Source organism: Megalobrama amblycephala, linkage group LG14 (genome assembly GCF_018812025.1).
Source record: "Megalobrama amblycephala isolate DHTTF-2021 linkage group LG14, ASM1881202v1, whole genome shotgun sequence".
Lineage (NCBI taxonomy): Eukaryota > Metazoa > Chordata > Actinopteri > Cypriniformes > Xenocyprididae > Megalobrama > Megalobrama amblycephala.
In genome coordinates this window covers 31826319-31898407 of record NC_063057.1, presented here as the reverse complement: position 1 = coordinate 31898407, position 72089 = coordinate 31826319, and the positions used below count along the sequence as shown (strand labels likewise).

Below are 72089 nucleotides of genomic sequence, written 5' to 3'. Positions count from 1 at the left end.
CATCAAAGTCTGGCAAATCCACTGTTGCCTTTGAGCCACTAAGGTCTGTAAGGCATGCAAAATTAGATTATTAGTTAATGACACAGAATATAAATGCAATAGAATAATTACAACAATGAAATGACAGATGCAGGCATCAAAATCAAGTACAGTGTATATCAGATGTTGATATAAAAGGGTTAATTGATGAGTTTGATATTAAAAGATGACATAATAGCAGGACCACATGCAAATAAGGAAACATTAAATTGTACTTCGCAATGCTTAGCAGTAACAGACTAAACAAGTGCAATAAAGTGGCTTGATCCTCTACTGTGTTACTTACTGGTCACTTGGCGAACGTCTGTTGCACCAGAATTGAGTAGAGGACTCTGAAACAGCTTAATTGGATAACACAAAATATTGGTACATGACAACATCTGTACAAGTAATATATAAAACCAATTCTAAAGTGATATTGCAGTAATTCAAACATTACCAAGAACAGCCTGGTGGTTGATGTTCAGCACCACTTCTGTTCCCAAATAACTTTTTGAAGGCCTCTAGTCTTCTCAAGTTCTTCTGGCTGTTGTTGTGGTGGATGATACTTCTCATGAGGAAGACGTGGGTTGATGGAAGGGTCATATTTAGAAAGTAATTATTTTTCTTTAATTTGCTAAAGAACTGCTCAGCAACCTGGCTATTCACTTTACCAGCAAGTTGGGCTACAAGACCAATCTTCCGGAGAGCATCCCGTTCGTCTTTTGAATTGTCTTCATGAAATTTGTCATTAAGGACATAGTGCTCTGCTGAGCCTGTAATTGGGTGGCCATGGCTGTCTGGGACTTGTTTTTTTATACTAAGCCATGGCAAGGAGATCTTCAGCTTTCCTTCCTTTGCCATCTTTATGTTGCCATCTGTTGGGTCAGCTAGACGACCTTCATGTGGCGTGAAGATTAACGTCTCAGGACAGCGAAGATTGGTGTGTGTGGCCAGTCCCCGTGCGAAATCATAGATGACTATGTTGGGTATGTGTTTCCATGAGAGGAGGACATCTGCAAAGTCCCTCGGACTCTCTGCGCGCAAACAGCATTTGATGCTATACACAATTCCACAAGGGCACATGACCACAGCCCATCCTCCTAGGGAAAAAAATCTATGTCAGGCAGCAGTAATAAAAGAATAAGGCCTACAAAGGTAAAGTGGCAGTCACAAACATACCAGAGGCACCCCAAATCTTTTTTCTTACCAGAGGCACCCCAAATCTTTTCTTACCAGAGGCACACCAAATCTTTTCGAATACTTTGTCGTAAGTCTGTCTAGATTTCATCTCAGATGAAAGCCTCTCTAAGAGGTCACTTTTTGAGCCAATGGCATCAATACCACATTCCCTGCACAGTTTCCTTATCACAGATACCTAAAACACAAATCAAATACAGTTGCAACAAAAATACTTACATGTTCCTTAGCCAAAGAAACACTTCACACTAGTCGCAGAAATTAGAAATGAAATCAATTTGACCTTTTTCTTATAAAGCTCATTTTTAAGTCTATCTTCAGAGACAGTTATTTCGCAAAGCTCAGCTTCTTTGGGTTGGTGGATTTTTTGGAACTCTGTGTTAAGGCATTGACTGGACTTGCGTGTATTTCTTCCAATCCATGGTGCCCAACAGTGGTAATTGGGGTGGACAGTGAAGGGATTGTCGCTCTGTTCTTAAATAACAACAGAAAAAGCAAAATGTTCAAAAATAGATTGTAAATAGCATACCAAATGTCAAGAAGAGGCACATAAAAGCAAGAGAATTACTTTTTACAAAGCCACGACCAATCATTTGCAGGGCCAGTTTATCCCAAAAGTCATCCATATCCATGTGTCCATTGAAATCCTTTGGTGGTGGTTTGATGTCACTCACTAACAACATACAGAAAGGAAAAAATATTAATAAGACGATCCTGTATAATAGAGAAAATTAGGTACAAGCCTCCTGTGGCTAAATATGCACAAGCAGTGTCTAATCACTCAGAATGATTTATTTGCTCAAAGCACATAATTTCAATTTGGTCTATGCCAACACTTACATGACATGTTAAATGCTCCTTTTCTGTGGAGATCCATGATGACAATGGGTGGATGATCCCCACATGTCACACAAGAGTATTCATACTCGTGACCTGTGAGTGCCTCAAAATGGAGATAGGCATGGAGCACTGTTTTGGCTGGAGGAAACTGTTCCCCTATAGTGACCTCCAGACACTGAACCACTCTCCCGACAGCAGTGTGGACCTATGATTTAAGATAACACAAACAATAATTACTATCCACTTCTTGAAAAACCTTGCAAAGCATTACTTTTACTAGAGGTAATGGTAAATTATTTAAGATAGCCTAACCTGTAGCATGTTTCGAAGATGTAGGCATAAAGGGAGGTCAAGAATGACACTGTCATTAAAATTATGCAGGCCATCCTTCCACTCTTGATACCTGTAGTGGATTCCACACTGGTGGCAACATTTTGAGTAGGTGGCAACGTCTGAAAAATACCATGTTAAAAAAATAAGCCATACTACAATACCTTTTAGGACATATTCAGAACTGATGTCATTATGTATTTTATAGATCCTATTGGAACACAATTACTTACCATGGATAATTCTTGTATTTGTAAGAATTTTGGCCTTTGATGTGATGAGCAGAGGGTCTGATAAAGGTACATTTCCAGCACATCTGTGGCAGAACATCTCATCGGGAATGAGGCTGGTTGGGTATGTGCTTGAAAATGAAGGCAGACACAGGTGCTCAGGAAGAGCTGCAGGGATGGTCTTGTTGTTCATGACATACCGAATCATAGATTCCAGCTCTTTTGTCGGGGGGTACAGTAGGCCTGTGTCATCTACACTTTCATGAACTGGAGTGGTCTGATCTGTGCTTTGAACGGTCCTGAAAAGCTGATGTTCAGTCTGGAACAGGTGCCATTTAGCAATATATTTATGGAGGCAGGATCTTCTTGACCTGGCACAAGGACAATGCCAGGAGTTCAGCTTTACATCATATGTGACCATTATTCTTCCAAGTTGGGCATGAATATGATGCATGTGGCTCATACACTGAAATGCACCTCTTTAAAGATGGCATTGTCGCCTTTGTCTCTACAGACAAGGGTTTGTTGTCTTGGGTGGCCAAGCTTTGTCTCTGTAGGCAATCTCTCTTTCTTTCACTGCCAAACCATTTTAGCCTGACCATTTCTGTCAGGGTACTTTCTGAAAGAGAAGGATCATCAGCAAAGGACCCACAATAGTCTAGTGACCTGAGGTGATGGCATTTGTAGTGGCTTAGTCCACTCCTCCTGGCTAAGTCCATCTCCACTTGACAGGATGGCAACTCACATCTTACATTCTGCTCCGCTCCCCAGATTTTGTACAGAACATGGATCGGAACACTCGAAGAAAGAAAATGTTTCTGGACTGCATAGACACCGTTAGCTCGGTCTATGCAATCAGAATAAAGGTGATGGCTTGCTGTAATGTCGTCCCTAGATTTTGTGTGTTTCCTCTCCAGATGTTTTCTTAAATTTTTTTTTTGAATAGTAATGTGACAATGAGGTCAATTTGCTTTAACAACTATGCTGTTTCGTGGTTGTGATTTTATGAAGGACCTACTAGCAGTTAAGGGAGGCAGGTCAGGAATGGTCGTCGATGTACTGGAAGGCAGGGGAGCCACATCAGGAATGGTCGTCGATGTACTGGAAGGCAGGGGAGCCACATCAGGAATGGTCGTCGATGTACTGGAAGGCAGGGGAGCCACATCAGGAATGGTCGTCGATGTACTCGAAGGCAGGGGAGCCACATCAGGAATGGTCGTCGATGTACTGGAAGGCAGGGGAGCCACATTTGGAATGGTCGTCGATGTACTGGAAGGCAGGGGAGCCACATCAGGAATGGTCGTCGATGTACTGGAAGGCAGGGGAGCCACATTTGGAATGGTCGTCGATGTACAAGGCAGGGGAGCCACATCAGGAATGGTCGTCGATGTACTGGAAGGCAGGGGAGCCACATCAGGAATGGTCGTCGATGTACTGGAAGGCAGGGGAGCCACATCAGGAATGGTCGTCGATGTACTGGAAGGCAGGGGAGCCACATCAGGAATGGTCGTCGATGTACTGGAAGGCAGGGGAGCCACATTTGGAATGGTCGTCGATGTACTGGAAGGCAGGGGAGCCACATCAGGAATGGTCGTCGATGTACTGGAAGGCAGGGGAGCCACATCAGGAATGGTCGTCGATGTACTCGAAGGCAGGGGAGCCACATCAGGAATGGTCGTCGATGTACTCGAAGGCAGGGGAGCCACATCAGGAATGGTCGTCGATGTACTCGAAGGCAGGGGAGCCACATCAGAATGGTCGTCGATGTACTGGAAGGCAGGGGAGCCACATTTGGAATGGTCGTCGATGTACTGGAAGGCAGGGGAGCCACATTTGGAATGGTCGTCGATGTACTCGAAGGCAGGGGAGCCACATCAGGAATGGTCGTCGATGTACTGGAAGGCAGGGGAGCCACATCAGGAATGGTCGTCGATGTACTCGAAGGCAGGGGAGCCACATCAGGAATGGTCGTCGATGTACTCGAAGGCAGGGGAGCCACATCAGGAATGGTCGTCGATGTACTGGAAGGCAGGGAGCCACATCAGGAATGGTCGTCGATGTACTGGAAGGCAGGGGAGCCACATTTGGAATGGTCGTCGATGTACTGGAAGGCAGGGGAGCCACATCAGGAATGGTCGTCGATGTACTGGAAGGCAGGGGAGCCACATGGAATGGTCGTCGATGTACAAGGCAGGGGAGCCACATGGAATGGTCGTCGATGTACTCGAAGGCAGGGGAGCCACATCAGGAATGGTCGTCGATGTACTGGAAGGCAGGGGAGCCACATTTGGAATGGTCGTCGATGTACTGGAAGGCAGGGGAGCCACATTTGGAATGGTCGTCGATGTACTGGAAGGCAGGGGAGTCACATCTGGAATGGTTGTCATATACTGGCATTAAGGGAGCCACATAGGAATGGTGGTTAATTTACAGCAGTTAACCTTTCATGGGCCACAAAGTTGTCACGTCGGATTTTTATTGAGGAACAATATACACAATGGTAGTGTAATTGTGAACACAACCTAAAACCGGTGGATTGTATAATCTGAAAAAAAAAGAAAAACAAAACAAAAATCACTCCTTTTCTTGCATTTCAGAGAAAGACACAGCACAACTTATTTGTTAAACTTTTATGCAACATGCCGTGACAATGCTGACATGAGTAAATTTGAGTAAACTAAAACATCAATCATGCATCCATTTAACATTAACATTCATTACATTTTTAGAAAAAAATAAAATAAAAATCAATCATAAATGATGCTACCTTCATGGACGACTGCCCTAGAAAAGTGAAGCTTAAGATGAGTTTGTACTTTACTTTTCTTTGAGGGCTTGAAAAAATCAGAATTACAGAAAGGACAGTGAAATAGGGAACAGCAGGAGGTGCATCTGTTAAGTGCAGGTAAGTTGCAACCTCTCTGTACAGATATTATTTCTTCCCCTGAAGAGAGAAAGAGATGGGTGTTTTTAGTTTATACTTGTTTAGAAAGAGAGATTTTAATTTTCTTAAGTAGCTAAAGCAAACACACACCTTTATGAGATTCAAGTTAAAGAACTAAAGACAGAGTATGATAAAACACACATTAAGTGCACATACATTTGTCCAGATCAGTAAGCTATTTTAAGAAAACTGTATATTAAGATATACATTAGAGAATTAGATCATCTCATTTATAAGAAACAACTCAAATCAAAATCTACATTCAAACCATATGAGACCAAAGTTTTTAATGTGGGTTTTATCATGCATGACCTATGTTTGTATTATTTGACAAAATACTTGAGTGAGAGTGCAGTTCAACTTGTGCAGAGACAGAGATTTGCATACATACATACATGCCAATTATAAATGTGTATTTTGTGTGTTCACATCATAGACTGTCAAAAAAAAAAAAAAAAAAAAAAAAAAAAAAAATCACACATTTGTGATTATCCACTCTAATGTGCTCCAGAAACCATGTGGAGTATGTTTAAATGCAAGGAGTAAACAGGGTCTTACCAGAAGAAGCCATGCCACGCAAGCTAAAGACAGACAACAAGATAAAAATAAAAATGTAATTAATTTTAAAAGTGAGTGAGACAGAGCGGGTAAAGAGAAGACTAAGGGCAGCTTAACCTACACGTGGTCAGCTAAGTTTGAGTCAGACAGAACATCTGACTCAATCAAGTACTTTTGCCTCTCGAAATAAATTATTGACCCATCTTTTGAATTGATATCGCATCAATCGTTTATAAATAATAAATGTTGCATCATTACAATACAATCAACAACAATAACTTTAGGAGATTATTTACATACCTCAATTCGTATCGCTTCAAAAAAGGTCTGCTGCTATCATACAGATATGGTCTGCTGTTCTGATGACTAGGCTCATATACTAATATACAGCCTCCCCCTACTGGACGCATGAGGAACAACAGGGGCGTAAAACTGCTTGGGGCGTAAAACTGCTTGGGGCCTATATCTACCGGCTCCAGGTCTGCAGCCTCCCCCTACTCCAATCAGCTGAGGGTCAAATGTTGTAGGAACCTCTTGATATCAAAGGGGACGAATGAGTCTGAAGTGTTTCCTTTCTTGAGTGAGCCTAATGCTGCCTTCACATGCTTTCAGAAATGTGATCGGGGCCATATTCACAAAACATTTTATCTTACCACTAAGAGTTCTCCTAAATAGCAGTAAATGTTCTTAGCTAAGAGTTTTCTCTTAAAACCTATTCACAAAGCTCCTGAGACAAACTTTTACTAAGGAATAGACTGAAGTCTTAAGCTAAGAGTAAGGGCGGGGTTGACCTCGTTGGTATGGACTATACACACAGTGATTGGCTGATGGGGAGGAGTCAGCGATTTAATCATAGAAATATTGTAGAATGAGGTGTCATGTTTCCAAGGTTTTAAAATACAAATGTTGCCCTATTCAAATAAATATTTTTTAATAAAAAAGTCAAAATAAATTGTTGCCATAAAGGTTTTAAAATGTAGGCTAAGTGTCACTAATTAAACTAGTATATACAGTTAATTGTCTGCCTCTTGGGTGTCTGCATCTCATACATTTCTGTCCTCTCATCGAGACTTCATCCTTGAAGCTTCATGAAGCTTAGCATGCTCATGCAAGGCAATGGATGTTCCAGGACCATGATGCAGTGATATATAATTTATAATTATGTTGTCCACAAGGAACATCAAAAGTAAGAGCTAATTGAAGGATCTACTATAATCAGTACTCCTATCATCATGTGTGATTATACCATGAGTAATTTTCCAGGTATGATGCCCGCTTTAGCATGAGCCAGGTTGTATTTTTCCAGCTCTTTTGCGAAAAAGGCAGGAATCTTCCCAAGACATCTTCTTTTTCTCATCTCTCCCTGCCTCCTTTCTCCCTTCATCAATCTCTGTCTCATCGAGCGATGAGGAAGGTTTTCTGCTGTGGCGGTGGTGTATTTGAGCAGTACACAGGGTTTCTGTTCATGTACATGCTCCACACAACTCGCTTTCTTTGGTCGGCGAACTTAGTTGTCCCATGATAACACTGTTTGTCATGCTGAAATCAGAATACTCTGAAACTTTAAATACTCTCAGGCGTGACATCATGTTCAGCGTTCGACTATTAGTGATGTCACACCATTAGATGCCTAGATGTATCGGCGCTGCGCAGACGATGTATGACATCAAAGTACCGCAAGAGCAATTGGAGAGCAAATGACTCCTTACATAGTGGTGTGCGATATATGTGACATTTAATTCACATTTAGTGGAAGATATACGAGAATAAGCCAGTCTCGTTGGAGGACGAAAATGAAGATTCAGTAGAGACCCAAAAGATATCCAAATGAGAACTATTAATATATCTTTTTTATTATGTTTTTGTGAACATTTGAAACATCTACCTTGTACAGTACACTTTGGTGTGTTTTCTTTTCTTTCAGCAAAAAAGGTTGGAGGTCAAATGACAACCATTTAGAACTAAATACTTCCTCCTCCGGAGTGGAAAATGACACTTCTCATCTGTGATGTATGGACCTGAACTTTGTAATGTCATTGAGGGATTTCATACAAGACAAGACAACACTCAGTATTCAGATGTGGAAGATTTTGATCATATAGGTTTGCTTTCCTATGATTATAGCAATGATTTTCTGTTTTTTGAATTTGATGATGAGAGGAATGAAAGCCCTTTACTTGACAATAGTCTTTCATTTGAAAACAGTGTTAATCAAAATGATGCAGAAACCAATTTCATTAATAAGACTGGGGATTTTTCACTACCTTCTGACACTCTTAACATCATAATCACAGCAACAATGATCTAGTCATAGACTCTCAAGTATTCAAGAGTCTATGAGAGTCTATGACTAAGTCCAAAACAGCAACTTTTTTTTTGGCCAGGCAGTGTATATTGTCAGTATATGATTATCTGATTGCATTAGATTTTGCATAGCTCATATCAGTTAATAACAAATAATCTCTCGGTTTATTTGTTGAATTCAGAATAAGGTTTATCTTATTTCTTTTAGAGAAACTACAGTTTATCTTTCTACAAGACTAACGGACCCACTTTATATTAAGTGGCGTTAACTACTATGTACTTACATTTAAATTAATAATTTGATACAATGCACTTATTGTGTACATACATGTTTTTACATTGTACTTATATTTTAAAAACACCTGCATGTAATTACATCTGTGATTAATTTCTGTAATTACATTTATAATTACACTGTTGACTCATCCCTTACACCTTAACCCTACCCTTAAACCTACCCATACCACCAAAGCTTTCCCTAACCTTACCTTACCCGTATCCCACCTCAATAGCAGCAAAAGTGTTTTGCAATTCAATATGAACCCAATAATTACATTGTACTTATTTTTTGATGTAAGTACATAGTAGTTAAGGCCATTTAATATAAAGTGGGACCAGACTAACTAGTAAAATCTAACTCATTCACTTGCATTTAGCAATCTTTTTGCACTTTATCCATTCAGTAGTTGTTAGATACTCTTGTCTTTCCTTTTGTTAATAAAATCCATTTATTACACTAGTCTCTTCCTTGTGTTAATAATACAGTAAGAGTCTCTACAAGTTAATCCTTCAGATTGGTCAAACGATGAACTTCCTCCAATTTATATAATTGTAATTCAGTCAATCTTCCATGATTGTTCTTTAATGTCAAAGTGAAACTCCTTGACTGATGCCCTGAAATATAGGAATGTTGACTCAATATTAATATTAATACAAAATATTAATATTTAAGACCATAAATAACTACATTTGTGGTGCCCTCATGTGAGGCTAGTCCAAAACCACCACAGTGTAATGTTGATTCACTGACATTACCATTGATTATTTTTGTAATTCCAATATTAATTCAGCATCAGTGATGTAGAATCAATCATAGTCTAATGTTGATTCAATAGCATTACCATTGGTTTTATTGTCCACCATTTTTTCAACATTAACTGAGGGTGCAAAAGTGATGTTGAAAAAAATATCACTTTGTAATTTTGAATCAATTATATTACCATTGATTTGTGGTTGAATTCTCAACATTGCTTCAACATTAACTGAGGGTACAATAGTGATACTGAAGCAACATCACTTTGTAACATCAATTCAATGTAAATAGTGTTGACACATCAACACTAGCCGCGTTTCCACTGCCGGGCCAAAGGCGGGCGTGCTAGTGCGTGCCAGGGCCGGTCGCGTTTCCACTGTCATTCCGGGGCTTACATGCCTTTCGGTGCTGGGGCTTGACGCGGTCGAGGTAAAGGTGGAGCTAATCGTATCAGGTGATGGTCACACGCTGAAATGGGTTGGGTTGTGTGACATTTGATTAAGGGAGGTGTGTTTAAGGGCGGTTTTTAGATCAGTGCTGCGGAGCTAGCGGACCGACAGTGGAAACGCAACTTGATTTTGGCCTCGGTGCCTAATTGTCTGTGGCCATAGGCCCAGCCCGGCACACTGTTAGCCCTGGCTCGCACTGGCCCGACAGTGGAAAAGTGGCTAATGATTCAACATTGTTTCAATGATTACATGCTACCTGGGGTGTTATTTCCAACTCCTGTTAACCTTATTTAATCTTTATTGTAATTATTGCTTTTATATATTGTCACTCCAGCTCATGTATATAATGTTATTTTACTTAACTGTGTGGTTATTTTTGTCATTTTACCCTTTTTGACTTATATTATTCATCTTTGGCCTAAATATGTGGAAATGGTGACAAGTGTACATCACATTTATTTTATGAAGGAAACAAGGGCGGTTTACACTCATAGAGGCTACATATATACAAACCCGATTCCAAAAAAGTTGGGACACTGTACAAATTGTGAATAAAAACAGAATGAATGATGTGGTCAGAAACAAATTTCAATATTTTATTCAGAATACAACATAGATGACATATCAAATGTTTAAACTGAGAAAATGTATCATTTTAAGGGAAAAAATAAGTTGATTTTAAATTTCATGTCATCAACACATCTCAAAAAAGTTGGGACAAGGCCATGTTTACCACTGTGTGGCATCCCCTCTTCTTTTTATAACAGTCTGCAAACGTCTGGGGACTGAGGAAACAAGTTGCTCAAGTTTAGGAATAGGAATGTTGTCCCATTCTTGTCTAATACAGGCTTCTATGTTGCTCAACTGTCTTAGGTCTTCTTTGTCGCATCGTCCTCTTTATGATGCGCCAAATGTTTTCTAGGGGTGAAAGATCTGGACTGCAGGCTGGCCATTTCAGTACCCGGATCCTTCTTCTACGCAGCCATGATGTTGTAATTGATGCAGTATGTGGTCTGGCATTGTCATGTTGGAAAATGCAAGGTCTTCCCTGAAAGAGACGAGACGACTCTGGATGGGAGCATATGTTGTTCTACAACTTGGATATACCTTTCAGCATTGATGGTGCCTTTCCAGATGTGTAAGCTGCCCATGCCACACGCACTCATGCAACCCCATACCATCAGAGATGCAGGCTTCTGAACTGAGCGCTGATAACAACTTGGGTTGTCCTGGTCCTCTTTAGTCCGGATGACATGGCGTCCCAGTTTTCCAAAAAGAACTTCAAATTTTGATTCGTCTGACCACAGAACAGAACAGTTTTTCGCCACAGTCCATTTTAAATGAGCCTTGGCCCAGAGAAAATGCCTGCGCTTCTGGATCATGTTTAGATTGGCCATTCTTTTGACCTATGAGAGACACTGGCCAACGGCGAATGACACGAGGCTTGTGTTCACCGACACCGATTTATACCCAATCATGTTGCCAACTTGACCTAATAAGTTGCAAATTGGTCCTCCAGCTGTTCCTTATATGTACATTTAACTCCCTGAGGTCTGAAAACGCGCCGGCGCGTTTTGCAGGTTTTTTTTCACATTGCAGCAAAACAGACTTAAAATACTCCATCATTTTTTGTCATAGAGACATAAGTAATATATCAATTGAAACTATAGAATATCTTTTAATTGTATACACAGAGTAAAAACAAAATGTTGTGCTTTTTGTAAAATAAAGGAAACTAAAATGATGCATGATCTCTCCTCTCCCTCTGAACAAAGTCTAATCTGATAGTTCTCAGAAAATAAACTATAACTTAGTGAATACTAATCACAAAAAAATTACACTTATGTCTAAAGACACGTTGAAATGTCAGGTTTTAAATCGTGCAAGTCATATCGAAAACAAAAATTCTGTGTTTATGTAATCTGTATGAAAATAGACACGTCAGAAGTCCGTGATTCAGCTCATTATCTGCTAATGCGGCCACGCCCACGGAGCCAGCGCTATTCAGAGGCAAATTATGAGCAAATACAGGCATTCATCGTCTCAATCGTGTATTTATTGTCTTGAAAAGTGTTTATCTGTATGTAAAAGCCATGGTTAATGACCTTTGGAAGACATGCCGTTAGTTCCTGATACATCCTCTTCTTCTGTAGAATAATTTGTGGACTAAATGTGTACAGAGAGCACCCTCCGGCTACAAGTATGAATTGAAAACACCATTCCTCTTCTTCTTTAGAATAATTTGTGGACTAAAGGTGTACAGAGCGCCCTCCGGCTGCAAGAATCACCTGAAAACACCAGCGCTCATAGTGATAACAATGAATATAGAATAAATATAACTCCTCTGTATAGAAAATTGAGATAAACATATGAGAATCCATCAATATTTCTCCAAATGTGCATGCTTTTAAACTAAAAGCCCATATTCAGACTCTTTGCATCACAGAAATACATTATATTTTAAAGAATATAATAGAATACCATTATTTTAAATTGAGCTGAGACATGAGCATTACAGAGGTTTTTTTCACAGCCTACCTGACTGAAAGGCCTCATTAATATGCAAGTCATTTCAGGTCATTATTATGCAATTCTTTTGTCTTCTCAGGTGTAAATGAGCCATTATTCATGATGATTCACGCCTCCACGCATACTGTGTTTCTTGACAAAAAGTGTCTTGCAAAAACTAAATCAATATATTATTTTATATGAACAAGTAGGCATTATAATTTTTACATAATTTTGAAGCAAAAACTCTAGCCTACAACCTCCAATACCCAGAAAGTCTTGTAAACACAGATTTAATATATATTTTTGGCCTTATTTCAGTGACTTAATTTTTTTGTTTTTTCAATAACCACGCATAAACGTTATTCCTTCAAAAACACAAACATGTACATACATGTTCCTCACATATTATGGTAGCCTAGTTTGTGCTGAATACAGTGTAATGACACCTTTGTCATTAATATGTTTATGAACTACTGAAAAAAAGGCACAAATGTCAGGGCATGTCAAAACTTCTCCAGGCCCCAAATCAGCCTCAGACTCCAGAGGGTTAACTTTTCCTGCCTCTTATTGCTACCTGTCCCAACTTTTTTGGAATGTGTAGCTCTCATGAAATCCAAAATGAGCCAATATTTGGCATGACATTTCAAAATGTCTCACTTTCAACATTAGATATGTTATCTATATTCTATTGTGAATAAAATATAAGTTTATGAGATTTGTAAATTATTGCATTTTATTCACAATTTGTACAGCGTCCCAACTGTTTTGGAATCGGGTTTGTATATATACAAGCAGGACAAGCAGCATGAACCACTGAACAAAGAAACTCCAACAATTCTGACATTTACAGTAATGATGAGATTCATCTGGACTGATTTCAGAGTTCAGCTTACAGTTTTCCTTCTTTCATTCCTAATATATTTTAGTTATCCAGATTGAATTGATGATGATTTGACTCAATCCTCAATCCATCACTCATCATGACTCACAAACACACACTGATCTTACTGTCTATATGAGGATTCATTACACACATTTATTCTGACATGTTATTTCACTGACAGAAGTTCAGCTGTAGTATTACTGTAATGAAGAGAAAATAAGAGACTCTATAACATCTCACTGTTACTAATTCATCATGAGCTCAAAGCATTATGGGTAGAGTCTCTGTACAGTCTAATCTTATTCATTTACACAGTTTCACAAATGATCTTTTAAAAACCCTAAACCCAGGATAGAGCGGTTGAGTGAATGTGGTCTGGACTGTGTGGATGAGGATCATTGTGTTTCTCTTGACTCTGTAGAAGGACAGAGTTCCTGCAGTGTGATCCACATACACTCCTATTCTACGCCTGATGAAGGACTCTAAATCATCATCATCATCATCCTCATCATACACTCCTATTCTACTGCTGATGATGGGCTTTACAGGGAGTTTAGTCTCAATGTGTGTCTGAATGAGTAACTGAAGAAAGAGCAGAACAAACTCCAGGACTGATCATTATATCCAAACCAACACTCATCACCTCCCTTCCTGCTGATGCTCTTATATGACACTGATATATACACATCACCTCTCCACTCAATCTCCCAGTAACAGCGTCGATCACACACACTCTCTCTACACAACACCTGAGACACAAAATCAAATCTGTCTGGATGATCAGGATACGACTGCTCTGTGTCATTGTTAGTAATCATTCTGTTCTCCTCAGTCAGACAGAGGTTTTCACTCGCTGTGTTCAGATCCAGAGTGAACTGATGGGAATCTGATGGAGATAAAACACATCAGAATCAGGAATTATGAATCTGATCTTTTTTTAATGTATCTGAACTCTTCATGTTCAATATATCAGCAGTGTCTCAGTACAGTTTACCAGATATCCTGTGCAAATCATCATTTACATGATCAACTATAAAACTCTTCTGTCATGTTTTCTTTCTCCTTCTACAGGAAGAACATGAACACACTCAGTGAGTTTTTCTGCTTGTTTTCTTAGTGACTTACATTGTAGGAAGTCGTTCCTGGTCCTGGGAACAATGTTGGTGAAAGAGACTGTGGAAATCAGCAGACATGAAGAGTGTGATTATCATGTCAATCTGTAAGAAAGGCAGCACAGATTACAGAATAATTGTGTATGTGCATCTCTGGTGGATGTTAATGCACTCCAACACTGCCTAAGCCATGCAATGAGTCGAGCGCTCTGTCACATGCAGATTCACTCAAGATAGAGAAGCGAGTGCTGAGCTGCTGGGAGTTTTCACCATGTTCAGTGTTTTATACTTATATTGTGTGCATTAATGACAAAAAGTAAGTGTTACTCTCTTCATCTGTTAGTTAGTAATTAAGATTATTAGCAAAAACATGTCATTTTCGTGTGTGCCTCTTTAAATTCCAAGAACTGCTTCTCCCTGCCCCTTTTCAGGGCGTGACCTTTACAGCTCATGCCAATCCTACAGCAATAACAAATCAGAGGCCTGTTGCATGAAGCTAGCTGAACAAACTCTGAGTTTCAGCCCCCTTACCTCACATTGGCAGCTCTGACCACTTAACTGCACTACTTAGGCCTACGTACAGGCCACGGGTGAGAAGAGAGAAATCCACAGTAAAGGAAATCAGAGTGTGGCCACAGGAGGCCATTCCATCTTTACAAGGTTTCTTTGAATGCACACAGTGGAGCATCTTTAAGGATTCTGCAACACTTGGTGACTGTATCGACCTAGACGAATACACAGAAGCTGTGCTGAGATTTATAAACAAGTGCACTGATGATGTGACGGTTAAAAAATCTATCAAGGTGTACTCTACCAATAAGCCGTGGCTGACATGTGAAGTTTGCTCCTTACTGAGGCTCCGCGACGCTGCTTTCAGATCTGGTGACAAAATAGGGTATGCAAGAGCAAGGACCAACCTGAAAAAAGGCATTCGCCAGGCAAAAAAGGCCATTGGGATAAAGTTGTCCACTCAGTTCACTAACACCAAGGACACAAGGTGTGTATGGCAGGGATTTCAAGTGGCCACTGGCCATAAGCCTACAGCAAAAACAATGGACAATGACCCCTGTCTTCCTGATGACCTCAATGAATTTTTTTCTCAGTTTGAGGTTAAGAACATAGAGCTGCACACATGCAGGAACAGTTTCTGTTCAACAGGCACTCAGTTGACAGTAGACAGCGTCAGAGGGTCTTTACAGATCAACCCACGGAAGGCTGCTGGGCCTGACCAGTCCCAGTTGTGTACTTTAAAGGGTGCTCAGAGCAATTAAAGGAGGTTTTTTGTGATATATTTAACATCTCTCTCAGCCAGGCCAGTGTACCCACCTGTCTAAAAAGTGCCATTATTATTCCACTTCCAAAAAAGTCCAATCCATCATCAATGAACGACTATCGTCCAATAGCCTTGACCCCCATTGTCATGAAGTGTTTTGAGCGGCTAGTGATGAGTCATATCAGGTCTTGTCTCCAAATAAATCTGGACCCTCTTCAGTTCGCGTATAAAGCGAACCGCTCTACTGAGGACGCAATCTCCACCCTGCTCCACCTTACATTGACACACCTGGAGAACAAGAACACCTACGCCAGGATTTTACTAATTGACTTCAGCTCAGTATTTAATACCATCTTGCCTCAACAACTGGTGGAAAAGTTGTTGCTGCTGGGCCTGGATTCAGGTGTGTGTATGTGGATTATGAACTTTCTGACAGAGAGACAACAGACAGTCAGAGTTGGCAGTTTAACATCTAAAACAGTAACTGTGAGCACAGGCACGCCACAAGGGTGTGTTTTGAGTCCTTTATTGTTCACACTGCTGACATATGACTGTACTGCCAGTTTTAACAGCAATCATGTCATCAAGTTTGCAGATGATACCACTGTTGTCGGCCTTATTACCGATAATGATGAGTCAGCATACAGGGAAGAGGTGGAGAAACTCACAGCCTGGTGCACAACGCATAACTTGGCCCTCAATACCAACAAGACAAAGGAGATAGTCATAGACTTCAGGAGGGCTAGCCAACATCACCATCTCCCCCTAACAAGCAAAAAAATTTCATGTGTGAAAATAAAATAAATTCCCATGCATCCAGGCCAAAAGCCAAGGGCGGGGACATGTGTAAACACAACAATAAAAATGAAACCAAAATATTCCCCATTGAAGTTGCAATTCCTTTCTTCGCCACTGAGCATACTCACTGCGTGATTTTATCCACAATAGAGAAGGGTTACAGACTCTTAATTCGCTGTAAATCCACCAAGTTTCAATGGAGTGGTTATGTCAACAGCACATGGGGAATCAGCTCAGATTTGAGAGAAAAACGCATCTCTTGTGAGCAAAAGAGTAATAAGAATGGTGCCGTGAGAGGAAAGCCATCAAGGATTTTACTCCCGGTATTTCATGATTCCAAAGAAAGGTGGAGGTCTCCATCCTATTTTAGATTTGCAGACCCTGAACAAACACCAAACAACCATGAGATACATGTTCAAAATGCTTGGATTAAGGACCCCGTCCCAAATGTTGTGTCATGGAGATTGGTTCACATCGATAGATTTCAAGGACGCTTATTTCCACATAGACATTGTCTCATTCTTGTCAGATGTTATCTGCTTTCTGCAGGAACTATTAGATAAAGGTAAAGCCTTTTCGACAGTTAAGGTCTATCTTTCAGCCATCTCAGAATGTCATGTGGGGCTGGACTCGGGTATGATAAGCCAGCACCCCTTGATATGTCAATTTATGAGGGAGGTCTAAGTCTCTGATCCCATCCTGCGATTTATCGGTGGTTCTAGACATGCTCTTCCAGCCCCATTTTGACCCATTAGAGAGTATTGATTTACCAACTCTCCCACCACATTTAAATTTAAAATGAATCATGATGATTCGTCACCCTGGGTCACATGACTGTAAACAATTCAATTACTTCCTTAAAGTGAAGTGACCATTGCATGATGTTACCTTTCCTAAAGGACTTGTGGAAGGGCCACATTTCAATGCCTTTTTTTGTGCGTATGCAAATTTTATACATCAGGCCCTAGAACTTTACCTTTCTCAGAGATCTTCTTCAGCTCCTCTTTGCAGAAATCCTCCAGTTTGTATTTCAGCTGAAGAACAGATTCTCTCATGATATCAAAAGCAGAGAGAGAACTGAAGGGATCGTCATTTACATCTGTAGATTCAGGAGGAGCTGAGAGAGACTGGAAACTCTACAGAAAACAGAAATCAAAGCTCATCACCTCCACACTTCAGACAATAACCTGTACTACGGTCAGATTTGAGCAGCTCTTGTTGATCAGTTTGCAGATTATTTTATTTTGATAAACATTACTCAAAATTTGTAGTGTAAGTCAAAGATTGTAAAAAGATAAGTAAAGAGATGATGTGAAATCTTACTGGGTGAAACTAGTACCATCAAGTTCATGGATTTCACATTGTTGTAAAATAAAGTTTAATTTAATTTAATTTTAAGAGATTTCCAGAGCTGAAATGCATTTGTAAATGCGTCTCTTTCATAAGAAGATGATCAGATGAGAGTCTGACTGATGATGATATTATAACCGAACACACAGATCAACACTTCAGTCAACGGCTCATTCTGCTCTCATGAAATGTTTCTCTGTGAGTCTCTTGCTCAAGTCCACTATGATCCTGTTCTTCTAGATCTCTGTTACCTGCAGGAAATGGATGTGATCCTGTGTGTGTGAAAGCTGCTCCAGCTCAGCATCTCTCCTCCTCAGATCATTGATCTCCTGCTCCAGTCTCTCCAGTCGTCCTTCAGCTCGACTCACTGCAGTCTTTTCCTGATCTCTGATCCGCTGTGTGGCCTCAGAGCGGCTTCTCTCGATGGAGCGGATGAGCTCAGTGAAGATCCTCTCGCTGTCCTCCACTGTTGTCTGTGCAGAGCGCTGTTAGGACACACATCACAATCACACAGTGGCTTCAGTGAGTCCTGACTGAGACTTCTCAAACTTCTCTTCTTCTCCAGACTCACCTTATGAGACGCCACAGCCTCTCTCAGCTGCTGAAGATCTTTCTCTCTCTGCTGGATCCTCTGCTGGAACAACCTCTGTGTCTCCTTCAGCTGGTGCTAAAGGACAAACCAATGACAGGAGAAACATCACATAAATCATCAAGTAAACAGATATGAATCCAGTATCATTGAAGTGCTGAGATTAAGGGGTTAAAGATCTTTCATAAGATTATAGGTTCAATCATAAGTATCAGCATTAGTTCACCCAGAAATGTACATTTTTTCATTGTTTACTCATCCTCATGTCTTTACAAACTTGATTTTCTTTTTCATTACACAAAAGAAGATATTCTGAAGAATGTCTCAGTTTCTAGAGCCCAAATCAAATATGATGATGCATCAATAACATCAAACCTCACTGGCTCATGCATGTCACGAGTCTAAACATGCCATCATATTTGATTTTTTATAGCGCTTCAGAAGACTTTGCCTGTGTCTCAATGTGCATACTATCCATCCTAAATAGTATGTGACATTAGGAATATTCAATACTATTTAGGGTGGATAGTATGCACATTGGGATGCAGGGCTAGACTACCCCATTGGAGTTGTATGGATTTCTTTTATGCTACCTTAATGTCCTTTTTGAAGACTGAAACTTTTGGACCCTATTGACTTTCAATATATGCACAGATGAGACATTCCTTAAGATACCTTCTTTTGTGTTCCTCAGAGAAAAAGATTGGAATAACCTGAGTAAATGATGAATGCACATTTTTTTGGGTGAACTACTGGTTTAAAGGCGTCCTATTATGCTTTTTCCCCAAGTGTCATCTTTCTTTAGTGTGTAATGTTGCTGTCTGCGCATGAAAAAGCTCTGCTAAGTATCAAAGTTTCTCCAGCTGGAGTTGTTCTCTATATCAGTGCGCACTGTTTCTGAACTCTTGACTGGATGGGCTTCCAGGAACTCAAAATGTCAGAATATCCCTCATTTAATTAATTCCTGTCCAAGGCATACACACAGCTCCTCCTGGGAAACGTCTCTCATAAGTCTCCCTCTACATAGTATCATTATTGGGGGTTGAGCTCAAGCCGAGCCTCAGCTGTCATTATCGGACAACATGTTTATTTCAATAAAACACACGTAACGGATGATAGTGTTGATGATTTACATTGAATACGAGCAAGAGTGAGCCTGCAGTGTAATGCACATAGCAAGTGCAATCAGGGCGGCAAATTAAAGGGTTAGTTCACTCAAAAATGAAAATAATGTAATTTATTACTCACCCTCATGCCGTTCCACACCCATAAGACCTTTGTTAATCTTCAGAACACAAATTAAGATATTTTAGTTGAAATCCGATGGCTCTGTGAGGCCTCCATAGGGAGCAGTGACATTTCCTCTCTCAAGATCCATTAATGTACTAAAAACATATTTAAATCAGTTCATGTGAGTACAGTGGTTCAATATTAATATTATAAAGCAACAAGAATATTTTTGATGCGCCAAAAAAACAAAATAACGACTTATATAGTGATGTCCGATTTCAAAACGCTGCTTCAGGAAACTTCTGAGCGTTATGAATCTTTTGTGTCGAATTAGCAGTTCGGCAAATTCACGTGATTTCAGCAGTTTGGCGATTTGACACGTGATCCGAATCATGATTCGACACAAAAGATTCATAACGCTCCGAATCTTGGGTGAGTAAATGATGACAACATTTTCATTTTGGGTGAACTATCCCTTTAAGGTCTTATTAAGCATTTATCTCTAGGTATATGTATATTGTGTAAACATCTTGCATGATTATCTCATGTCGGACATGATTGGAGTCAACATTTTTCATGAAATACAATCTTTTATAGTTTTACACATTTTACTCAGTAAACCTTCTGAACGACGCCTTCCTGGTGTCAAGTCTTGCTATTGAGTAATGTTTAGCTTGCTGATGTGACCGGCCTGCGCCTTCACTCTGCGTTGTGGTTTATAGATGAGACCGGACAACATAGATCCCTCAGACCACTTGTTTTTATTCTGAGATAATAAAAATAAAAACAAAATCAAAAGACAATCTGTGGCCTTTTTAGCATCAACCTGCTTCCTTCAGCTGCGTTTACTGCAAACTCGTGTTTATATTACAGTTTCAGATGAACTGCATATGATTTGATCAACAAGCTTTACATTTAACACTAACATTTTTCCACACAACAAAACATTTTATATAAATTCAAGACAATAATATGAAGAGAAACGTAGATGGAAAACATACCTGAGATAATAAAAATAAAAACAAAATCAAAAGACAATCTGTGGCCTTTTTAGCATCAACCTGCTGGTCAAAACAGACAATTTCAGCCACAGATCTTGGTTAAACACTCAAAACAAATACATCATGTTCCAAAACCATTTTTAACACAAAAATAGATTGTTTCCTGTCATTTAATAGCTAATTTCAAACTTTATAGACAGAGCTTAAGTAGAACTCACCTTCCTTCAGCTGCGTTTACTGCAAACTGATAGGAAAGCGACCGGAACTCAATTTTTAAAGGAGCCGTGTACCATTTTTTTAACAATTACTACAAACACAAAAGAAAATGAACTTATAAGCGTAGAAAACAACTCAAATAACAAAAATCAATATAAAAATACTGGGAGAGATTTTGAGTGAAATTAATAAATTGATATAACATCTGTTACATTCACCTCCCCTAATTTCACCAAAATTCTGCATGTACAGAAAGAGGATGTTTTCTAAAGAATCACAATGCAAAAATTCCAGTTACAGCAATGAAAGCTATCTGTCTTAACAGATACAGAAAATTTGAGGGTGATCAGACCTCAAAACCTCTTAGTAATGTATGTTGCCAAGTACATCATACCACACTTAACCTTTGCAACAAATCCTCATTCACATTTTGTATATTACACTTAATGAAAAAAAGATTTCTCAAAAAGATAAAGAAAGAAGAGAGAAAAAAAAAATATATATAGAAAGTAATCTTCCTACACAATCATAAAGATTAGAATAGGCTCAAAAGTGACTGAGACTTTTTCCGAAACCTGTCTGACAACTTAGCCATTTTAAATGGTTTTTGGGCCATGGTTTCAATCAAACGGTTTACTTTTTTTACTACTCTACCAGCTCGTGTTGTAACCATGCCTTGCGCTTGGTCAGGAACTGACACTGACACATCATCACAGACAGGTAAGTCAGGGTCAGTGATACCTAAACTGGTAAAGTCAACTGTTGCCATTACTTTATCACAATCAGAAGTTCCTGCGCTCAGTGTTTTATCAGGGAGCAACTGGTTTTGACCTTCTGGAGCAGAATCAACACAGTAAGTGCTATCGCTCTCATCTTCTTCCTGTTCCATTTGTACATCAAATGATTTCAAACTCTTTGAGACATTGTCATTGAATACTAATGAATGTTTTCTGTTTTCAGGATCTTCGTCCTCCAAGGAATCAGTGGAGTTTGTTGATTGGCTCTCGCAGTCAGAATCGTTTGTGCAATCGGCAACTGAAGATCCACATGTTTCATCCTTAAGACAAGTCACTGGTAAGAAACTGATGTCTAAGAGCATATTTCGATGTACCACTTTAATGTGTCCTTTGTCATCTCTCACTTTGTATATGTGTGTCTGAGGGTCATTATCCACAATGGTGTAAACAGTAGGTTCCCATCTATCGGCCAACTTTCTCTTCCCTCTTTCTCCTTTATTGGCAATGAGCACTCTATCTCCATTGTTCAAATGTACTCCCTTGATCTTGCGGTTATAAATCTTTGTCTGTTTCCTCTGTTCCTGCACAGCATGTTTTTGAGCAATTTCAGCTGCTTCGTGAAGATGAGACATTAAAGTTGTGACATAGCTGCTGTAATCAACAATCACTGGATCCTTCGATACTTGTTTGAACATTACATCCACAGGTAATCGTGGGACACGTCCAAACATGAGTTGGAAAGGTGCGTAACCCGTCGTCTCATGTACTGTGGAGTTGTACGCGAAGGTCAGAGTCTGAATTTGTTGCGGCCACTTATCCTTAGATCTCAAAGGCAAGGAGCGAAGCATATTCCCTAGGGTTCGGTTGAACCGCTCTGTGATACCATTGCCCATAGGATGATATGCGGTCGTGCGAGATTTGGAGACCCCAGAAAGTGTTAACAATTCAGCAATGAGCTCGCTTTCGAAATTTGTACCTTGATCCGTGTGGATCCGCTCAGGGAAACCATACACGCAGAACACATGGTCCCATAACTTCCGAGCAACTTGCTTAGCTGTCTGGTTGATGCAAGGAAAGGCATGTGCAAGTTTAGTGAAATGGTCCGTCAGAACCAACACATCCACTGAATGCTGTTTGTTATCCTCTGCACTCCAAAAATCAAGACAAACCAACTCCATAGGTGCGGAAGTTTGAATGCTTTCCAGTGGAGCTCGAGCAGCTGGCTCAGGTGTTTTTGCCAGAATACACCTCTTGCAACACTTCACGTATTCTCTGATCTCACGCTCCATCTTGGGCCAGAAGAAGCGCTGTCTTGCCAAGTGAACTGTTCTAGCCTGTCCTTGGTGACCGGCAAGATCATGCAGACCATGTAGGGCTTTTTCTACCATGCGCTGAGGCAGAACATACTGATGTCTCTTCTGTCTGCTTATTGGGTCCTTAGTTACCCTGTACAGAATCCCATCACACACTTTTAGGTGATCCCATTGCTTGACAAGAGCCCACGCTTTGTAGTCGAGCTTTTCTCTCTCTCGTCTAGAAGGGCGTCTTTTACGGAGTACGAAAGGGAGTACCTTGGAAATGGTAAGGTCGAGCTCTTGACTTCTCTCCAACTCGTCATGAGAGAACATAAGCAGAGGTTGTTCATTTTGGCTAGTGGCTGCAGCCTGCTGAACTAACTGCACTAACTGAACTGCTCGTGTCACTGCCGCTGTTTCCCAATCACCTTGGACTTGGCAAAGTGTCTTAACAGCTGCTGGATCACATAACTGCACATGACAGCTTGATTGACATCCAATCTGATCACTTATCTTGTGGCACTCAACCTTCAGACGAAACACATCCTGTATGCCTTCTTCTTCTACAGCATCAGCTTCGGTAAGTAAGCGGTTGTAACTCTCATTCATGAGCCTATGACTAATTGATCTTGCAAATGGATCTCTGCTTAAGGTGTCAGCCACAATGTTCTTAACTCCTGCAATATGTTTGATGTCAAAAGAATAAGGGGCCAATTTTGAAACCCACCTTTGTTCACAGGCATCGAGTTTTGGCTTAGTCATAATGTGCGTAAGTGGATTGTTGTCAGTCCAAACTGTGAAGCTGTGCCCCTTGAGCCAGTGGCTGAACTTTTCGCACACACTCCACTTCAAAGCCAAAAACTCGAGCCTGTGCGCAGGGTACTTCTTCTGTGACGTGGTCAGGGTTTTGCTGGCAAAGGCAATTGGCCGAGCTATTTCTTCCCCAACTGGAACTTGGGATAGCACAGCCCCTAACCCATCCAGAGATGCATCAATTGAAAGAATCAAAGGCCTAGAGAAATCAGGATGTACCAACACAGCACAGTTCAACAACTTCTCCTTGAGTGTATTGAAAGCAATATCGCATTCTTCTGTCCAATCACTTGGATTCAGCTTTCTGAATGTGCCAACAGGCTTCCTAACTCTTCCTTTACCTTTTCTCTTCTGACCTGCAGTTAGAGAAAAGAGAGGCTTGGCGATCGAAGAACAATTAGGAATAAAGTGTTGATAGTAGAAAATCATTCCTAAAAACGACTTGATTCTTCGCGCTGATGGAGTGAAGCCATCTTCCTCCATAAGTTGTAATTTGTTCATTTTGGATATAACATCCACCTTCGTGAAGTCCACAGAGACACCATGGCCAGAAATGATATGACCCAAGAACTTCACTGAATCACGCAAGAAATGACACTTTTTGGGACTCAGTTTGAGGTGATGTAACCGAAGCCGCTGAAAAACCATTTCAAGCCTGCTCAAAGCCTCTTGCTCCGTGGGTGCAAACACAAGCAAATCATCTAAATAGCAGAGCAAACTGCTGAAGTTCATATCCCCAAAAATGCTCAGCATCATCCGCATGAACGAAGCTGGACTGTTGCACAGGCCTTGAGGCATGCGGTTATACTCATGTAGTCCCATGGGAGTAATGAAAGCGGTGTATTTTTTGTCTTGTTCATGCATGGGCAAATTATAGAATCCAGAGGTTAAGTCCAGGGTGCTGAAGTAATTGTTACCTCCTAAAGCAGCAAGGCAGTCGGACTGATGAGGGAGTGGGTGAGCATCTTTGAGTGTTCTCGCATTAAGCCACCTGAAATCCGTACAGATGCGTAGGCTCCCATCTTTTTTCCATACAAGCACCAAGGGCGATGCATATTCACTGACTGATTTTCTAATTATCCCCTGCTCCTCCATTTCGGTTAACACTTGACGCAACTTCTGGTAATGAGCAGGAGGGATCCTCCGATATGGTAAACGAAAAGGCCTCTCATCTGTAAGTCGGATACGGTGTTCAAATGCCTTAGCTTCTCCACAGTCCAAGGGATGTTTGGAAAATACATCATTGTAACTTACTAATAACTGTACAAGTTTTTCTTTGGAAGCATCAGTGACTTTGCAGAGATCAATGTCAATTTCACTTAACCCAACATCTTGCAGTGTCAAATTTAAAGCGCAATTTGGAGTAGTTTGCATCTCTGAACTAACCTCCTTTATCTTTCCAGTGCCCTGAAAGACTGGGAAATCTTCTGCAGCCAGACAAGGTGAAACATCTGCCAATTTCCGATTCTTCCTTAGCGTGACAGGTTGGTCAGACAAATTGGTTATTTTCATAGGTATCCACCTATCACCCCACATAGATGTTATCACACGGGCTACCATGATATTGCTTGGCATAGTCTTAGAGGAAGTTGGTTCAACGAGAATGGTGCTCCCAAGGGACAATGGAGTTTTGCTGGGTAGTCTTCCCCACACTAAGTGTTCTTGTCTTGCAGCAAGAGTGACAGCATGCTGGAGCTTCACTGTTCCAATTTTGCTAGGTATCTCATCATGTCGCCAGCGTGTGAGATTTGACATCACATCCAAAAAGTGTTCACCGTCCGGCGATAACTGAGTAGCTCTTTGCGATATGAAGTCCCAATACTCATCTGTGTTCTTCATTTGATTCACGATGTGCTTGATCAAGTTGGTGCCGAGAATTAAATCATCATGTTGTCCTGGAACAATGAGAAGTGGAACTCGACAGCTGATACCATACACTTTCATGGTAACTTCGTACAAACATTTTGGCTGTGCGGTCTTACCCCCAACACCAACAAGAATGATATTCTCAGGTAGCGATTGTTTGTCCAGGACGACATTTTCAGCCAACAACTTTTGTTCAGCTGTCTCACTGAGGGTACAAGACATGGAGCCAGTGTCAAGCATTCCTCTCATGTGGAACTGGTCATTCACAACCACAGAAGTATAGAAAAGATCATCAAAAGCTTTTATATTCTGCATATTTTGTGCGTATATCACACAAGTTCCATCAGATGCTGTATGGCATGCATTCTCATACTGCTGTTCCAGATCACTTATGAGGGTTTGATTCTCACCCACACATCCCCTCTCCAAATGTGGGTCTAATGGTTTAAAGGACCAGCTCCTTGGTGTGAGTAGTTCACCTCCAGACTGTCAGGACTGTTCCACTTAGGGCACTCTCTTTTCCTGTGTCCATGTTCAAAACAAAACAAGCATAAACCGTCTCTTCTACAATGTGCAACTGTAGAATGATCCATGCCTCTGCAAACTTTGCAAAACTTCCTGCTCACATTCCCATGTCTGAAAGAGTTTACAGGTACAGAAGGGCTTTGCATGTTTTGTTTCAGCACACGATCGAGAAGGCTGATAAGGGACTGAGTGCAGCTGTCACTTGTCTGAACTGATGGTGTAACTGGTAACCCACCTTGACCTGCAGACACTTTCGGCTCAATCCCAGATGTCCCATCATCCAAATTCGGCATTTGAGCATTAGCAGCCACAGTTTTCGCAAAGGAAGGACGGTTGGACTGTGCCTTCATTTGTGCTCTTTTCTCAGCTTGATATTCATCAAGACGTTCTTGTATTTCGGCCGCCGTCCACCTATCAGCAGACTTGAACTTTAAAATAGCAGAAAGAGATTGGTCAGGGCAATGTTTAACAAACATTTGCGTCACCTCACGGGTAGGATCTTCAATACTTCTGCCCTGTCTCCTCAAACACTCGTCAGCGACATCAACAGCTTTATTAAGCCGAATCCAATATTCCATTGCATTCTCTCCTGCTACAGGTAAAGTACCATAAAAGTCTGCAAGCGGCATAGAAGAATATGTTAATTCGCTGAAGTGCTGTTTGAGTATGTCTGTGACAATCCTCGGGTTTGTTTTAGGGTTCAGTGATGGATTGCTGCGTAATGCTATCTTGATTACATCTTTAGCTCTCCCCATCAAGTTCGACATGATTTCGTCAGCTTGTTCAGCTAAAGGAACGCCTTTCTTCCTCAAATAAACATCCATGAGTTCTTCCCATTCGTGTACTGATAATTTGTCAGATTCATCCCCTCTGAAACATGGAGGTGCTTTAACATCAGGCTTCATCACTAACTTCATACCAGTCAAATTTAGAGAAGGTGACTCTGTGAAAACTTGGCTCGTCCCTGCGCTCTGCGTTTGAATATCAGGACACTCATTTTTTTCACTGCCTTTTTTCAGCTGATCAGATATTGACTGCCCTATTTGTTGAGCAAGCTGTGTGATTAAACTACTTAAATCAGCATTACTGTAATCTCGACTGTCTGAAGCAGCACCTTCACACTTTTCTGATTCAATAGTTTGCACTCTAGCAGGGTTACGGGTAGAACAGAATTCAGGAGAACCAATATTAATTGTCCTTCTTAGTGGTGTCTGTTCAAGTTCAGCAAAGATACGACCCCTGGCAAAACCCAATTCAAACCCATCGCTAGGGGAGTAAATTGTCTTATCACTATTTTGTGACATCTTGAATATTTACAAATCAAAGGTAAATTAGAACAGTTAATGACCACAGAAAAAAACTGTTCACATGTGCACACAGCTAAAAGTAATGCACAACCAAATAATCAAACACAAATGGTATAACAATTTCAAAACCTTTCTTCTTCCATTTTTTTTTCTCTCTAAAAATATGAGCTTTCAGTCTTTTTCTGAATTATGTGCAGTCTAATGTCCAACCTTTATTTTTCTTCAGCACAGGTACAAGGCAGAATTCGGACGCTCCAGAAGGCAGCAAACCTCGGTGACCAAGCTGATGTTGATCAAAGAGGATCCACGATGACTTGCATCAGAGAAAAGTCACGGCACCATTGTGACCGGCCTGCGCCTTCACTCTGCGTTGTGGTTTATAGATGAGACCGGACAACATAGATCCCTCAGACCACTTGTTTTTATTCTGAGATAATAAAAATAAAAACAAAATCAAAAGACAATCTGTGGCCTTTTTAGCATCAACCTGCTTCCTTCAGCTGCGTTTACTGCAAACTCGTGTTTATATTACAGTTTCAGATGAACTGCATATGATTTGATCAACAAGCTTTACATTTAACACTAACATTTTTCCACACAACAAAACATTTTATATAAATTCAAGACAATAATATGAAGAGAAACGTAGATGGAAAACATACCTGAGATAATAAAAATAAAAACAAAATCAAAAGACAATCTGTGGCCTTTTTAGCATCAACCTGCTGGTCAAAACAGACAATTTCAGCCACAGATCTTGGTTAAACACTCAAAACAAATACATCATGTTCCAAAACCATTTTTAACACAAAAATAGATTGTTTCCTGTCATTTAATAGCTAATTTCAAACTTTATAGACAGAGCTTAAGTAGAACTCACCTTCCTTCAGCTGCGTTTACTGCAAACTGATAGGAAAGCGACCGGAACTCAATTTTTAAAGGAGCCGTGTACCATTTTTTTAACAATTACTACAAACACAAAAGAAAATGAACTTATAAGCGTAGAAAACAACTCAAATAACAAAAATCAATATAAAAATACTGGGAGAGATTTTGAGTGAAATTAATAAATTGATATAACATCTGTTACACTGAGTACAAAACCAGAACAAAGTTCATACCTTTTTCTCTGTCCTCTGTGCTGCAGCTGCTAGAGTATCATTGTTTGTATGTTCATCCATCGTACACAGCACACACTTCTGGTCAGTGTGACAGAAAACCTCAAGGATCTTGTCATGTTTCTGGCAGATCATCTCCTGCAGTCGTCCAGTGGCATCAGTCAGATTGTGTCTCTTTCCTTTAAACCAACTCTCATGTTGTTCAAGGTGATTCTGACAGTAAGAGTTCAGACACACCAGGCAGGACTTGACGGCTTTGTGTTTTCTTTCAGTACAGACGTCACACTGCACATCTCCAGCTCCAGCGTAACAGTCAGCAGGAAGTTTAGTCTTCTTCAGTTTCTCCACCAGTTCAGCCAGCATGGTGTTTTTAGCTAAAGCAGGTCTTGGACTGAAGGTCTGTCTACACTGAGGGCAGCTGTAAACTCTCTTCTGATCCTCCTGATCCCAGCAGCCTGTAATACAGATCTTACAGTAACTGTGTCCACAGGGAATGGCCACTGGATCCTTCAGGAGATCCAGACACACTGGACACAGGAACTCATTCTGATCCACTGAAATTCTGGCTTCTGCCATTTTATAGTATGAATAAAGAGACACAAACACACAACAGCTCAACTAAACTTCAACAGTCAAATACACTTCGGGTGAATCCAGTTTCCTGGTTCTGTGTTTAAGTGACGTGTGTAAAAGTCTAAAGGTCACAGAAAATAAAACGTCCACTAGATGTGATTCTTATAGAGAGAGACTCAAAATATAAGGGTAACACTTTAGAACACTGATACTTTATTAATGAATAACTACACAGAAACAAACGAGTAACGCATTATCAACACTCTAGTAACTACTATTAACTAACAAGAAACTCTGATGAATGAATAAGTAATAGTGCTCAGATGAAGGTGGTAGTTCACTATTGGCTAATCAGTAACTACTGTTTTTTCATTCCTCCCAGAGAACTACTAAAAACTACTATATACAAGTTCATAATTAATGTAAATGATGCATAATGTATAATTAATTATAAAGTGAAGATCATGGTAACCCACTAGTAATGACTGAAGTATTATCAAATCATTCAGAAGGAATTACTAATTATTTGGATCAGTATTCTAAAGTGAGAAACATGATAACTCTCTAGTAACTACTGTAGTCATTGTAAACTTCTGATGTTTTTGTAAGGTTTTGGGATAGTAATGATTACTGATTAGCTAACAGTGAAGTACCACATTCAACTGAGTGCAATTACTGTACATAATAATTCATTAATCAGAGTTTCTTGTTAGTTAACAGTAGTTACTAGAGTGTTAATAATGCATTATTCATTTGTTCCTGAGTAGTTATTCATTAATGAAGGATCAGTGTTCTTAAGTGTTTCCTTTTTTTTACTCCATTTAATAATTTTTAAGTGAACTCTTGAAAACAACTGCCACAGGTAATCGGACATTATTTATTTATTTATAAAAGATTTATTTTTGGCATTGTATCATAGATTCAAATCTAATCAAAATATTTATTGCATTTATGATGAAAAGGTTCAGCACCTAAGGCTATATCGCTATTGCCTCAGTGGTTGACAGTTTCTTTGGGTGGATTGCTGAGGCGGATTGGCAGCAACAGCAATTAGGTTTGTTTGTGATTTGATCTTAGTGATTTAGGAATCCTCTTGAGTACTCCTAACATGTCACAGATTTAGGAGCTAGTTTTAGTGCTAAAATATGAAATAAAACGTGCAAAAAAATCTAGGGCTCCTAAAATTAGGACTGACACACCCATTATTTTTAAGAGTTTTCTAAATCTGCAAGTTAGGAGCTACTTTTAGCCTTAAGATGTTTTGTGAATACAGCCCCTGATCTCTAGGTTTTCTCAGAGGAGAGCTATGTTTGAAATTTGTCCATCTTGAACATCACCAGAATTATCTGCTAATAAGGGTAATACTCTGGTACACTGGAGGGAGCATCTGAATTGGGTTTCCAGTTTTACCTTGAATGATTGTAGAGATCTGATATCAGAACATGAGGACGTGATTCCATCAAAGAATAAAATCATGGCTGAGGTTATCATAATTCATGCCTGAAAGGGTTTAAATTAATACGTGTCCATAATGGAGGCCAATGCAGTTAATAAAGAACGGGGGAAATATGCTGGCGAGCGGTTGTGTATGTCAATACATGTGCGGTCGAGCTTTGAATTTAATGAAGCTTCAGGATGACCCAAGTAAAGTGCATTACAATAATCTAGTCTCGACCTAATAAAGGCATGGATAAGCCTTTCCGTATCAGGCAAAGATAAAGAAGGTTGAAGTCTGACAATGTTTCTGAGATGGAAAAATGTAGATTTTGAAACCATTCTAATATGGGCATCGGATGACAATTGTGAATCAAAAATAACACCTAGATTTCACACCTGTAATGCTGGAGACAGTATGTCAGAATCAGTGAGCAGATTGAGACTGTTATATTTGTGCAAATCTGCTGACATACCAACAAGTAACAGCTCAGTTTTTGATTCGTTAAGTTTAAGATAATTGTCATGCATCCACACCTTTATTTCATCCAGGCAGGTGGTAAGAGCTGTGATTGCAAGTTTAGGGTCCAGAAGTGAGACATCTCATCAGAAAGACAGATACTTATACTTTTATTTTGTTGATTGTCTTAAATGTGATAGGGTTACCAGCACCTTCATTAATCAGCCAACTGCGCCTGTGTTCTCTCTCACCAGATGTCACGATAATAATGTATGACGACTTTCAGGCAAATTTTTGCTCACGACAAGTTCTAAAATTGGTAAAGAATACAAACTCATTGAGCAGTACCTGTTTAATTGTGAAGGTAATGCTTTTTTGCATTGTCCAGCCCAGCTTACGTTGGCACAATAGTTAGGATAATGATAGCTGATCATGACTTCAAAGCAAGTGTAGTGGGATGAACGGTGTGCGTTCTTTAAATTGGCCACAAGCGCACGAATTGTCCAATCATATACTTTCACGGCTATATAAAAGGGGACTTTTAAAGCACTATTGTGTGTTTGCTCACCGCTGTGCGTCACTGCCCGAGGCTCGCCCATTCCGGTTTTTGGCTCTTTCCGTCTGTCAGGTATGCGTTTGCTAACTAGTGAGCATTAGAATGCGTGTCTGAGGTAACTGGTTTTATTTGGGTTGTAGTTTCCGACGAAAATCATTCATAGTGTTTGGTTGGCGGCTGCCCTCTCACTCAACATGCTCCTGCTGTGATTATATCCTTTTGTGTGTTTGATGTCCGAGTGTGCGTGCGGACTGACTCGTGACTATAGCGACAATATGGAGGTATGTGTAACTATCACTAAGGTCTATACTATTTTTACGTGGTAAGTAATTTAATGTTTACCTTTTTTTTTTTTTTTTTTTTTTTTGTTTTTTAGGAAGAATAGCTGATTTTAGGATCCATTGTATGGCGTTATTTTACTGTCAATTGTCGAGAGCACATTATTGTGACGCGAGAGCATATCAATGTAATGCGCGAGCGCAAATCTGTCCGCTCGCGCGCGGATTTCCTTTGCTCTCGCGCAAATCTGGACGCGCGCGCTCAAATATACAGTGCTCTCTTATGAACTGCCTCTCCTCTCGCTCAGATATTGCGTGTGCACGCTCAAACTGTTTCCTGCGTGCAAAGAAATTGACTATGGTGGTATGTGATCTCCACATTAAGTATTAAGGGAATGACGATTTGACCCTGATCTTGTTCGGTCTTAAATCAGAAGATGTTTGTTGGTAATACTTTACAATAAGGTTGCGTTAACATTATTTAACTGCATTAGTTAACATTAACTAATAATGAATTGCTCTTCTTCAGCATTTATTAATATTTGTTAATGTTAATTTCAACATTTACTAATACGTTATTAAAATCAAATGTTGTATTTGTTAACATTATTAAATGCACTGTGAAGTAAACAACCAACAAACAGCTGTATTTTTAACGTTAACAAAGATTAATAATTACAGTAATGTATTGCACATTGTTAGTTCATGTTAGATAATACATTAACTAATGTTAACAAATAAAAACCATATTGTAAAATGTTACTTTTTTTTTTTTTTTTTTTTTTTTTTTTTTTTTTTTAAATTTCAACACAAAACGTATGACCACAATAACTTTAAGAAACATTTTTTGTTTGTTTGTTTAGATAAATAGGGGTTTGACCTGTAATGTGATTCAGTTAGACTAGGTTACATTTGATAAATATTATTAAATTGTAAAGAAATAAAATGTATATTTTTGTCGAAAGAATTCCAGGCACAGTTCACTCTCAGCCAATAAGATTCCACGTATCATTTACATGGATCAGTCGTCTCTTCTGATTGGTTTATAACTTTTGACAGCATTTAATCCAAAAGCAAATTAATTTCTGCAAGAGCACGGAGAGATTCGTGAGCGCACATGTGCAGTTTGAGCGCGCAGGACACGTTTGAGCACGCAGGAAACAGTTTGAGCGTGCACACGCAATATCTGAGCGAGAGGAGAGGCAGTTCATAAGAGAGCACTGTATATTTGAGCGCGCGCGTCCAGATTTGCGCGAGAGCAAAGGAAATCCGCGCGCGAGCGGACAGATTTGCGCTCGCGCATTACATTGATATGCTCTCGCGTCACAATAATGTGCTCTCGACAATTGACAGTAAAATAACGCCATACCATTGCACGTCGTGCAGCCTGTGGGGCAACATTCTTTGATGCTGCTGTTTTGTTTACGTTTGTTTCTGTGATCTGTCTCCGACTATTCAAGGTCACCATCGGCGCGATAGCGCGCTGTTCATCGGTCCTTCTCGTTGGGTCAGCGCTTTTGTGTTTGGTTCATTTGTTTTATTTTTTTTCTTTGGATTTGATGTTTATTTGGATGTGTTGTAATTGCTCTTTGTGTATTTTGTTGTTCAAGTTTATTTTTCAGTTATTCATTTGTTTACTTGGTTTATTTTGTTGATTATTTGTGTTATTCATTTGTATGTATTTTTTTGTTTCATTTTGTTGTTTAATATGTATTTTGCTCATGTTTTGTTGATTATATCAGTATGGCACTGGGAGCGAACATCTCCCATTGAGACTGTTCCTAACCTTCATCAGTAGGTCTTGATCTTCTGGTCTCATACTTATAGTCCTATCTGTTTGTGTTACTGTAATTAAAGTATTTTCTTATTATTATTATTATTATTATTATTATTATCATTTTCTCTTGTGGTTGAGGTTTTGGGTTAATTTTTGCTTCTTGTTGTAGGAACCGAGGCTTCAGGCAGGTCGCTGGTTGGCCCTCGTGTGCGGTGGTGGGACTCTGTCACGGAGTGCTGTGTGTTCACGCTTGACATGAGTGTGTGTGTGTGTGTGTGTGTGTGTGTGGTGAGACCTGTGCACCTGGTGGTAAGATCTTTTGTGATTATTGTAGCCGTGTGCTCATCACACTAGTTACCTGCCCTAGGTAAGCCTCGGTTTCCCTTTGGTTGTTTTTGTTTTCTTTGTTTTTTTTCTTTCTTCATCCATCGCCATATAAAATATGCCCAGCCTGCAGGAATGTTTTAAGATTTGTGCTTGATTATTGTTGAAATAAAGTTTTGTATTTTGTTATCCACGTCTCAGGCCTCCATATTTGAAACCACGTTCTTGTGTGCCCATTTAAAGGTGATCAATTCATAAATATCTTTCCCTGGTTGACAGGGTGGCGTAGTCAGTTTATTGAGTTTTGTTGAAATACCAAACCGCCACACAAGCATCAATGATATAACCTATTACTGTACTACAGGTTTGTTGGGGGAAATATTCCAGAACATGAGGAAAAGAAAATATCACAATAATATCTCTATGTAGAATGAAGAGATACAGATCAAGGATCAGTAACAAGCTGCACTTAAAAGCTATTATTTAACATTATAGATGTTCTACTTTAACAAATCATTTTTAAATCATGTGATATTCATGGGTCCTGTCTGTCTCAGTGATGAAACTCTTTATACAAACTTACATGTATAGACAGATCAGAACTTATGAGCTCATATAGTCTATTATATTAATTTATATATAGTAATCTATTGCAAATTTCAAACACACATTAGTCATCATTAATACAGGTTCATATGTTATTGATTCTTCATAATTTTCATCTTAAATCATACGCTGAAGGTTCAGAATTATTGGAATCACATTCTCCAAATCTCCTGTTATTTTAAGGGAAACAGTAGGAAACCACTGAAAGTGTTGAGGTTATTATCACTGTTATCTTGAATCTTGCTGCTAGACCAAAGTCTCACATAGACAACATCTCCAACCTCCAGGATCAGCACAACTCCTTTTGAGGAGTTTAATGTTCCCTGAGCCTGTTGAGCATGTGCTACAAGCACCCGCTGTTCATTCTTCATAATGGTGGCATTTGCTGGATGTGAGTGACCACCATGAGCATAGACAGAGATTTTGAACATGTACGCTCCTTTCAAGTGGGGCTGTGAAGATACCTAAATCAAATAACAAGAAAGATACAGAATCAGCTGTTTCATGTATTATTACTTAATTACCAAACACACTGTGTAATAGTTTTGAAAGATGGCAGATCATTTGAATTCTCTTATACACATTACACAACTGCAGAGAGGTCTGAATGGAGCAGAAGGTTTTCATTACTATAAACTGAGGTTTATGACTCCATTTCATTGATAATTACCTGTAATTGGGTTGTAGGCATTCCCTATGTTCGTGAAGACGTTCCTGTAGGTTAGTGTGATGTTAGTGGTAGAAGGTCCAATATCTACATGGCCAGATTCCAACAAAGAAGCTGAAAAAGCTATTTCTCTGTCTGTTATTGAAAAACATAAGCAATATTGTGATATATTACAATGAGAATGTATACACACTGAATTTAACACACTGTTTAGTTATTTTCCTTTCTCAACTCTTACTCAATCCTTACTTCCACATTACTAGAATACAATTCCTATAATACAGGTTAAAATCAACAACAGTAATTAGGGGCCAAGCACCGAAGGTGCGGAGGCACCTATTGTATCTGTTGGCGTTCTTTTTTTTTTTTATTCTTCTTCTTCTTCTTCTTCTTCTTCCGCCTTGAAGTCTTGACAGCCCATAGAACCGCTTGCAGTTATGAAATTTGGCACACAGTTGAGGACGTCTGAGCTATGTCCATAGCAAATTTGGAGTCTCTAACTCAATCCCTCTAGCGCCACCAGCTGTCCAAAGTTGCACTTATGTTTATGTTAATAACTTTTGAACCATAAGGGCTAGAAACAACTTTTTTCCTCTGATTCCTTGGGTCATGATGATTCGATAGCACCCTATGACGTAATTTTCCGTCATGAAAATTTTTTCGCCATTTTGAATTTTCTGAAAAACCTACTTTTTCGAACTCCTCCTAGGCCGTTACTCCGATTTTCACGAAAATTGAACCAGATCATTTTCAGACCATGCTGACAAAAAGTTATGGAATTCAAGTCGATTGCTCAAAGCGTTTTCGAAAAACACACGAACGAATTGTACGTAGCGCTTGCGAAAATAGAAGTAAGGCTGTATCTCTGCAACACTTTATCATATTCAGACCAAACTTGGTACATGTCATCACAAGCATGACCTGAGGCACCATGCAGTGTTTCGGCGCAGCGCCACCTACTGTTGCAGAGATATGAAAAATGGCTATTTTTGCTTATAACTTCTGATGGGTTTGGCCAAAAATCATAAATTTGGTCTCGTTGGATTCGGGGAATCATGCCGAGTCGAATGATATCCAATTTTCCCATATTGGCCATTTTAGCTGTCGGCCATTTTGAATTTTGTGCTAAAATGCTGTATTTTACGAACTCATTAACGTATCGTTACGAAACTCGGTATGGGTCATCAGGACAATGCCCTGAAGGAGCCTGAGAAGTTTCGGCACTGCGCCACCTTGTGGTCAAAAGTTATAACAAAATTTACAAAAATGCTAATAACTTCTGACTATATTCACTGATTGTAATGAAACTGGTCTCAGTAGATTCTGTGGGTCATGCTGAGAACATTGATATCAAATTTGCCATAGTCAGCTGAACTTCCTGTCCGCCATATTGTTTTTCTTTAAAAACCTACTTTTTCGAACTCCTCCTAGACCGCTGCTCCGATTTTCACCAAAATTGAACCGTGTCATCTTCAGACCATGCTGACAAAAAGTTATGGATTTCAAGTCGATATGTCAAACCGTTTTCGTACACCGGAGCAACAAATCTGAGGCATGATGCAAAAACGACTCTTGAAGCTGTATCTCTGCAATGCTTTGACATATTGACACCAAACTTTGCAAGTGTCATTGTCACCTTACTCTGACCATACCACATTAATTTGGTCACAGCGCCACCTATTGGTCGAAAGGGATGAACCAGTAAATCCTCATTTTTGATCATTTTTCAGCTCTTTTACCTAAAATGATCTTAATAGGTCTTTAATTGCTCACTGCTGCAGTTGGTCTGATGCTCACAGCCATGTTGGCTGGCTTCTTGTGCTGTTTTTGTGCTTGGCCCCGTAATTAGTTGTAATAATCAACGCTTAAATTAAAAAAAATAGTTATACAAACATGTAAATTGCACATAAGGCAGTTTTTGCCTTTAGAGCTGCTAAATCTAATTATAAAAATATTTTTCTACTCCAGTTTGTTTATTGAAATATAATAATTTACACAGTGGTGTTTATAACTTGTTTTCATGACAGATTGATTTAAACATGCATTAAATATCAAGACATCACTAAAATGTATGGAATATACAGGCTAATATAGTGTATAGAGAAAGAGTTCATTTCTCTGGTGAATGAACAAGCTGTGGACACTGAATGACTCGTCTGAGGTAAATGTAATGCTACGTGACATTGTTTACAAGCTGTTTTATTGACGTCTTTCAGTAAGTTGTACTGTATCTTTCAACATATCTTCAGATGTTCATTCATGTTTATTCTGTATTAAAGAGGAAGAGATGATCGTGTTCACTTGTGCTTGAACTGTGGCGTCTATACAGTGATCTGTCAAGTCACATCAAAGAGTGTCAAAACTGCATTTTCTGTTTGAATTTCTTGATAAAATGGACACAGTATGAAAGTTGAGACTTTGATTATTATTAAAGTAAAAAAAGGTGGTTAAAACTAAGACTGTGTTTGTCATGTACATATGCGTATAGAACCATAAGATACAGAAAATTCATGGTACGATTATGTGTACTGTTACACTCTGTTAATAGATAAAATTTGCAGAGTAAAAACTCAATTTTACAGTATGTAATATATTGCAGGTGTTTTACTTTGAGGATCGTTGATAAAAGAGTGAATGGTTTGGTGAGGTACCTTCATTTTTCTTGTTCATCTCTTCCAGGAGGAACATATGTTGTTCTGCAGCTTTCTCAGCATCCCTCAGTCGCGTCTCTAAAGCTCTGATGTTTTCTTTCTGCTCTGTAATGGTGGCGGTCAGTTCTCTGATGTTTCCTTTCTGCTCTGTAACGGTGGCGGTCAGTTCTCTGTTCTTTTCTTTCTGCTCTGTAACGGTGGCGGTCAGTTCTCTGATGTTTCTTTCTGCTCTGTAACGGTGGCGGTCAGTTCTCTGATGTTTCCTTTCTGCTCTGTAACGGTGGCGGTCAGTTCTCTGATGTTTCCTTTCTGCTCTGTAATGGTGGCGGTCAGTTCTCTGATGTTTCCTTTCTGCTCTGTAACCGTGGCGGTCAGTTCTCTCAGTGCTGCATGGATGTCATGGAAGCACAGATGGCAGTATTGTTCAGTTGAAGCTTCAGCTCTCAAAGTGTCTGTTTGAGGTGGATTCTGTCTTCCGTCCTCAGAGCTGATCTGTTGACTGATCTCATTCTCATTGAGTCCTCCATCTACCTGCTGCTGGACGACAAACACAAAGGTTTCCAACAGCAGCAGTATACATACTAAAGCCTTCATTTAGGGTGCACTTAGAATGTTAGTATGCTTTTTACATCAAAAATTGTCATCATTTAGAAATAAAAGGCATTTTTCCTACCCTGATTTTATCCCTCTAATTTGAATGCTCTGTTTTAAGGGTCATGTCTGTTGTGAGACTTCAGTTTAAACACCCACAACTGTGATTGGCTTTCCATTTGAAATAGCTAAGTATTACTCTGTCAAAATGTTTAGCACATTTTTACTATTACAGCTCTCAAGGTTAACTCATTGTGAAAAGTGTTGATCACAGACATGTTGTTGAGTGCATGAAAGCAGTGATCTCGTCGAATGCTTTCATCATAACAGTGCAAACACCTTGTAAGGGATTTGTTGAATAAAACAAGTCCACTGTTTGATTGACAGCTCCAATGATTGCAAAGGCAGCGTTCTTTGATCGCTTTCTATATATAATGTAGTCAGTTTTTAAATAACAGATTATTTTCATCCTACTAATAAAAACAACATGAAGTTGACCGAATCGTTAATATCAGATTAGGCATTAGAATTAACACCGTTACTTACATGTTGTTGCTTTACTTTCGAGTCCATATTGTAAAGGTTTGCAAAGCCTACACTGAAATGCGATTGATTTATATATCAAAATATATAACTATATTCCTAGCATTAGGATCCTTTGAAAGGTAATGTTAATTTGAGCTGTATCGCTCTTTTCTCCTCCTCATCTAACACAGCAGTGGGCGGGGCTAATGTTGCAACGATGAAGTAGCCGTTGATTTCTTTTGTGGAGATGGCATTTCATCTGTCTATTCCAGGATCAGTCGATGGGTCTGGTGTCTATAAAAGCCTTTATTGGACTAACAAGGAAGTTTTCAGTTGAAACTTACAGGATATTCTTATAGTACGATGACCTCTTATATATCAAAAGCTCAAGGAAAAGTTGATTTCTCAATTCATGACCCCTTTAAAGTTAACTGTTAATCATAAATTAAAGAGTCGTTCCTGGTTCAGTAGTTTAGCTCTATTCACAATGTTTGCGGTAGTAGATTTATGCACTTAAGATAACGTTTACAATGACTTGTTTACTGTATCATAATGTGAGCTGTGTTTTTACCTATGTTAATGATTACTTGCTTAAGGGTCTGTCTGTCACCTATGCACTGTAAAAATAATTTGTTACATTTGTTTAATTGTGCAAACTCATTTCATTAATTCAAGTAAGTAATCTTAACTTTATTGTATTAAGTGTTATTTAAGTCTTATTTACTAATATATTAAAAGTATTCCTTACTTGTAAGTCACATTTAGGTTTAATTTAATTGATTCTGTGATCAAAGGAACAGTGACAGAAAAGCTTACTTGTAAAGCTTACTTAAGTTATGTACAGTATATAATAATAATCATCATCATCATGAAGCCGTTAAGGAAAAAATACATGTGTATTGCATGACTATGAATTGGTTCACTGGTTAAATGTATAGTTTAATGACAAACACATTGGTATTTAATACAGATGTATAACCAGACATATAAAGGTTTAGATACATCGGACTGTTCAAGTTCACATGGGTTTGCTACTTTATACACTGGTTTGGGGGTATGTGAGGTGACAGAGGGGGTACGCAAACAAAATGAGTTTTGCCGTTCATATCATTCTACATTTCTTTAAAATGACATTAAAACTGAGCATGTATTTCTAGCAGGCAAAATGCTGTAAATACATAACATCCAATCAAACCTCTATCATCTTTTGACAATGTAAAAGTGGGGATGTAGCACTTACTAGCATGAAGAACAAATCTCTCTTTGATATAAAAACACACCCTGTGTGAGTTCTTGTTTTTAATGTTGATAATATCGGCAAATGTGCAAACGATTGCACATGTGACACTGATTTTATACAACAGTTCAACAAACAGAAGGGTACTATTAAGTGATGTCAATTTTAAACACAGTCTTGTCTGTATTGTTTGCTCTATTTCTAATAAAATAATATTTTCAACAAATGCCACAGAAGAGCTGTTGTTAGTCTCCAACAAAGTCCCTTCAAGACTGTATATAAAGTCTTTGGTCTCTAAGCAACACAGCTGTGTTTAGTGCAAAATCAGCGGCTTTGAACAAATCGTGAGAGTAAATGATTCAATGACTCATTCATAAATACAGCCATGTGCTTCGTACTGATGAATGAATGAATGAATGACTCGACGACTCACTCATAAAGACAGTGACTAACTGCCACCTACTGGCGGTTTTCATTTAATATTTAAAAGTATCACTTTGTTTTTGCCATCATTGCATATTTCTCTATTTAACTTTTTTTTTTTATTATTATTATTTAAAACAATTTACTAAGTTATTTATAAAAGGTACAAAGTTTGGGATCCACTGGTTTAGACACATTGGTCGGCTCAAGTATATATTGGTTTCTTCAACTCTTTGTCTGTTTTTAATAAGAGATTCAACCTCTTTCGACATTATTTTGCCTGCTTTATTGCATTAGCCAGTGTATTTATTAGATCTTGATTACACAGAATAGCATCTATAATCCTGTCCACTATTGTTTCATTTCTAAGGAATGACCCTGTTTGAACCTCATTCGCAGGCTGACTAATTAGCTTATAGTGGATTATCGCCATCACTACATCCACATCTCTGTTTTTTTGTACACAACATGCAGTATGGCTGGCACAATACACCCATCTCCCAATTCAATACTGTCACATACTTGGGGTTACCAATATGATATGTATTGCAATTTTTAAGAATTGCAATATTACAAATATTGCAATTCTATATTGCAAAGTATTGTGATTTTTTTTATTATACATTAGAGCATGGGGAACACTTGAATTATACACTTACACAGACTGTACATGATGTATAACATGAGTCATAGTTACAAAAACAATTCATCATCTCTAAGGTGCTATTAGAGCAATCATGCCCTGTGTTGACAGCCTCTATGCACAGCCTCAAAAGCAAGGAACTGATGCAGTAGAGGCACATGGAGTCACAAGAAGCTTTGTGGATTTCATTGGCAAAATCTGAGAGATGTTAATCCACTATTAAATTAATAAAACATTTCTGAGAAACACTCGCCTGGTTTCACAGATGAGGCTTAAGCTAGTCCCAGACTAAAATGAATGTTTGAGCTCTCAACTGAAAATACCTTACTAAACTATTGTCATTATTTTGTCTCAAGACACACACCAGTGATGTCTTTTCTAAGGCATTTTTATAAAAGCTGCTTAAATATCCTAATTTAACTAAGGCCAAGCTCTGGCTTAAGCTAAGTCCAGTCTGTGAAACCGGCCAACTATGTCCCAGGAATGGCATTGGCAATACTTTTGATTCAAAAGCATTTAAAGCATGAGATCCCCAAGTTCAACAAAGCAGTCATTGAAAAATGTGCTAATATTAAGCAAAGGTGGATTGAATTCTTATACAAAAAATAAATCACCATCAAAAAATTGAAAGAATAACTCAATTAGTTCAAATGTGCTCTTGTAAATAGCCTGTAAATAAATATGAATATGCCTATATTATGACATTTCTACATCCCAGAAAAGGAAACAATTGCCAAAAAAAAAAAAAGCCTGTAAATGTTTGTGTTTTTGTTAAATTACCCAGTTCCCCATCCGCTAATGGCTAGGCTACTGTGACATGTCTGACACAATGAAGTCAATCCACAGTTTCTCTTGCTCCAAATTAAAAGTCACTACATAGTAAAAGATTTTTTAAATACAAAATTGTCTGGCTTTTAGCGATGATTATTTATTATTTTATATGATTTATATAATTATTATACCCCTAATCTATTACACAAGCAATTTTTGTTTAACAATTATTAAACAATTAGTTTAAATGAACATGAATACAGATAATGCATAATATAAATATGATTTGGAATTGCATACCCCTATATTATCAACTTTATAAACTAACTTGACAAATTTCACTTGCACTGATATAGCAAGATTTATTTTTCTTGTTGTGTAAATGCATTTATGCACTTCATATTCTTTGGCAGAAGAGAGAAAACTTGCTGATTCCCTGACGAGAACTGCAATTTGGGTTGTGGCCCAGCAAAAATCCATAAAAAAGTTTAATACACTTATGCTCCCTAAACTATTTTTTCCCCCCCATAAACTTAAAAAGAGTTTTGTGAACAATGCTTTGCAAATTCATCCAAAATAAATAAATAAATAAATAAATAATCCTTATGCTGCATTCACACAGGGCGTTGGCATTAATGCTTTTTGTTTACTGACATTTCAAAATGTCCGTCACTTCTGTCTCCTCGTAGACGTGTTTCTCATTGTCTATTGTGACAGTACTGACGTAATCATAGTCTTGATCATACCGATTTAAAATCCTAAATATCAAACATGTTTGATATGATTGGGGTGGCCCCGATTTGTGTAAGAGCAGATCAGGAGGTGCATGATTCGATCTGTGAATGCCTCACATTACCAGATAATCTGTGCTGAACATTGGAACTGATTGAGGTCCTTGACAAGATTTTGTAGTGTGAACCCGGCTTAAGGGAACTTAGCTGTGACACAGGATGCCAGGGCTGGAAGAGCTTCAATCTTAAAATGGGCAATCACAGAAAAAAATGACACAATGATAGATGTAGTGAGCTTGACAATAATAGAGATGATGGAATCAACTTTCTTCCATACAATCGTGTTGGTTTGGATGATGCTGCATTGGAGCATGAAAGGGAACAGCTTGAGCTTGAAGTCAAGAAAAGGAACATGGACATGATGATACTGAACACCAAAATGGAAACTACATTCCCTCTCAGGAGAAAAGAAATAGTCAATAAGCAGCATTTGGTCTCTGTCATCAAAGAAAGATGGCCTGGCCTGTTTTTGGAGGAGCAAGTAGGTTGCATTTTGTCTGTACCTTATTTTGTCCTGATTGTTAATAGATTTTAATGTCACAGATTTTTTCCCCCTTCCATCCTCAGGTAAGCCGCCATTGTTGTTTGCATCGCAGTGCATTCTGCGCAGTGACCTCAAAATGTTTGCACCGATCTTGGCTCTGTTATCTTGATCATACTGTGTCACAACAATGTCATCTGTTCAGCCTTTTCATTTTAGCCTGAGAGCAAAATTAGTGAGGATTAAAAACATGAAGAGGTTCATTAGGAATTAAATCAAAACGAAGACTATTGGAGAGTTGGGGAGATGGATGGTGTCTCTGAATTCAAACTACTCAAGCAAAGGGCTGCATGATTCTTGCTAAAATGTGAATCACGATTTTTCTCCATGGGAAATGAGATCACGAGATCCTAATGAGATGCGACGCCGCGACACGCGATGATAAAAGGTATCTTTTCCATGTTAATCAGAGTTTGGTCCTAACTAGCTGCGATGGTCACACAATGATTGTATTTTAGAAATGGTTTCTATTTTGCTGGAATAACAGCACAAAGTATGGCAATAATAAGCTCAGGTAATATTTATGTGCTTTATTTACAGTTTTTTTATTGCTTTGGTGCAATTTTCACAAGCAATTGGTAAATTTTCTAAACTCGTAGTACTAATATCACAACGTATCAAAAGGGCACTTTTTCAAACATCTCAGCATGTTTTCAATTGTGTTAGTACAATACACAAAATCACAAAGTTTCTTTTTCACTACACAAAATAAGTGTTTCAATCTATATAAAATGTGTCAATCGCAGTAACTACAGTAATTTATCTGTTCGTTCAGTTTAATACATTTGTCTATTATTTAATCCAACTGAACATAATGATTAATTAATGAATCAAGTGTAATACAAGTGTATTTTCTAATTGTGGCATCTATAGCCTGTGTAATTTTTTCAGCATCAAGGGTGATTTGAAACATATATCTTTCATTGTTTGCTACTGAATGAATAAAAACTTGATTCGGAGGCTTCGTAAATCTAAAAAGGCAAATGCAGACCTCTGAGCTGATAAAAACAGGTTGAGCCTCAGGCAAAATAATTCTGACAATGGGGTAAGAAAATTAATCTTAAGATTATTTTTGCTTTTTTAAAGGAAAAACTCACTTAATTTTGACTTATTTTTACTGAAAACAAGACCATAATTTTTACTCGTCTAAAAAATGCTTCTTGATTTAATTTTTTTTAGATATCTGGACTGGAAACAACAAAATCTAACTAAGAAAAGTATTTTTTTGCAGTGTGAGTTCACTGTTCATCACTGATGATTTCTTGTTATCACTTACATGTGTTTTGAGTTTGTGTTGCTCATAGCATTCATCTGGGAAATCAATGTGCATCAGATTTGTAAGATGATTACATCATTTACAAACCTACACCAATACAGGAGAATACGTCAATATGTTTCTAAATATGCAAACCGTTTATTGTGATACCAAAATAAAAGTTTAAACCCTCTGAGCTTATATATTTTGATGTCCTTGTATTCTTGTTCAAGAAAATACAGTGGCTCTAGCATTTCTATCATAAAGAAGTAACCAAATATTAAAGATTAATTAAACATTTGAATTAAATGTCATTTGGCCAATATTAAGCAAGGATTTGATCAGTTGTAAAGTTTAACAACACAAGGCCTTTGTTATAATACATTACGTACAGAAGATGATGGTTTATATTATGCATTTTAACAGTGTTCTTCTATAAAATCATATGATTATGCTATATTTGAACCAAATATGACTGCCTTGTTATTAAATATGTATTTTTAAAGGCTTATGTCTATTATTATAACCACCACAAACAACAATTACTCAATTATTCGTCAAAATAATCCGATTTCTCGATTATTAAATAATCATTAGTGACAGCCCAACAGAAAATACAGGGTAAAAATAATCATACATGATAATAACATTAAGTGTTATAAAAAGATATGATGCATACAGGATAAAAAAAGATTAATAATTTGTCTAATTAATAATCTCATATTAGTTTAAACAGTAATCAGCTTAATTTGTTATATCAGAGGGCATGTCTGGTTTACGCGCATGCGCATGAAGTTGCTTACAACTTGAATACCTCAAAACGAGCATTTTGACAAATAAACTGCACCGAGATATAAATAAATAACATAAATAAGTAAGCATAAAGGTAATAAGTACAGCGCAGTATCCTTATAAAGACTGAAAATCTCATTTCATTGGCCAAAACAAACTAACGCACGTTATAACCGAAAATATAATCGACAGCGGTCACGCGTATCACACACACGATCGCTGCAAAGATCAGATTCAATCCACTTACTCTGAATTGACGAACAACACCCATAAAATATATAAAAACACATGACAGATTAGCGTCCATGTCAGACTCAACTCTCTGAGGCTCGATCACGTGCTCTTTGATTAGAATCTTTCGAAAACAAACACTTTAAGCGCGCGTGACGTCAATGATTCTATGGCGTCACAGGGCTATATATCTGGAGCTCCGCGCCTGTGGCCGCAGTTCAGTCAGTCGAGCTCGTGTGTTTGTCGTCCGTCAGTTCAGTGAGAATCCGATCAATGCAGAGACTTTCTCGTGAGGAAACACTGGAAATCTGTGCAGACGATTGTGAGACTTTACAGAGCTTCATGGCGAGAACTAGCGAACTCTCTCGTACTGTAGCAGCGATGGAGAACCGCGAGACAGGTGAATAGTTTGAATTTTCTATATATAATTTTCACACGTAAGGTTTCAAACACAAGAGATATAGCCATGCACGGCCAAAAGATATTTTATACGTTTAATGACCTTATAGCCTTAATAAAAACATTAAATTATGTCACGTTGGGAATAAATAAACTTAGTTAATTTATTTAATTGACAATTTAATTGGCAAAAAAGGCAAACTACAGCTTAGAACTGAATGTAGGTTATTTTACTATGAAAAAATGCATAAAAAATACTACTGTATAAACAGCTATGAATAATTCCCAATAATTATGTTTCATTGCGTTAGTACAAATTAAATAATTAAAATGTGGAGGAAATACAAAAGTTTTACACTCTTCAAGCACAACATCACTTTTGGGCAATAATGTATGCTTATAAATATAATTTCATATTAAATATGTACATTATATTCTCTGCATTTAATTAGATTTTCAATTCTATTAAGTTTTATGTTTAATGTAAAATGTTTAATTAATGAATTACATTTAAAGAAAGTTGATGTAGTAACTAGAAATCCCTTTTCCCCCCCTAGAAAAACAGCCCAAAAGCTTGAAGAGTCGCTTCTTTTCATTTTTCAAGCTGGATGTGAAACGTCGAGGCAATAAAGAAGCCGATCTACAGCCTCCGTTGGACACAGATTCAGCTGATCCACAGCCGGGCCCGTCCCACCTGGAGTCAACGACTCACCAGGATCACACTGATCCACAGCCGGGCCCGTCCGGCATCAGGCAGGGAATCTGTGTCCCAAATCCAGAAGGTGGGTCTAGTGTCATTTTATGTCTGTCCTGTTTTTTCACACTGTGTCAGATGACTCTGTTAAGTGTATTTGTTGATTCCTAGAGTTTATTCTCCAGATCTAGCCTCAGTATTTGACGTATAATATCTGGTGGCAATTTATAACTCTTCTGTTTCCATTTTTGTGTTTTTAGAAAAGAAGAAAGACGGCAGTACGCTCATCAAAAGAGCGTGGCGTACTGTAAAACATGCAGCAGGGCGTCTCGTAAAGCGCAACAGCGCGGCTCCACCTCGTCCACAGCCCGACACGGATTCAGCCCATCTTCAGCCGGATCCATCTGTTCCTGAGCAAAAGGAATCGCTGGATCTGACTGATCTTGAGCTGGATCCGTCCTTCTTTGAGCCACCGGATTTTCTGGATCTGACTGATCTTCTTCCGTCATTTCCAGAATCTCCAGGTGCTGCTTCGAAGGAAAGCGAAGATCCATCCTGGTTAAGGACCATCTCTTGCCCGGGACCATCTCCCCGTAAGTATTTGACCTTATTTTGTTCCTCCACTGATTGTTTCAGTGTGTCTAATTCTTCATCTGATGTTCTCAATAGTACGCTGATGAATCTTGTATGACTGTTAAGAAACTCTTATGATTATAAAGAGACTCCAGGTCATGAATCTCATATATTAACATGTTTTTTGGGACATTTTCACAGTTCCACTGTCTGAACTTTATGACGTGGAAGAGGATATTGGACGAGGATACTTCGGCACTGTGCGCAAAGGGATCCGGAAATCTGATGGCCAGCAGGTAAATCACTCTTATGTTCACCAACTGTACCATATAGATCAGTGCCTTCATCTAGTGCACTTCAAAAATAACTTCTTCTTTTTCTTTTGCAGGTCGCCATCAAATTTATAAGGAAGCTTACATCAGGCCGGTTTGCTGACAGGTTTATCACAGTGGTAAGTTGGCAGTGCACATAATGCATACATTTAAATACAAATAATATATCTTAAATATAAGTGAAAGTCAGCTAATGGTTTGTTGACCTCTTTTCTCCAGCCTGGAGTTTCCGAAGCCTCTATTTGCAGAAGTGGCTTTAAACCTGCTGCTGAATCGGCCTCCGTTAAGCCCCTTTATTGTGCACATGCTGGACTGGTTTGAGGAGGAAGATCAGTATATCCTCATTCTAGAGTATTCTGAGCCCTGCCGAGACCTGTACGGATTCATCCTCCAGGAAAAGCTGAGTGAATCACAGGCACGTAGCTTGATGTACCAAGCGGTGCTCGCAGCCAAGCACTGTCTTGACGGAGGCGTCTTCCACCGTGACATCAAGCTAGACAACTACGTGATCAACACGGCGACGAACCGGGTCCAACTGATAGACTTTGGCTGCGGTGAAGTCGCCGAAAGTGGCATTAAGGGGCAGTTCATTGGTGAGTCGTTTTTTGTGTTACTATTGTGATTAGCTCCAATACTAGCTAAGAATAGATTTGTGAAGATGGAGATTTGTACTGAATATCTCTTTCTTTTTAATGAACAGGATTTGCCTGCCCTCCTGAATATTTTGCGGATTTTGAATATGCGGCCGAGCCAACCACCGTCTGGTCTCTGGGGATTATGATGCACAGAACGGTGTGCAGCTGTAACCCCCTGAGAAAGGAAGATGGCCGCCTGAGTTTTGACTCCAGAGTCTCCGCAGGTCAGAGAACAGTTAACTACCAATAACACTGAGTATTGGTATTGAGTATCAGCTTTAGTTTGTGGACGTACAGAACATACCTGACTAACCGTCACTCTTGTGACACCTTACAGAATTTCAGGAGTTGATCACATGGTGCCTGGCTCTCAATCCAGCGGAGAGAGCGACCATGGAGGACATCCTGCAGCACGAATGGTTTCGTCAGGAACGAATGTCCGGAGCCATTTAGGAGTCAGGTAGTATGACATCAGAGGTAAGGCAGATGATGACAGAAATTGTCCAAGCAGTGATGTCATGTGCTTCAACTTTTCCTCGCATTTATCCATTCAGCAGATTCTCGATGTCAGCCGGAGTGAGGAAAGAGCAGAGAGTCAGGGTCCTTCAGCTTAGTTTAAGGGCCCTGACACACCAAGGAGACGCTCGGCCAAAGTTGGGTCGCCGTTGAGCGTCGCTCAGTTTTTTGCGGTGGCACAAGTCGAACCTCGTCGGGTGCGTTTTTGCCGATCAAGCATGTTGAGTCGGTACGGCACCAAAGGTGAGAGAGAACTCTGATTGGCTGTTGAGTTTAGTCCAATGAGTTAAATGAGTCCATGAGCCTAAAAGGGAAAGTGATGAAGGCGAGCAAAGAATTCAAGATGCCGCAGACAGTTTGCAAATGGTAGGCAAGCGCTGCTTTGCTCATGTTTTTTTCTCACTAGATCTCGCAGCAATGTTATTAAGTTTGCAGTGGATTCAAACATTTTTCTCGCAGCGCTGTTTAGTAACGGTGTCACGTGATCAAGATTGGCCCATCTGTAAAACTACGCTGCCAAATACTGGTCCGTTATTGGTTAGTTGATAAACGGTCCACGCTGCGAAGCTTAAACGGCGTAGCGTGGTTTCGTTTGTCGTTTTGTGTTTATGTGCGATATAAAGGGGGGGGGGCACCACTGCGACCTCTAACAAAATGTAGTCGCACCGGCAGGAAAAAGGTCATAAAATATGATCATTTAGTCGCAGTCTGGAGCCTTTTATAAATAGGAGCAGCAAATTTAGTGCCCCCCAGAAAATTTACTTGTTGCAAAAATGAGCATAAGATGAATTTGACAAAACAAGAACACTAAAGTAAGCTTATCCTAAGCGAGATCACAGTGACTGTTCCTGCCAGCTCCTCAAACTGCTCCTTATATTTATATTTATTTAAATTATTGGGTGGGTGGGTGGGTGGGAGGGTAAATTACTTGAATAATAATAATAATAATAAACATAAAAATAATAAATAATTAAATAATTACATTTTTAATATGAGTTACTTGTCAGTTATTATAAACTTTTCTTTTGGTTGACACACACACAAAAGGGGGCATTTCATATCGCTTATATATAAATAATTATTAAAAAAAGCTTAATTTACTCATTTTTACAAAAGAGAAGGTCCCCAAAATGAGGTTTTGCCAGATTTAGCTCACTTTTGAGTACAAATGTGTGTCCTAAATATGGTTAAATGGGTATAAGCACAAACACACAGTGTTGCTTATCAATCTATAAGGACATTTCATACACCTCTTGTGTTTTAATATACAGGATATTTTTAAAGATTTAACCTAATTCTAATAGGAAACTTGCGGCATTTAAACATGGTTCAGTGAAAGAATCGACTCATGAGAATGATTAATTATTTCTCCCATAATGAAAATAACAGCAAGACTTATTGCATTGTCATTTAGTTCTCATGTAAACGTATGGCTTATGAACCACCCAACTAGGGGTGGGTTTCAATTTAACGGTGCCTGCCAGTTTTTGTTTTATATATGTAAGATAAGATACAATAAGAACAAAGTACAAACAAATGGTCACATTAATGCAGTAAATATTTCAACAAAACAAAGATAAATGAATAAAAAAAAAAACAGTGCTTTAAAGAAACACTCCACTATTTTTGAAAATAGGCTCATTTTCCAACTCCCCTAGAGTTAAACAGTTGAGTTTTAGCGTTTTCGAATCCATTCAGCCGATCGCCGAGTCTGGCGGTACCACTTTTAGTATAGTTTAGCATATTTCATTGAATCTGATGAGACCAATAGCATCTCGCTCAAAAATGACCAGAGTTTCAATATTTTTCCTATTGGAAAATGAGCTTCTATTCAAAAAAGTGGAGTGTTCCTTTAATTTCAGCAAGGTTGGCTTATAAAAGTAATTAAAGTAATCAAATACCACTGTATAAATTCATAGATTAATGATTATTAAAGCTAAAGTTATTCAAGCCGGTCATTTTGACATATTTTTGTGTGTAGTTTAGGTGCACACATGAAGCCTAAAGTATAATTTGCTTGTCTATTTGCGGTCCGTTTCAGAGCGCACAAACAGAGAGCCGCCTTGAAGTTGGAAACAGCGTCTCTTGCTTTTAAATGCTCTTTCTATTATCAAACACGTCCCGCAATTATCATCAATTCTGATGTTAAATTTGGGCATTTAGGGAGGAACGAACGCGCAAAATGAAATGAAGGAAATAGGTTTGTGCCGATGGACGATATCATCATCCATCGTGATGGCTGACCGACAACACGATGTAGAGACACCATCATGATGCCACGTGACGCTCTGCTGCGAGTCTTGCGAGAGTCGACACCATAGTATGGGTAAGTAAAATAATGAAATTAAAACTTTTAAATAGAAAAAAAAATATTTATGTAAAGAGATATTATAATAAAAAGTGCTTAAAAGTGCACAACTCTTCTTAAGTGGAAGAAAGCTACCTTCTCCCCTTACATGCAACCTATTGGATAGCCCGGATGAGTCATTAATTGGGTTAGTAAAATAAAGAAATTATAGCTTTTAAGTAGAAAATAGTATTTATGTAAAGAAATATATTAAAATAAAAAGTGCACAACTCTTCTTAAGTGGAAGGAAGCCCCCCCCTCCTCACATGCAACCTATTGGAAAGCCTGGATGAGTCATTAGTTGGGAAATAAAATAAAGTAACCCCCCCCCCCCCCCCTTCATGACTTCATTTACAAATGAACAGTGAAATTGTTTTCAGCTACAGTAGGTGGATTTAACCGTAGCATTCAAGAAAGAAATTAAATACATGTGAAAATAATTTAAATAATTTTTATTTAATAATTTAAATAAAAATTGTTAAATACTGTAGTGTTTAATTTATAAAAATAAATAAAACACTGCAGACTTCACTGCATAAGTTTGTCAGCAGCAGAACCTGGTATACATTTCATGCAGTCTTGATTTGGGTGGTCATTTGCATTTAAAAGGGTTTTAAAGTTAGCTAAATCAAGTAATTTTAGCATGCCATAGTCAACTTAAATCATATAAAATGTAATTTCCCAACAACAAGAAAACTACTAGTATGCATCCACTAGTATATCCACCTCTTTGAACAAATACCAAATCTATTGCATACAAAGGTTACATGCTTCTTCTTTTTTTTCCTTCTTTTTTTTTTTTTTAGGATGGATTGTATTTAATTGTTAAATATGATGTAGGCTCATTTATTTATGTTTGGAAAACACAATATTGTTACGACTGGGACATATAAGGGAGGCAACGAAAACGACAGCGAATCAAAAAGTATTTATTAACAAACATAAACTTTACAACTCATAAGAAATAAATAAAGAAAGCACCACTACAGAAAACATTTCGCTCTGAACATCAAAGTAAATAAAGAATAAACTACATAATTAACACAAGCACAGTAATAATGAAGGCACATTTCAACATAGCATAACAACCTGCAAACATAAATCCCCAAACTAAATTAATATAATAAAGCAATGATAACAGAGGGCAAAAAGGGCAACAGAAGAGAGAGATGCCAGAGAACCAAGAGCCTTTTATAATTTGCCTGCAGGTGTTTAGCATTACAGTTAGCTCAAAATCCCACAGCTGGCTAAAGTAGTACGAGCCCAGAGGAACGTCACAATATATATTTGCTACTTTGTGTTTTCGCTCAAACTGACCTTTATATCTGTAAATCGCTCAAATGCTGGATTGATTTGTTTAATTTTGGCACACTATTCACTCCATAGGAATAACCCTCCTTTGTATTAACTCATGGTTTTTCTTACAAGAGTAGCAATGTGCCATCTTTGAACCCATTTGGCTTGGGTTAACTACCTAAAATTGACAAAGTTGTGGGAGTTCTTTCTCTAGGGACCATCTCATACAAGTGTGCTTTGATTTAGCAGTATGTGGAGGAGTTATCTTCAGACTGGAGCCACACTGACTGTAATGATGTTTAGGAAGGACTGCATGACTTGCCTTTTTGTTCAGAAAGTGCAGGAAAAGAGCCCACTCAAATATCCTTTGGTCAGATTCATGTCATGTTTGAAGCATAGACTGTAAAAAAATGGACGACCTACCTTCACTCTTTTCCATTGTAGGAAAGTGAAGCTGCCAAAGTCCAAATATGGCGCTGACATCTTGCACTGACTCGGGACTAGAGCCTGTGCAGCGTGAAGTCGAGCTGGGGTATAAAGGCCCCGCCCACACTCCCACAGAATCGGCTAATACGGTTTACTGCAGATCAACTCATTATGTTGGTGTGAAACAAAAAGTTCTGGAAGTGTAGAAAATAAAGTTATAGCTTCAATTACCTCCTCAAGACCCTGAAAAAAAGTCTGTTATTGCTTCAGTGACTACATCACTCAGAAAAGCTGTCAATCTCAGCTGTCAATCATGACGCCACACTCTCGTTTTTATAGCATCACATAACTAACTAAAACCAAAGTTATTTAAAGAACGAACACTTGAACTAACATCAGTGTGATAAAACTGCCTAAAATGACAGAAATCATCTTTGGAAAAAAAATTATTTGAAGTATAATTACATAGTTTGTCTCATGTCCCATTAGATTACATGGAGAGGGCGGGGTTTATAAGCTATACTGCATCCAGCCACCTGGGGGCGATCAAGACGCTTTGGCTACACTTTTCAGGATGTGAAAAGCTATTTTTATTTTAACCCCTATTTTTTCCTTGAAAGAAATTGTGTGCGCACGCACACACACACATTCAGCAGCTGAATTTCAACCTCTGTCCGGTTAATTTAAAATAGACAACCTTGTGTGTGTTTTTGTTTTGTTTTAATAAACCAAAAGCTTCACTGGATAGGCTATACTCATTCTCTTGTGTGCGCTCTCTCCTTCGCTCGCTCTCTCGTCATCATTCATTCAAATAAATGTAATCTTAGCTGCTACTTTATTTCCCTTCAGAATTCTAGATCTAACGACTGTAGATAACACAACAAACACAAATTACCTTTATTTTCCAGTCTATATTCCTTCAGTCAGAATTCGTGCTGTAATTCGCATGACACTGATAGTTGTTAACTTATCCATTCTGGCAGGTAATCATGGCCACCTGACGTGAAACATATAAATAATTTTAATAGCACGGCCATTCAAAACCCGAGGGTCTACCATGTGCATGCAAAGCTATCAATGACAATCATTTGAATGTGAACACAGATATCAGATACCAGTCACATCTAAAGTGAATGTAAACACACTGGCCAAAAAAATCGGATATGGTCAAAAGATCGGATCTGTGCATTAAGACTTGCAGTGTAAATGTAAATTTACCTTCATAAAACCTGCAGAAACCCTGTGTCTGTACTGCTCCTATTGTTTTGTGGTATTTATACTTAAAGAGAGTATTAGAGCAACAGTTGTAATGATGGTTTAAAAATAAAAATGCAAAACAGAACATGTTCCATGTCTGGGGTTTGGGTTTGTCATTAACTAAACATATAACAGTTGAAGAGTTTCACAGAGCCTAAAATAAAACCACCTGATAATTTCATTTGTTTGCAAACTTGTGTTAAAGGTGCCATAGAATTGAAAATTGAATTTTCCTCGGCATAGTTGAATAACAAGAGTTCAGTACATGGAAATGACATACAGTGAGTCTCAAACTCCATTGTTTCCTCCTTCTTGTATAAATCTCATTTGTTTAAAAGACCTCCGAAGAACAGGCGAATCTCAACATAACACTGACTGTTACGTAACAGTCGGGATCATTAATATGTACGACCCCAATATTTGCATATGCCAGCCCATGTTCCCAACATTGTTAAAGGCATTAGACAAGAGCAGAACATCTGGATGTGCACAGCTGAATCATCAGACTAGGTAAGCAAGCAAGAACAACAGCGAAAAATGGCAGATGGAGCAATAATAACTGACATGATCCATGATTACATGATATTTTTAGTGATATTTGTAAATTGTCTTTCTAAATGTTTCGTTAGCATGTTGCTAATGTACTGTTAAATGTGATTACAGTTACCATCGTTTCTTACTGTATTCACGGAGACGAGCCGTCGCTATTTTCATTATTAAACACTTGCAGTCTGTATAATTCATAAACACAACTTCATTCTTTATAAATCTCTCCAACAGTGTGTAATGTTAGCTTTAGCCACAGAGCATAGCCTCAAACTCATTCAGAATCAAATGTAAACATCCAAATAAATACTATACTCACATAATCTGCATGCAGTATGCATGACGAACATCTTGTAAAGATCCATTTGAGGGTTATATTAGCTGTGTGAACTTTGTTTATGCACTGTATTATCGTCGAGAGCTCCGTGGGTGTGGAGAACAAGAATTAAAGGGCCAGCAGCCCCTGAATCAGCGCATTTATAATTATGTCCCAAAATAGGCAGTTTAAAAAATTAATTAAAAAAAATCTATGGGGTATTTTGAGCTGAAACTTCACAGACACATTCAGGGGACACCTTAGACTTATATTACCCAACGTTCTAGGGCACATTTAAATTCCAGATCACCCGCTTCAAACACTACAGACTCAAAGTGATACAAATATCTGTACCACAGTGTTAATCGCAATGTTAGATAGTTAAAAAATGTATTACATAACTTTATATATTAAATATTGTATGCATGCAAATAAAAAGACATACCAATGACAATAAAACAGATTTTTTTTTTATTCATTTTACCAACTTGCAAAATCAGTACAGAAGCTTGAAGCAAGAAAAGCATGTCGTTTAAACTCTCTCCAATCTGATCAAATTGACAGGCAGATGATCATGATATTTTAACATTCTTTAAACAAAACAATCCGATAAAAATAATAATGAAATGTGTCTGAAATGCATTTATTGTTTTACAGTATGCTTGATGCATTTTCTTTGTTTCCCCTTAAGGGGTCTAATGAGAAATAAAGAAAGGGGGGAAAATGGAAATTCACTATAGATACAGCAACACAGGTCATACTTTAATTTTAAATAATTTCAAATAAAATGTCACTGTAATTTTACATTTTCTCACATTTTAGCCACAGATTTCTGCACATTAATGGTCATTTGTTTGAATCACTTTTCTTTACAGCAGTTTTTCCCCCTACACTTTTTCAGCTAAAATGCTGTACAGAATGGAATAAAGTTTTTTTAATTTGAGCTCGTAAAAGAAATATAATCCCTCCTGCCTGTGGATAGAGGCTCTCTTTACTTAGCATTTTGCGTTACAGCTCAACTCCAACTGATGATGCATTTTCTTATTCTGAAGTTTATACATCATCACAAAAATATGAACACAAAGCTAGGTATCAAAAAATCTCATGAAATGAAATGAACTCAGTAATGTTTGTTTGAAGGGAATAATCTTCAGATTAGATTTCTTTAACTTCAAATTTAGATGATAAAGGTGTTTAAAGTTAGTTTTAGTTTCACTCCTTTTGAGTTTCTCAATGAATGCAGTGCTTAATTTGTGAATGAATTATTGGATCCAAAACAGCAATTAAAAGGTGCTGTGACCGACACTGAATATACAACTTCAGTTTTCCCAGAACAATGACGTCACAAAACGATGACCTCCTACTTCTGAAATGTGCATACAATGGACACTTTACTATCCCATGAGGCCACAGGAGAGGATTTGAAAAATGACAGTGAAGGCGACGCAACTGACGCTGGTAGGTCACATGATAATGACAACATGGCGAATGTAGTACATCCAGATTACATTCATACTTTTCTAGCAGTCGTGAAGTAATTATTTATTCAAAATAAGTACCTACTCTAGAGAGTATGCAATTTCAGATGTCTTGGGTTATGGAAGTTGTGGCCTTCTCTGAATGTGGTTGTTGGTTCCCGACACACAGAAACAATGGTATTTTGTGTAAGTATGATGAAACCCTGAATGCTGCTTCTCTGTCTTTCCTGGATCATAACAGGCCCTAATTTATTCAGCAAACTGTCTTTGCTTAAAACTAATTAACACACTTTAAACTGAGTAAAAATTGTATTGTGTTCTTGGTGTGGACTGAAAAGTACATCAGGGCACATTAGTGCTGTTTGTTTGTGCTCATTAATAATATCTTGTGAACAACATTAGCTAAAACATTCTTGTATTCTAACATATGTGCACAAACAATGAAGCTAAGATACTTATCTTTATGAGCACATGTTAATATCATGTTCACATTGTTATAGATATGGAGAATCATTTGTGCACACAATAAAATCTTTTAAGACTTTTGGTGCTTTACCAATATATTCAGTCTGAATATCTAGATAAGACGTGAACTTTAGCAATTTACCAAAAGGTTTGAGTGTCGTTTAAGACAAGCTCAAGTCATTTCATGAAATTTGTTGACACCGGAATGCATCACTGGCGAGGCCTTCTCCTCTTATCTGCCACTTGTGGCTTCTTTCGATTTACTTGAATATCTAATTCCCTCTTGTATTGATCTATGTCATTCTCACAGTTCTCACCATAGTATGGCATTTTACACTCACACATTGCCAGGAAGATGCCTTCCACTTTAACACACTTGCCTCTTTCCTCCCCACCACAGTTCAGTTTGGAGCAGGGGTTTTCTGTCATTATTTCTTCATCACTTTTAATCATAACAACAAATTTGCTTTTCAAAACTAGATGTTTCTTACACTTCCCTTTATAAATAAAAGGAGTCTGAGCTGAACTGTCTTCAGGATCAGCACTGACTTCAATGTCTTCATCTGTTGCTTTGCTTGTACTGTCATGAGCTTTTTTTATATAGGCATGTACTGCTGTGTAAGTCTTAGACACTCGAATTCCTTCCATAGTTTCAGTACAACCTTCGAGTTTCTTTGCTACTTCATGACACTGGACTGAGTTATCAATGCACCTGCCAATGGCTTGTTTGACTAAATCTGCCTTAGTGTAAGTCCCTTTCACCTGTCTGGCAACAGCCACACTAATGCCATCTTTTGTCACCTCAGTAAATCCTGTCAGGACGTGACTGTTCAGGGCGTCGAAGGGTTTATTCGATTTTTTTGTTATAAATGCAACAACCATCCAGTCGTACTTGTCATACTCCTTCACCAGAAATGACCTGACATTTTTTGCAAGTTCTGAACGTGCTTGTGTTTTGTCGATGAGTGTTCTCACATCGTTTTTAATGTACTCCATGCTGTTAATAATGCACTCCTTGTGGGTTTGGAACATAATTGATGCTGTGTCATATGTAATATTAGCTTCCTCATCAACCCTTGCTTGGGACTCTACTTTCCTGAGTTTATAATAGAAATTATTCATTATATTGCCCTTGTAGAGAAGTTTATAAATTAACACTGTATATTCTATGATATTCTTTTCATGACATTTAACATGTTTAGCCAGTAGATCTCCGAAGCGTGGCCCCAAGGACGGTCCGTCATTGATCAGGTTACTATGTAAGGTCTTAGTGGCATGCTCAAATTTTGAGTAGGTATTGACAAATTCCTGCTCATGCCTCTCCTTTTCTTTGACATCTTTTGCCTCGCTAACACTGCGCAGCATAGTATTGAACATAGTCCACGCTGTGTTAATTTTCAGCTCTGGCTTGTAGTAAGTATTTGCCCAGATGTCCCACTTCTGCTCTCCATGATATTGGTCAAGCTTAATATTAAGATTGTTAAATTCATTCATGAAAGCTTGTAATGGATCACCATTTAGTTGACTGTTAATTTTCGACGCTTCCATCCCTATTGCATTTAAAATGCCACTTGCAAGAGTCCCATGAGCTGGTAACAGCGCCATAAAAGGGCTGACTGCTCGTGTGATCTTTTCAATAATTAGAAGGATGTTCTTGACTATATATTTGACTTTTTCTAATTTCTTTGAAGAGTTTTTCTGCCGTTGGTCCTGGTTAGCAGATGTAGAGACGGTGGAGATGAGGAAGGAAGACGATATCAACATCAGGAACAGAAGCCCAGCAGACGCCATGGCTGGAGAAACACAACGTGAAATTGAGTGTTTATTACTACAACTCAACTCAAAAGCAGTACAAACTAATAAAGGCTGGGATAAAAAAACAAAACAATTTTTAACCCAGTGCTCATGTAATATTACAACAACCTTGCATTGGGTTTGTTTTGCATGTTTGGCTAATCAGGCCAATAAGAGTCAATGAACTAATCTTCCTTTTTATAATACAGAATGTCTGCAAACATATCAAACTGATCTGAGATCAGGTAAAAAAAACCAAAAAAAAAACAGACACCAGTTCATAGGTTCACTGAGATTGTCCTCTAGAACCACTGAAATTTTGAAATGTTTTGAAGTAACAAAGCCTTATTAAAATCACGTGACTTGGGCAGTATAAAACACAAAGCAGTGTTTCGAAAGTGCCCAAAACTACTACTCCCATTTTTCCTTGTTTTCAGCCAAGAAAGTTTTCAGGTTTGTGCTGTTTGTGCATTACTGCTGATGCGCAACAAGGACTGTATCGTGACAAGAACATCGCCGGATCGGATGATCTGGGTATGTATTATTGCTTGTGTCTATATATAACCTATAAGTTACTAATTTGACTTTGTTGTCGATTGATTAGATGATCGATTTTGATTGATTTTCCACTATGCCAGGATGTTTAAGCTGCATTTAACATTAACTTAGCAGCTAACGTTACTTGTATTTGCTAGCACTAGCTATAGAGAATACGAACCGACGTCACGCCTCAAGTGCCTCGTTGCATGCCGGGGCGGCGCCGCCATTTTGACAGGATCGCCCTCTATTACTCGTACTGAAATTAATACGGATTCTTGCTTACCTTTTGTTTTGTTTCTGCCATTAAGTGGAACGTTAACATTTTTAATGGTATTGTTTGCAGGTGTAGCTGGTTCAAATATTACAATATATATATATATATATATATATATATATATATATATATATATATATATATATATATACATAAAGAATAATGTTAATGAACTTCATCAAAACTTATGTTATTTTCTTATATTCTCATGTTTGTGTTCAGAAGAAGTATGTTGAAATAAAGAGAGCAACTTATCCACCTTATTCCTACGCCCCATGACACTTTGCGCAAATTATGGGTGTAACTTCCATTAAGCTGTAAACAATCGGTGAAAAACTCGCTCTATGAATGCAATAATATGTTTTATGTTTAAACTGGGTACAATGAGATGCTATTATTCTACTCACCCTTCAACCATCAAACATCAAAAGGACATTTAAAAGTGTAAAAGCATCAACAAGGTACTTTCAACAGGCCATGAATAACTCCAAAGGTGTGATTCTCTCCACAGCAATAATGGACGAGTTAAATATTACTGTAGTAATCTGTATTATGTAACAAATGTTGCCTTAATCAAAAATGTTCAACTTCAGCATTAAGTGATTTCCATCGTTTTGACAGATAATAAATTGTATTTACCTGCGAAAACAAACCTGGTAAGAGATGTGAGGCTTTGAACGAGAGATTCTTTGTGCATTCCAGTGAATTATTTAAGGGCTATATTGTAAATTATATCGGGAGAACAGACCACAAATGTGCAGTATATGTTGTCCTTTTTCATACTATTACAGCAAATGGAAAAAAGAAAATAAACCTGAGGAAAAGAGAATACGAATCTGACGTCACGCCGCATTGTGTTCTGGGCAACTTCTTTGTTTATCCGCCATATTGGCAGGATCGCGCAGCCTTTCTGTTTTCGAGTTTAGTGCAGTGATTTGTTTTCGTTAATGTCACCATTGTATGTCATTAACTCTGCATCGATAATGGCGATAGTAACATTGATAATCGTTCTGAGAGAAAACTGGACAATGAAAAACGTTTTTTCGCGTTGGGGAGGATGATTGTGTCTTTTTTAATGAGAGTGATGTGATCAAAATTTTTAAATAGTGTAAAGTCAGGAAGGCACCAGGGCCTGACAATATAGGGGGTAGGTTATTGCAGGAATGTGCCGAGCAGTTAGGTCCAATATTTTATGAAATTTTTGCTCTGTCTCTTCAACAACAAAAAGTGCCTGCACTGTGGAAGCAGTCTACAGTGATTCCAGTACCAAGCAAAATATAAAGGTATTGGATGATTTTAGACCTGTGGCGCTTACTTCACTAGTTATGAAATGTTTTGAAGGTTTAGTTAAGAAAGTAATTATGGAAAGGACACAGAGTTCTTTAGACTCCCTACAATTTGCTTATAGGTCTAAACGAGGGGTAGAGGATGCAGTTGCGACTCTCCTACACTTAGTACTTCAGCATTTGGATAAGCCGAAAACATTTGCTAAATTACTTTTTATTGATTTTTCATCCGCCTTTAATTCCATTCAGCCACACATTTTAGTTGAGAAGCTCATAAATGAGTTTGGGTTGGATCTTAGTCTTGTAGGATGGATTTTAGATTTTCTTGTGCAAAGAACTCAGAGAGTTAAAGTAAATAATTGTTTCTCAAATTGGCTGGTGTCATCCACTGGGTCACCTCAAGGATGCGTCCTTTCTCCTTTATTATTTATCCTGTACACAAATGACTGTAAAAGCAGTTATAGAAACAGACACATCATAAAATTAGCTGATGATTACGTAATTGTTAGCTTAATGAGTGAGGAGGACCCTATGCATGGTCCTGTGGTTGATGATTTTATCATGTGGTGTCAAAATACTTTCTTAAAACTAAATGTTTCTAAAACTAAGCAGATGACTATTGATTTTAACTCTAGGAGGACATTTTTTCATGATAAGCAATTAAACATAAATGGAGTAGGCATCGAGAGTGTTGAACAACACAAGTATTTGGGGACTGTTTTGGATAATAAATTGTCCTTTTCTCCCAACACTGAGGTTATGTTGTAAGTCATTTTTAACCTTTTCAATGCTGTGCTGGTTTAATTCTCTAAATGTGAAAAACAAGAACTGTCTTGAGAGGATTGTAAATCAGGGAAGTAAAATAACGAGGAGTAAGCAGATGTCTATGGCCCAGTTATATCATAGACAGGTTCTGAGTGAAGTCCAGGGGTCTCATTTATAAAGCGTGCGTACGCACAAAACGGGGCTGGAAACGTGCGTACGCCAGTTCCCACGCAAAGGTTGTGATCTATAAAAACAAACTTGACGGTGCGCACCTTTAAGCAAACTTTGAGCCGTGCGTACGCACATTCTGGAGACAAAAGAGATATGAACTGAGATAGTAGATGTGCTACTTTCGATCACTTTTCCAGTGACACGCTGTTTTAATGACAGCGAGGAGCGCTGGAAGCACAATAATTCCTCTTTAAACTAAACTGCAGATGTTATGACAAAATATTTTTTCGAGAATGACGATCAGTGATGCACACTTAACTTAGATATTATGGAAGACACTGCTGGATTCGGTGGTCGAACGGTCCGTTGTCCAGTTTGAATAGGTCCAATAATATCTTACTGTACAACCACACAGGGCCGGGTCTAGGGGGGGCCAGAATTTCCTTGTGCCCCCCCAGAAATGTGCAGCCAACAATAAAAATGAATAGGCATACATAAACATTAAAAACGTCTTATCTATTGAATAAGGATCGGCCACTTTATTCACAGAAAAAAAGTGAATATTATGCTTATAATGATATTTAATCTCACAAAAATGTGCGAACTGGGAAGTAACGAACATTAATCAGAAAATACGTCAGTGTACACCTAATCTTCAAGCAAGTAGCCTAAAAAATATCACGATGAGGATCACATCTGCATCAGCCGAACATATTTTCTGCATGCTGAGATAGCTGTCAGTGAACATTTCCTCAGTAATTTCGTTAACAATGAATAATTCGTACATTATGTCCAGGGGCGGCGTTAGGGGTGGGCTAAAGGGGCTGGAGCCCCGAATCTTTCAGGTTTGAGGTTTCTGTGATGTGTGTTTTAAAGAGAAGTGTGCACATTTACTCACACGATCAGCTGGTGATCTGTGTGATCAAAATAAAAGCACAAGGCTTTATCTTAGAAATTAGTACAAAAGTTTTGTAATTTCCCTGTTGTGTAAAGTAACTAATAAAAATTGTAATTTATTTTAGAGTGCATTTGTTACAATACTGTCATAAGAATAATTATATAGGCCTAAAACATTATTATATTATTGTAATAATTGTTTGGCATCCTAAAATACAATGTAGACTGAGACTCTATATCACAACAAAAAAGATGTTTGAGCCATCTTTCATTAACAGGTACAATGCTGTTTCTTTGGTCAATTTGCACTCTGTACATGGGTTGAAGCTCTCAGTTTTGAGCTTCCAGAGAGCACCAGATTGATGCATTTAACCTTAAAATATACAAAAATTTCTTCCGGGGGGTATGCCCCCGGACCCCCCTAGATGAGTTACACCAAACATAGTTTTACTAATTACAGTGGGAAATAATGTACATTTTATGAACTTTAACCAAGAATACTACAAAAAAGCTCCTTTCATGTCAGTAAATTAAAATGGCATTGGACAAATATAGATTTTGGCTAAGCCACGAAAGTTTACAATGTCTGGCTCCACCCCTGATTATGTCCATAAATAATTCACATAGCCTACTAAGCAATAGCCAGTACAAATTAGGCTATAGCCTATAATTTGTTAGCCACAAGACGATTTTTGATGAATCAAAAAAACAGTTACAATAAGTTAGCTATGAATATTAGCCTAGAAAATGCTGCCCTACCAAAATTTGTGATTGCCCCCCCAGTCCAGCAAGCCTAGTACCGGGCCTGCAACCGCAGCTGCAGGAGGTGTTCGTGTGAAGGATCTTCAAACAATTACCATTTGAAGAATATAATTTGAGGAAAACGGCAAGATTTGCATGTTTTCTTTTTAAAATACTTTGTCAATGATGCGCCGTTTCAGACAATTGTATTTACACTGCAATAAATATGTAGGCCGATCTGTTTCCACTAAAAATAGCCTATAAACTTCCTAAAAGATATGTTCACTTTATCAGCAAAACTGCATACATTTGATTTGAATTGTTTAAAACTATTAAAATACTATCTGGCCAGTTATCTGAAGTATTTTATACAATTTTGTTTTATGGATATTTTGATATATTTATTCTAAAACATAAAGAGGATATTGGATGATCTTTATCAATATAATGTGTGACATAAATTGCATTTATAGTCCATATCTATTATTTTCCAATGTCTTGTACCTTTGACGGTGTTAACCGTGGATGTCACGTGGATGGGAACATGTATGGAAATGATATGCAGATGAGGTTATGCATAGTAAAACTAGGCGTCGTAAGCTCCATATATGGTGATTTCGGGGAGGAGACGCACGTACGCACAATCTTCCGCTGACTGGGATTTATAAAGGGATTTGTGCGCAGGTTCTGGCATACGCATGGTTTTATAAATCTGATTTTTTTTTGTGCGTACGTACACTTTTAGTAGGGATCCTACGCACAGTTTTATAAATGAGACCCCAGAGCATTTTACTAGATGATTCACACCCAATGTACTATGAGTTTAACCTTCTCCCTTCTGGCACTCGTTATAGAACTCTGATTAGTAGAACAAATCGTTTTAGACATTCATTCATCCCCTCAGCGGTAAAGGTTTTAAATTTGAGGTAAGGAAGGAATTTTTAGGAAGGAAATGAACATAAAATGTTTTATGTTTTATATTGTATTTGTGTTTTCGTTGTTTATGTGAAATGCTTGTGTGCTGCAATCAAATTGCCTTCGGGAAATTAAATAAAGATGAACTAACTAACTAACTAACTAAAAGAATCACATTGCTAAGTGTTTTTTTAAAGTTTTTATGTGGATTACACACGGACCAGATGCGGGCCGGATCTGGGCGACACGATGTTGCTGTCTGGGTTACAGTACAGTTGTTGTGAAACCTAGCATACTGGGTTAATCACTGCAACCCAAACATTAACCCATTTATTTGAGACTTTACTTTTCGCGGTTTTCAAGCATTTCACAACCCACACAAACAACTACAATGATTAAGCCTGGTGCTAATTATTAATGTGTGCACAACAACCCATTTATTTGACAAATTCACAAATGTGCGTTACTACATTTAAACTACAACTTGTGTGTGCAAAATCAGAACTACATGAATGTGCAGCATTTTGTACAAATAGAGACATAGTTGTAAATACAAAAAAATCGATAAATATTAATGTAGTCAGAATTTGTGCGTGCAACAAGTAAGATGCATTTTAATGTCAGCTTTTAACCTTTCCTGTGTAATAAATGAAATCAATAAATTTGTGGATCCAGTAACACGCGTGCATTCATTTACTCGTTTATGAGTCAATCCGGTTTGATTCATTTGTATTTGAGACTTTAATTTTGCCGGTTTTGCCTTGCACGTACTACTACGGAGCCCGGCACGTCACCTATAGAAGAAAAAAAAAACAATCCGTTCCGACGGTTTTGCAATCCGTTTCCTCAGTTTATAAACCGTGCTCACGAATTCTTGAAATGTTCCCTCGGTTTAACAAATCGTGCCCACGGATTCATAAACCATACCCACGAATTTCCAATCCGTGCGCTCAGATTTTGCAAACCGTACCCTCGGTTTTTAAATCCGTTCCCACAAATTCATAATCCGTGTGCATGCTTTTTACAATCCGTTCCCACGGGTTTGTAAAAACTGTACTCACGGATTTGTGGGCCCGCCTCCAATCTTTGCCGGTGTTATGAAATATTCGGTGTCTGAGATTTTCGGTGACACTGGGCGGAGCTTATATGAATATTCAAGAGTTTCCTGTTTTGAGTTAAAGCGCCACTGAAAATGTTAGTGCACGCTCTTCGGCTTACATTAAAGGTAATTAGCATATGTTTCAGCGTTAAACAAAGTCAAGCTTATATTCTAACTGTTACTGATGCACAAGATTTTATATATAAGCTATATTGTGTTATGTTGTGTCATGTGTTAACTATGTTTGATACGAACACAGCCAATGATTCGCCAGAGGTGTCGTTAGGATTCGCTAAACGAGCCAATAGCGTTTTAAGTAGCCTATTTCTGTATTACCTTGAGTCTTTTAAGCATATAGTTTTAAAAGTTTGCCAAAATGTATGGTAGCATAATAATATTAATTGTAAACTCCTGTGGTGAAGGCAGCAGTGAACTTTCCTAGTTTGCAGAAGCACTTCTAATCTGGGTAGACTTGAATTTCTATATGTAACATGTTTCAAAAATTGCACACATGCAAGAAAACATGTTAATGTACTTTAAATATAGTTTATTTATTATCCAAATAGGCCATGGTGAATTACGCATGTGATAACTAATATAATATCTATAGCCAATATTCTTTCATTCCCAAATATGACTTTTGCCAATAAATATCCCTGTACACCAGACAAAGCAGACACTTTTATTTTTCACTTTGTGTTGAACATGACCGAGTATTAAAAATTTTAATAATTGTTGTAATGTCATTTTATTATATATTTCAGATTGAATGTGTCAGTAGCAAAGGCTGGTATCACTGGAATCACAAGAGCAGACCAAACTTTAATTTGTCTGGGATCCCAAGACCCTGTGTAAAGTGTGTTTAAATACAAGTGTTTTGCTAATTAAATATGTCATATGTCGTGACTTCTCCTCATTTGTGAATAAAATTCCAACACAGAATCAGTTGCTCTTTTTTTATTCAAAATGAAACTACTCTCATTATTTACCTTCAGATATGCAAATTACTACATGGTCTATTATTTTAGCAGCTAATTTAACATAAATAAAATTGTAATTGTTATGGAAAGCTTGTAGAATAGAACTAATACATTTCATTGTGAATATACTGCAGGTTTGATCATTTAGTTCCATATAGTTTCATAACAACACTGTGTTAAACTGAATCCTGATTCACAGTGCTTCATGTTTTTCCACATTCAACATTTTTTTTGTCAATGAAATGCATCATTTTGTGGGAAAAAAGATTGAGAATGTTTCCTAATAATATGAAAAAATAACACTTAACTTTAGGATTTAATAAAGTCTCTTTAAAAATATTTACCAACTGAGCAAGCAATTAAAGAAATGACAGAACAATCACAGCAGTGATGTATATATGTCTGATTATCCACATAACAATAATATTCCTCATACTTTTGCCAAATTGTCTTCTCCATATAAATTATTTTTTAAATAAAACCTGCATTAGTAACTTTTAGTTTTATAGCTGATCAATTTAACCACTTGTAATTCAATTTTAACATTTTAATTGTTGTGGAAAGCGCATTAAAATAAAACCTTGTAAAAAAGCTGCAGGGAAGCTAATATCACTGTCTCATGTTTCTATTCATAGAGAGCATTGTGTGTTTTGCAGAAAAAGATAAAGAAGGTTTACATTAATTAATGCAAGTCAAAAACATAAACGGAACATAAATCTAACTCTCAATGTGTTTTAAAAATAATAATGTCTGGTTAAAGTTATGCAGGCTATCTGAGAAAGCAATATAGGGAATGACACAATCACAACTGAAACTTTTATTATGCAACCACAGATACATTTATACAAGTTATCTCCTCAAACGAACTAAAATAAAATCAAAACGGTTGTAGCCTACTAAAACAAACAAACTCGATGTTGGCTCATTCCCTAACGATAGACCACCAGTGGCTGTAATCACTACTAAAGTATATCTCACGACACAATGTAACCTACAAACTATTGAGCATACATAAACGTTATTAATAAAAAGAATCATAAATTCATTCGACGTGGAAACACAATCACGTTACAGAAAACAGTTCTGTGATCCAAGGACAGTCCACTAACATTTTCAGAGGCGCTTTAACTCAAAACAGGAAACTTGTAAATATTCATATAAGCTCCGCCCACTGTCACCGAAAATCGCAGACGCCGAATATTTCATAACACCGGCAGATTACACCAGGCTATAGGCTATTGTAAATAAATAAACTTTATTTTACAAAATGGAGAATTTCCTGAACTTCCATTCAGAATTCATTTGAGAATTTCCATTATTTTTATCTTGTAAAGTCCATTTTGTGCAAAAAGCTTAGTATAATAAAATCACCAAAACAAGTCTTCATGTTAAGAATGAATAGTACACAAACATTTCTAAAACTGTAAAAAGTTTTTTTTTTAAATAAAGCATTCATTAATTATTTTATGATAAACATACTGTCTTAAGTGCACTCATTTATAGTCATAAATTAAAAATAATTGATTAATACGTTTAAAAAAATAAGTACAATAAATAATAATAATAAGTTGTTGTTGTTATTATTATTATTAGCCTATTGGTGCATTTAGGCTACATGCATTTAGAAGAAGAAAAGAGGAACACAGAAATTAAGTCAGTCATAATACACAATGCCAGGTTTATTAGGCAATAATAATAAAGTGCTAAGATTATCACAAATAAACAAGATTTTGACGCACATTCTTGTTAAATCGTTGTATTCCGCTACCCTTTGATAGAGAATCACTGCAGTTAATATAATTTGATGAATAATACATAATAAAACAATAAGATTCGTTAACACGTACCTGGCCCAGGTGAAAAAAATACTATAGTAATTTATAGTAAATACTATAGTGTTTTTGAACCATACTATAGTAAAGTACTTGAATTAATTTATTGTGGTAATAGTTGCTGTGAGTGATAATAACAACTATAGTAATATAAACAAATTACTCTACCCAATACTGTACTAAGTTTTCTACAACTATAGGGTATATTATACTACAATATACACTACAGTTTATTGTTGTAAAAACTAAAGTATACTACAGTATTTATTATAGTTTATTATAGTGCCTAAACTTGTATTGCAAGCACGTCTTGTGTCTATTTGCCTCGTCATGACGACTCGCTTGTTGTATTCCTCATTTGTAAGTCGCTTTGGATAAAAGCGTCTGCCAAATGAATAAATGTAAATGTAATATTTATAAACCGAGGCAGCACAAATGAAACTTTTATCGGCACAAACGATTTAGACTATTTTCGGTGAATTTGGAGCATGTGGGGGGCTGAGTGACGTCATCACCTATAATTCAAAGTCTAATATTTTAAAATCGAAAGCAGCACAAACGAAACTTTTACCGGCACAAACGAAGCACAAACAATTGAGACTATTTTCGGTGAATTTGGAACATGTGGGGGGCTGAGTGACCTCAGAATGACCTATAAATATTCTTTTAATATCTAAAAAACCAAAGCAGCACAAACGAAAATTTTTACGGCACAAACGGAGCACAAACGATTGAGACTATTTTGCCGTCGTTTCGCGTTGGGTGGGGGGCCAACTTCACACAGGTCACTATCTGCCATTTTTCGCTATTGTTCTTGCTTGCTTACCTAGTCTGATGATTCAGCTGTTCTGCTCCAGATGTTAATACTGGCTCCCTTGTCTAATGCCTCGATCATGGGCTGGCATATGCAAATATTGGGGACGTACATATTAATGATCCCGACTGTTATGTAACAGTCAGTGTTATGTTGAGATTCGCCTGTTCTTCGGAGGTCTTTTAAACAAATGAGATTTATATAAGAAGGAGGAAACAATGGAGTTTGAGACTCACTGTATGTCATTTCCATGTACTGAACTCTTGTTATTCAACTATGCCAAGATAAATTCAATTTTTCATTCGAGGGCACCTTTAAAATATCTTGAAAAAATACTTTAATTTATAAACCATTGATTTTCCTTTCGTTTAGGTTTACATTTGGACGGAATCTTGTTTAAAAGATAATTTAGGCCTATTGGCTAAAATGGCAAATACACTCTCTCTTTTTTAAAATAAATAAAATGCTGTACGCATTATTATTATTATTATTATTATTATTATTATTAAGTAGGCTACACGCAAAAAATAAATAATTGTTTTCGATAAAACCGGTTTCAGAACGTTTATAATACGAAGGAACGCTGGAACAGAAACGTTAAAATACCGATTCTGCTCGGAGTGGAACGATTGAATTTTATTTTCGTTTTTAAGCCCTGCTAGAGTCGACTCTTACATTTGAGAGACAATAACTTTATATACGGTGCACTTTCAGATTTAAAACTTTGCAGGATGTTTTCATTCACTTAGAGCTATATGTTACACACTACATGAAAGGTCATTTTCAAAAATCCATAATAGGGGCACTTTAATTCAGGTGTTTCAAGTATGTAAAGTATTTGAGCAGAGTTTATAGTTTAAATTTATATTTATAAATATTCTTAATTAGTAGACTCAAATGAAAATAAATTATATTATAGTAAAGAACCATAAACATATATTAACATATTAAACTACTAGTAACTACAGCTGCCAGTAACTTTTATTTTGAATTCTAATTCTAACCAACATACAATACATAGATGATATGTATAGAACTAACAAATTCCCAAATTACTCAAGAGCTTCTGTCCAATTTACTTCAGTTTTTCAGTTTAGTTTTCACAACTTGTAAGAACTATTTAAAACAGATGTGTAGAGCCAACTAATGCAGTCTTAACTAAATCCATTATTACAATTACTGTATATTTAAGTTTTCTTTGCCACATTGATCATGTTTTATTGCCTTGTGATGCACTTTATAACATGTTTTGACCATTGAAAATGCTTATTATGGTATTAACATTTATTTTACTTTTTCATTATTTAACATTGAAAGTAGTACCACAAGTAGAGTTCTGTAGTGAAAAAAAAAAAAAAAACCACTGTAGTCCTGGTTATCTCTGAGGTTAAAAATGATTGTATCTGATTTGTGTCCCTTTAGACAAAGTGTCTGCAAAATAAAAGAATGTAAACTGTAAACTAGTAAAACCTCAACAAACTCAAAGACAGACCTGAAGCTGGAGAGCTGGTCTGCTTGGTCAGCAAGCTGGTCGGTCAACAGGCTGGTGTTGGTTTGTAGGTCGACGAGTCTCAGAAGAAGCCTCTGAGCTCAATAGCACAGATCCAGTGATTTTATAGGAATCTCATTGGCCACACCTTCACAACCCTAGTGAAAAAAAAGTATACTTTATTGTATTTTAAATATATTCCCTTTTTCTATAGTACACTGCAAATATGCTAACAAAAAATGTACTATCATTAAATATATAAAAAGTATATTAGTATCATATTTTCACAATGCAACTTTTAACACACTTTAAAATAATTGTACTTTAGTATATTTTCTAAAAAATATATTTTATTTAATATATTTTTTGCACTTTATAAAAATATATTTTAGGTATATTTTAACAGTGTGCTGAAAATGATCATTGTAACAATGCACTGAAAGTATATTTAAAAAATACATTATTTAATATCCTGAAGTTGTAGTGTATCTAATGTTAAATTTGAGTATATTTTTTAAGTTTACTTCTTCATCCTTGGAATTCATTATATTACTTGTGCTATTTATTTCAGTATGAATGCATTACAAGCCCATTTAGTAAATGCAGTGTAGCCTATAATTTCCAAATATGTGTAAATGTTTATTAAGTTTACACTGGCAGAATCATTTTACAATCGTACACACAAATCTATATTAAACAACACACCAGCAGCACAAGTAATGCGAAAAAATATGTCGAGTGGTTAAACTTATCGGAATTCAAATGTCTCTTCAACTTGGTCTGTGACCAATCAGATTTTGTTGCTCACTGCCTTCAGCCAATCAGAGCTGCTGACGTCACGGTCGTCGTCTGAATCCCCTCGTTCAGTCCCTCAGGTGAAGTATAATGTCGCAATGTATAATTTATTTAATAAAACACTGAAAGCGCAATACATCGCTCAATCTTGGGGATTCTGACCAGTTCAATCAAGTGACATCGCAGCCTGACCGTGATGGCGACGACAACCGGCTAATCTAATGGCCTACGCGATCCTGAAAGAACCGGAGAAAAGTGCTGCTATTGGGAGGTGAGTTGTAGTCTACCAGTTAACAAACTTTATTTTATTTTCTTTAACAAACGGAGAGCGATATTTCGGCTTGATATCTCCTTTTTGAGTTTTTGTGTGGTGGTTTATGGCACATGTTTGTATGCAGCACCAAAACATTCATATGATTGGTCAAATCGGCCCGTATTCTGTACGATATTAATTCATAAAGTGTTTTATGCTTGACTATGTACCGAAAACAATATCGACATGCCATTCTGATACAGTTCCTGCTGCTAATCCTCATTTACTGTTCAAAAATAGTATTGGTTCAATGTAGGATTTAGACAGACTATTGTAAACGTGAATAAAGAGTTGAACATGCTGTCTTATATCTTTGTATATTCTGTCAACAGATGCTGTTCTTCACGAGTCTCTGCGGTCATCATTGTGCCATCAGACACAATGAGAAGCTCATCAGAAAATGGAATATAATGTGTAATTTGTATTTGTGTATTGAGGGTCACCATGG

At 37.8% G+C, this 72089-nt stretch overlaps 6 protein-coding genes and 1 pseudogene across 6 annotated transcripts; 2 read left to right on the top strand and 5 right to left on the bottom strand.

Moving 5' to 3' along the window:
- LOC125244426 overlaps window positions 1-348 on the bottom strand; it is a 3158-nt pseudogene extending 2810 nt beyond the window's left edge.
- Window positions 349-474: 126 nt separating this feature from the next.
- Window positions 475-3050, bottom strand: LOC125244425. The gene is made up of 7 exons (XM_048154512.1): window positions 2622-3050; window positions 2371-2510; window positions 2059-2263; window positions 1787-1891; window positions 1502-1692; window positions 1255-1396; window positions 475-1055 (listed from the first exon to the last, which is right to left on the bottom strand). The coding sequence occupies exons 1-7, from the start codon at window positions 3037-3039 to the stop codon at window positions 475-477; spliced, it is 1782 nt and encodes a 593-aa protein (XP_048010469.1). The 5' UTR covers window positions 3040-3050.
- Window positions 3051-13581: 10531 nt separating this feature from the next.
- LOC125246197 (tripartite motif-containing protein 16-like protein) lies at window positions 13582-17768 on the bottom strand. The gene is made up of 3 exons (XM_048157124.1): window positions 17460-17768; window positions 14426-14473; window positions 13582-14186 (listed from the first exon to the last, which is right to left on the bottom strand). The coding sequence occupies exons 1-3, from the start codon at window positions 17536-17538 to the stop codon at window positions 13843-13845; spliced, it is 471 nt and encodes a 156-aa protein (XP_048013081.1). The 5' UTR covers window positions 17539-17768; the 3' UTR covers window positions 13582-13842.
- A 10759-nt stretch (window positions 17769-28527) lies between these two features.
- Window positions 28528-29248, bottom strand: LOC125244423 (E3 ubiquitin/ISG15 ligase TRIM25-like). The gene has a single exon (XM_048154511.1). It carries the CDS (start codon window positions 29104-29106, stop codon window positions 28528-28530), a length of 579 nt encoding a protein of 192 aa, XP_048010468.1. The 5' UTR covers window positions 29107-29248.
- Window positions 29249-45603: 16355 nt separating this feature from the next.
- On the top strand, window positions 45604-47876 carry LOC125245086. Its single transcript, XM_048155531.1, has 5 exons — window positions 45604-46056; window positions 46613-46837; window positions 47010-47342; window positions 47524-47618; window positions 47711-47876. The coding sequence occupies exons 1-5, from the start codon at window positions 45930-45932 to the stop codon at window positions 47792-47794; spliced, it is 864 nt and encodes a 287-aa protein (XP_048011488.1). The 5' UTR covers window positions 45604-45929; the 3' UTR covers window positions 47795-47876.
- Window positions 47877-47914: 38 nt separating this feature from the next.
- Window positions 47915-49650, top strand: LOC125246194 (serine/threonine-protein kinase pim-1-like). Its single transcript, XM_048157121.1, has 3 exons — window positions 47915-48247; window positions 48355-48513; window positions 48627-49650. Exons 1-3 carry the CDS (start codon window positions 47959-47961, stop codon window positions 48740-48742), a joined length of 564 nt encoding a protein of 187 aa, XP_048013078.1. The 5' UTR covers window positions 47915-47958; the 3' UTR covers window positions 48743-49650.
- A 7378-nt stretch (window positions 49651-57028) lies between these two features.
- LOC125244422 lies at window positions 57029-58727 on the bottom strand. The gene has a single exon (XM_048154510.1). The coding sequence runs from the start codon at window positions 58725-58727 to the stop codon at window positions 57147-57149; it is 1581 nt and encodes a 526-aa protein (XP_048010467.1). The 3' UTR covers window positions 57029-57146.
- Between the last annotated feature and the right edge of the window lie 13362 nt (window positions 58728-72089).

Excerpts from the sequence above, each read along its gene's own strand:
- LOC125245086 (XM_048155531.1), top strand. The coding sequence starts at position 45,930 with ATGCAGAGACTTTCTCGTGAGGAAACACTGGAAATCTGTGCAGACGAT. Across the intron at positions 46,057-46,612 it reads GATGGAGAACCGCGAGACAG|AAAAACAGCCCAAAAGCTTG; the intron begins GTGAATAGTTTG and ends TTCCCCCCCTAG. Across the intron at positions 47,343-47,523 it reads TTGCCCGGGACCATCTCCCC|TTCCACTGTCTGAACTTTAT; the intron begins GTAAGTATTTGA and ends ACATTTTCACAG.
- LOC125246197 (XM_048157124.1), bottom strand. The coding sequence starts at position 17,538 with ATGAGAGAATCTGTTCTTCAGCTGAAATACAAACTGGAGGATTTCTGC. Across the intron at positions 14,474-17,459 it reads GAAGAAGATCTCTGAGAAAG|TCTCTTTCACCAACATTGTT; the intron begins GTAAAGTTCTAG and ends TGATTTCCACAG. Across the intron at positions 14,187-14,425 it reads CAGGAACGACTTCCTACAAT|ATTCCCATCAGTTCACTCTG; the intron begins GTAAGTCACTAA and ends TATCTCCATCAG.
- LOC125244422 (XM_048154510.1), bottom strand. The coding sequence starts at position 58,727 with ATGGCGTCTGCTGGGCTTCTGTTCCTGATGTTGATATCGTCTTCCTTC.
- LOC125246194 (XM_048157121.1), top strand. The coding sequence starts at position 47,959 with ATGCTGGACTGGTTTGAGGAGGAAGATCAGTATATCCTCATTCTAGAG. Across the intron at positions 48,248-48,354 it reads CATTAAGGGGCAGTTCATTG|GATTTGCCTGCCCTCCTGAA; the intron begins GTGAGTCGTTTT and ends TTTAATGAACAG. Across the intron at positions 48,514-48,626 it reads TGACTCCAGAGTCTCCGCAG|AATTTCAGGAGTTGATCACA; the intron begins GTCAGAGAACAG and ends GACACCTTACAG.
- LOC125244423 (XM_048154511.1), bottom strand. The coding sequence starts at position 29,106 with ATGGCAGAAGCCAGAATTTCAGTGGATCAGAATGAGTTCCTGTGTCCA.
- LOC125244425 (XM_048154512.1), bottom strand. The coding sequence starts at position 3,039 with ATGGTCACATATGATGTAAAGCTGAACTCCTGGCATTGTCCTTGTGCC. Across the intron at positions 1,693-1,786 it reads TGGTCGTGGCTTTGTAAAAA|AACAGAGCGACAATCCCTTC; the intron begins GTAATTCTCTTG and ends TTGTTATTTAAG. Across the intron at positions 1,397-1,501 it reads ATGAGCTTTATAAGAAAAAG|GTATCTGTGATAAGGAAACT; the intron begins GTCAAATTGATT and ends TTTGTGTTTTAG.